Source organism: Dasypus novemcinctus, chromosome 13 (genome assembly GCF_030445035.2).
Source record: "Dasypus novemcinctus isolate mDasNov1 chromosome 13, mDasNov1.1.hap2, whole genome shotgun sequence".
In the NCBI taxonomy this organism is placed as follows: Eukaryota; Metazoa; Chordata; class Mammalia; order Cingulata; family Dasypodidae; genus Dasypus; species Dasypus novemcinctus.
The window spans coordinates 51,370,570-51,442,658 of NC_080685.1; the positions used below are offsets into that span (position 1 = coordinate 51,370,570).

General features: G+C 39.4%; 1 long non-coding RNA gene across 1 annotated transcript; it reads right to left on the reverse strand.

Moving 5' to 3' along the window:
- Positions 1 to 15,757: 15,757 nt before the first annotated feature.
- Positions 15,758 to 51,555, reverse strand: LOC131273146 (uncharacterized). The gene is made up of 3 exons (XR_009180308.1): positions 51,476 to 51,555; positions 16,583 to 16,644; positions 15,758 to 15,980 (listed from the first exon to the last, which is right to left on the reverse strand). It is a non-coding gene; the product is annotated as an uncharacterized lncRNA (long non-coding RNA).
- Positions 51,556 to 72,089: the final 20,534 nt, after the last annotated feature.

Sequence of the window (72,089 nt, forward strand, 5' to 3'; positions counted from 1 at the left end):
AGAGACTCGTAGCCATATAAACTCATTTCTCCTTTCCATTTCCCCCTTACATTAGGTCAAACAGCATTTTAAAGTCATGTTATTATATGTAGATAGGGATATTCTGCTAGATCCTCATTGAACCTTCAATTCAAGGTCATTTTCCAGTTGCATCATCAGTTGGTACTTGATAGTGATCCCTCGGTGCCAGGGAGGCTCATCTCCGGGTGTCATGTCCCACGCTGGGGGGAAGGCATTGCATTTAGATGCTGAGTTAGGCTTCGAGACTGGCCACATTTGAGTAACATAAAGGCTGTCAGGAGGAAATTCCCAGGCACAGTGCTGCTCTAGGTCTTGTTCTTATTTCAGGCATATAGGCTCACAAGCATAGTCGTTAGTATCAGGGGCTCACTGTTGGACCCTCATTCCTTCTCGGTCCTTGCCGCTGCACTTAGGGGAACTGCCGCTGCTCCCCTAGGGACCACGGCACAGCACCCCCAGCCAGGGACCCAGTACCCCCCCAGCTTTAGTTTAATTGTTGCCACTATGAGTATATCCAAACATTACCATGCACCCTGGACATATGCCCTGTATAGCTCCCTGTCAGCCATATATCCCCTGTCAATAGTATCCTATACCAGTATTCCTCTGCTGCCATTGTTGGACCACTCTGGGATCCAGAACTTCCTGAATATTGAAGCCCCAATATCATGTCAGGATCTCTTACTAGCAAAATGGGATATAGCGATGGGTTTAAAGGTTAGATATAGAATACGTGTGACTTGGAAAAATTCTACATCCTATCTTTTTCTTTTCCTATTTTTTTTCCCCCTACTTATTGATCTTCTCTTCACAAGAGCCCTAGACCACAGCAATTCATGTATGCAATATACAGCACTCCCACACATCCACCCCAAAACCTTTTCCCTTCCACAGCGATACTCTAACAGGCTATTCACAACATATTTACTTAAAGTGATGTACAGAGTCTGAGACAATAGCTTTCAAACCAGGTGACATCTGTGCTTACATTGTGGTGCATACTTTAGGACACGCAGTTTTCTAACATTTTTAGTTATCCTATGTTTTACATTATGGTTTACATTATCATTCTGTCGTCCCCTATATGTTTATGATGTAATATTACATATTTTATATCCATCCTTGTGTACTCTCACGAAACTCCTCTCTTACCCCACCTTTATCTTGGTTACACACATTTAACATCCGTTTTCCCATCCCCTTTGTGCCCACAGTGACAGCCAACCTCCGTTTCCTGAGGAGCCACATCCAGAGATACTTGCAACAGTGTTCAGGTCCTAAATTGCTCAGCTGCCCCAATGCCCTGGGAGCCACCCTTTCTCTCGAGAGATACAGTTCCCTCTATTTGATGGCATTAGTCCTCCCCAGGATGTGGGTCCACCCCCACTCTCACTACTTGGGTCTCTACCCAATGGTATCACCCACTCTGGCAAAATGAGCATTCAGACATTCCCCAGGAGCCCGTCCCGCATCGGACCCTCCCTTCCGAGCATCCTAAACAGGTAACCCTCTTAATTATATTTTGATACGATTTTCTCAGCATTTTACTCTCAACCAACACCTAACACTCTCCTGTGTTCGTATGCTACCCCTCCCTCCCCCCACTTTTTGGGCAATATTACCCATCCGCCCATCCCCAGCCCCCCTCAAACCCGCAAAGCCCCACCCAAAGGCAACCCCTTGCCCCCATTTTATCTCTTCTTTGTGTTCATACTTACCGCCAGCTCATCATAAATTCCACCCCGAGCAGAGGGATTTAGATAGAACTGTATCTGCTGTATCTGAGTTAGGGATTATGGGAATTGTAGAGATGAATAAAATACCTTATTCTCAAGGAAATTACAGTTTATTAATAATGTCATGACTACAATTATCCATGATAACCAGTGCATTGCCCTGTTAGTGTCATAAAAGCTATGGGTTTAAAATAAAATGAGACATTAGTCAAATTCATTGACTCTCATACAAAGTCATCTCATCCCTTCATTCTGACCAAGAAGTTCTGTTTAGTCAGTACTGTTAATCTAATCCATGAAATTGGTTAAAAATAAGGTAAATTTGAAAAGTATCTCTTGAAGAGGGGAAAGTATCACCAATACCTAGAAAAGCTATGTTTATCTTATCTGAAAGGGAAAATAATTCATGTTATTTGAAACATCATCAACTGATATTCTAGGCTGTTTTGAAGGCTCACTCAAGACTACATAGTAGCTCAGACCTTCCTAATTTCTACCCACGGAGGAATGTGCTCTATCAGGACATTTGAAAGTTTTACAGACTTTACAGAAAAGAGTAGTGTGGATTTAGTTGTTTTAAATGAACACCTAAGGAAATATGTTCTTTACTAGAGTTAAGGTTATACAGTGGGTTTAATTTTAAGATATCAGATTTGGTAGTGGGAGGAAGGAGAAGATAGGTCCCAATATCTATATTTTTATATCATATATTGTCCATATTTCCTGTGAATATACATTAAAATGCCTACCTCAGGATCTAATATATGTTTATGTTTGGGAAGGAAATGAACCCCAAGAAGGTAAAACTCTTCAAGAACCTTAATAGAAATAAATCATTATAATACAAAAAAGCAAGTGATAAAACAGTTCCTGCGAAGAACTTCTGTGAAAGGAAACAATGTGGCTGCCACAAGGAAAGATAAGAAAGCTAAAAGCAGAAAAAGGTTACAAAGCATACATTTAGACACATTTTTATCAAATATTTATTGAATCCTTACTACAAAGGAGACCCTGTGCTAAAAAGATATAAAGAGGATGTGACCATCACCCAGTGTTCTTGAGGGTGAGGCCTAGAGCTCAGCCACCACCAGATGCTTGATGAGTGTGGAGCTGAGAAGATGGGTGAGCTCTTGAAAGGTGTGGGGCTCCTGTTCCAAGCTCTAAGAAGAAACCATCATTCTACAGATGATGCTCAAACTTTGAAATCTAATGGATTATGCCCTGTAGTTTTTCAAATCTGTTTAGGACACATGACTTTTGTTTGCCTTCCAATTTCTCTCTATAGAAATGGAAATGTTTATTCTATGACTGTCCCTTCTTTGTATATTGGAAGCAGATAACTTGCTTTCTAAAGTTTACAGGTCTTCAGCTGGAGGGGAATTTGCCCCAAGACAGACTGCATGTCTATAACTGATTTTTATGGTATTTTTTCCTATCATTGCTTTTGAAATGTTTTAAGGCTTTTGAAATAATATGATGGAATGAATGTATTTCCATATGGAAAAAACATGTATTTTTGGAGTCCACAAGGTGAAATGTCCTCGTTTGAGCCTTTTATGGCTCAAATCCAAAAAATTATGTTCTTAAGTTAATCTATTTCTGTGCACGGAAACCCATTGTATGTGGCATTCTTTTAGTTAGATTCAATTAAAGAGCTTTTTGATTAGCTCACTTTGGATTAGATTGCAGGACCCAGGGTGGGTCTTAATAGCTAACAAGAAAACAACACATATATACATAGTGGTTATTATGTGTCAGGAACTGCTCTAAGCAGGTTACATATATTAACTCATTTAACTTTTACAAAAATCCATTAAGGTAAGTAATATTATTATCCCCATATCACAGAGCAGGAAACTGAGACACAGGAATTACTAGCCCAAGTTTGCATAGCTAGAAAGTGATGGAGCAGAGAGTCCTACCTGGGCAATCTAGCTTCAGACTCTATGCTCTACATTGCACTGTGTACTTAATGTGTATGGTAACTTGGCAGGCTTTATAAAGATATAATATTTGATATTACAATGAAGATGTAAAGAAAATATTATGAGACCTTAGAGAAATGAGATTTTTTAGCTGAGGGATGAAATGCAATTTATTTGGAAGAGAGCGTTTGGAGGATATGTAGGATTTAGGCATGAAAGACTTCCACGGGGACAACCTTTGGGGAAGTAAGAGAATGGAAAGAAGGTTTTTGCAGTTGAGGTGCAGTTATGTGCAAGAGATTAAATGAAGGTAAAACTGGAAAATAGAATCCTTAACTATTATAACCTACTCCTTAACTATCATTTAATGTAGTTCCTCATTTTACTGACAAAGAAATTGAAGCCCAGACAGGTGCGATGGTTGAATCATGATTCCATTGGGGCCATTGGGTGGCAGATCAGAACTGGAACTCTAGTTTCCTGACTTCCAGACCAGAGGTTTTCATATTCTATCGAATTGTATGATTATATCATGGAGATCATTTATATGTAAACTACTAAAGGATTTTAAATGGGTATGGAAGACCTGGATTTGAATCCCAACTCCTTAACCTGACAGTTGCAAGATTTGAGAGGATTTTACTTAACCTGTGCCTTCATCTGCAAAATAAAATAATGACTATAATAAAGTGCCTATCTCAAAGGGTTGCTGTAAGAAGTTGAAGAGGTGCCCTGCTCATAGTAGATCCTAAGCAGTGAAATAATTTTTCTCTTCCCCTTTCCTTTATTTATTTTTGTAAAGTTTTTTCCTTCCCCTTCTTCCTCTTGTTTTTTCTTCCTCTAGGTGAACATTGTCCCACCCTGCCAGAATTTGCATCTCTTGGCCTGAGGGTTTCCTCTGAAGCCCTGAAAGGCTGCTCTGCCAAAATTCAAGAGATGCCAGAAGTACCAGAATATCCAAGCCCCCTCTCCTTGCTCTTCCTCCCTTCTCCAGCAGCCCTCACCAGGGGCTGGAGGAATTTGGCTTGTGAATCCCTCAGATATTTCCTTAACACGCTGGGAGGATTTCTCTGAGGTGTGTGTTCCACACTGTTTCCTAGGGGTTTTCCACAAGATTAATCTCCAATCTTCTGTGTTCACATACCCTTTATTGGCTGCCTTTCCTTCCCTGCCTCACTTCTCCACTCCCCCTAGTGACCGTCCTTCCGAAAAAACTACTGCAGCAAGAAGCTTCACCTCAGGGTGTGCTTTTGAGGAAACCCACACTAAGGTGGGGTGGGATCCTAAATGACAGAACCCAATCCTAGAAAAGCAGAGAGGAATGAGAATATAAGCATAGATTGAAAAACTTATCCAGGGGAAGGAGAAGGACACTCTAAAGTTCAGAACTGGCAGGTTACTGCCTGCTTAAGCTAGCTTTCTCACCGATGTCTTCCTGCCCTCTTGTTTCTGAACATTCTAGGTCCGAACTAAGCAACGTAATCTCAAAAACCTCGATATCAGGTGTACTTGGAAAAATCCTGTCTGACCTGGCTCCTTGGGCTTCCCAAGATTTAAAACCTCTTTGGTTTCTTAATAGTAGAATAAGGAGGGGGGCAACACCAGCACTAAAATGCACTGTGATTCTGGGAACAAGGGTATTCCCAAAGCACAGAGACACCCATAACTGTCATTTTCAGTATTACTGTAGGGTCACAGGTGATTAAAGCAACCCAGAGTCATTGTCTCTTTATCTAGGGGCTTTGCAGTTTCTGGAATCATGGATGGAGAGGGGCCTAGGTCAGGAAGATGCTTTATGCTTTATTTTCTCTGAGATTGCATGAACTTTGCCAACAAAAGCAGAAAACTCTTACATCTTAGCCTTAACTTTGCACCTTGAACTTGGCAAGGCTGTCTGACTCCTTGCCCATTGTCTCTTGTTTCACTCACCCATCTCCTAAATCAGCTTTCTTGGTGTGACAATGCAGAATCCCACAGTGGTGCAAAAGGCTAATGAGAAGAGAGATCTTTAGTAGACTCCCAAGACAATATCTTTTAAAGTGTACAGAACTAGGAGAATGAAACAGACTGGTGTTCAAAGGGTAGCATTCTAGGGAAACAGAGACACCCACATTTCACTGATGTTTAAAACTAGATTTTCTGAGATTATCACTAAAATTGCCTCATGACTGCATGACTATGACAGCCTTTTCATGTAGTAGCACATAGACTACAGCAATAATGTGAGAAATAGTTTTGAAACATTTTGGGGCTTGGGGTATGCTTTGTGTGTTTGAAATTTAAAATAAATATGGGCAGGTTGGAGGCAGAGGATTTTCTAAAATTAATTAGTTGAAAACAGTTATTGGAATCAGGATAGTGGTCAAAAGTGGTTATTTGCAGCCCCTGCAGTTTTTCATGGAATGATGCTTACCACTTGTTTATAAAAATCACTTGTTCACAAAAAAAAGAATAGCACTAATCATGTGTTAAGTATTTAGGGTGAGTATACAATAATGTCTATTGTTATTAGAAAGCTAACTTAATAAGAAAAGATCTAGAAAGTATTTCCAATCTATTTTCCATTCATGTGCTAAACAATGTTCTAATTCATTATATTCTGTTCAGAAATATCTGACAAAAAGGAAGGAAAGAAAATAAAATGAGACATGCATTTGTTTGTTTCGGAGTTATATTTTTTGTTTATAAAGAATGGCTTGCCAGCTAGACTAGGTGCTGGGAACATTAGGGTGAAATACCATGGTCTGTGTCAAGTGACCACTGCTCTCCTCTGGCTCTAAGGTAGGAGGGACTAGAAGTGACACAGTAGGTCAGGATAAAAAGAGGACAGAAAAGAAGAGTAATGAGTCAATCAAGGGTTTAGGAATGTATAAGCATTGGCAGAAAGTGCAGGTCCACTTTAAAAGCATGAAATCTTGGACTATGAAAAAACCAAAGACAGCTTTTTTCAGTCTGGGCATTGTACAGTTACCTGACTGAGCAGCCAGGGGGACTGAAATTAAAACCAACTTTCACTCATCCAATTGGTGCCCTGGTAGGAGCTTTATCTACTCCTTCAAACAGGAATATTTTTTAATTTGCAGTAAGGCACTGCATAGGCTATCTGTAGTCCTGGATCCAAGGAAGGTATGCCTTTAAAACTAAAAAAAAAATTAAGGAGAATGAAAGTTGATGGTACCAGTACTTTGCACTCAAGCAAGTGTCTTTTAACAATTTTCTCCAGTGTACAGAGCTCAAGGGTATATTTTCAAGATTCTCTGGTATACATCTTATGGCTGATAATAAAGCTATAGTAATAGGCTTTATTTTTTTATTTTTTAAAGATTTTATTTTTTTATTTATTTCTCTTCCCTTCCCCCCTTCCCAGTTGTCTGTTCTCTGTGTCTATTCGCTGTGTGTTCTTCTGTGTCCGCTTCTATTCTTGTCAGCGGTCTGGGAATCTGTGTCTCGTTTTTGTTGCGTCATCTTGTTGCGTCAGCTCTCCGTGTGTGTGATGCCACTCCTGGGCAGGCTGGACTTTCTTTCATGCTGGACGGCTCTCCTTACAGGGCGCACTCCTTGCACGTGGAGCTCCCCTACGTGGGGGACACCCCTGTGTGGCATGGCACTTGTTGCGTGCATCAGCACTACGTGTGGGCTATCTCCACATGGGTCAAGGAGGTCCTGGGTTTGAATCATGGACCTCCCATATGGTAGGCGGACACTATCTGTTGAGCCAAGTCTGCTTCCCAAGTAATAGGCTTTAAACATGTCACTTAAGTTCTTTAGCTACTTTAACAGCTCAATATTTGTTATGTAATATGTTAAATAAAACAACAAAAAAAACCTTTAGAAAGAAGAGAGTGGCTTGTTACAATTCCTTATGATACAAAAAGTCATAAAAATGTTATTAAATATCAAATAAAGTGGACAAAATGGCTTTTAAATTGTGTTTTTAAAAGTTCTAAATTACTTTAGCATGCTTAAAAATTAATAATATGTGAACAATTGGTTGGGCACTTTAAATTTTTAACAGTCTGTTTAGTGTGATTTATTTAGAGAGAAACAATAATTTTATAATTTCTGAAAATATCACCAAACAACCAGAGCAGGCATAATTAGTTTAAATGATTTTAAAACAATTTTCTTAGATTTAAAATCAAGTAAAAATACTAAAATATAAACTAATATTTGTAGAAAAGATGTAACAAAAATTACCCAAACCAAATACTTTCTGAAGAAAAAATTTAAAATTAATCATAGGATTAAAAGTTGTAAACTGACCTCATGGTACACACAAATTGCAAATATATTTAAAAACAAAAGGCAGTGAGAAGAAATATTTTCATTTTCAACCATTTGGTGATTTTACTCACTTTAATTTTGAGCAATTCACTTGGATGGAGAAACTTTAGTCATAAAATCTAGGCAGGGCTCATTTTATCCAATGTTGCAACAAGATCAAGTGACTTTCATATACATGAGTTCCAAATTGACTTAATGAAACTAGAATAAACACTCTTGGGGTGTTGATTGACTAGTAGATGCAAGTCTTCACTGTCTCATCAAGTGTTCTGTGCCTTTGGATGTCCCTGTTTATTAGGGCAGTATATGCAGTATCTGTATGTGTGGCATATTGAATTATGTACCCAAATTTAAACATGCTCTTGGTCTTGATCTGCATTCCTGTAGGAGTGAGCCCATTGTGAAAAGGATCTATTGAAGATGCTATTTTAGTTAAGGTGTGGCCCAACTGAATGAGAGTGGACCTTAATCCAGGTTCCTGGAGTTCTTTAAAAATTCAGACACAGAGAGTGAAAGTCACAGGGAATTGCCAGAAGCTGGAAGTCAATGGGAACCTAGAAGAGCAAAGAGAGGACTTGCCCTGTAAAGGGAAGCAAAGATGCAAGATAAACAACTCCAAAGATTGTGGCATCCTAACGACTTTGGGAGGAAGAAAGCTCCCAGCCTCCAAAGCCGTGAGCCAATAAATTCCTATTGTTAAGCCAACACATTGTGTGGTATTTATCTTAGCAGGCTGGCAAACCTAGACTGCATTTGATTACTCTGATGTTGAGTACAGTGTGCTTGGAATATGGGAAACTACATAGTGGAGAGACATTCCTCAAAGGATGCTCTTAGAGATGATTTCCTGCTTTGGGTTGTACCAGGCCAGGTATGGACAATGTAAGGGTGACTCTCTTATATACTTCACTATTAAATATTTTGATACAGTGGGATTGTTGGCTGAAGGATAGTTGTAATGTAAGCCATAATAAAGTACTGTAATGAACAAAATAGTGCCCACAAAAGCAGCATAACTGAATAGCATTTGTCATAAACACTATCCTATAATTTGTTTTTCCTTGGTGGAGACAAAGGTGCAAATATACCAACCTTAAAAAATGAGACCAAAAAACAATACTAATGAGACATGTATACTTTATGAAAATGTTAAGGACACGTTTATTTAAAAAGATCATTGTGATATTAGTCACCCCAAGTTTGGTAACAGCAAAGCTTGGAAAGGACCCCTGATCAAATTCTTTGCAAATTCTGAGTTGCAAGAAAATTTTCAAATGTAACATTGCATATATAACATTTCATATTACTAAATTAGAGCCTAGTGGAGATTTTATATTATTGGTTCTTAGTGAAAAGAGAGACTGTCTTTTAATCTGCCAGTGCTCCCTGAAAAGGCAGTAGATTTTTATGCGCAAAGGCAACTGGCTGAGCCATATATATTTTCTGAAGCGTGGCTTTGACAGTTGAAAGTGAAACTGGGCTTCAGAAGCCTAGAGGCATCCGGTGAAAAACAATCTGTAAACTGTGAAACTGTAAAACAATTTTGTGGATTATTCAATGAAGTCATTTCTTGATCTGATCTCCTTCTTCAATAGCGTTATGATATTGACCAAACTGCTTTATTGGGGAGTGTTTAATCTGCTAGGCTGCTGAAAGCTCTATACCAGAAATGCCTTGGCTTTTACTATGGAGATTTGTTAGCTTACAAGCTTATGGTCTAGTAGCTTTGCTCTGTTGATTTTTCAGAACTTCCCATATATCTAATCATGTCATCTGCAAATAGTGAAAGTTTCATTTCTTCTAGTCAAATTTGGCTGCCTTTTATTTCTTTTTCTCGGTGAACTGCTCTAGCTAGAATCTAGCACAATGCTGAATACGAGGGGTGACAGTGGACATCCTTGTCTTGTTCTAGATCTTAGAGGCAAAGTTTTCAGTCTTTCAATATTAAGTATGCTGTCGGCTGTGGATTTTAATATATGCTTTTTGTCATGTTAAGGAAATTTCCTTCTAATCCTATTTTCCTAAGTGGTTTTCTTAAGGAAGGATGCTAGATTTTGTCAAGTGCTGTTTCTGCATCAATGGCAATGACCATGGGTTTTTTTTTTTATCCATCATTTTGTTACTGTGATGTAGTGCATTAATTGATTTCCTTATGTTGAACCACTTGCCTAATGGATAAAAACCCATTTGATCATGATGTATACTTTTTAAATGTTCTGGTGGATTCTATTTGTAAGTATTTTTAGAGGAGTTTTGCATCTATATCCATAAGAGAAATTGGTATGTAGTTTTCTTTTCTGTGGTGTCTTTATCTGGCTTTGGTATGAGGGTGATGTTGGTCTCTTAGAATGATGACATTTTTTTTGCAAGAGTTTGAGGATGATTAGTATTAATTATTCCTGGAATGATTGGTAGAATTCCCCTCTGATGCCATCTGGTCCTGTGTTTTTAATTGTTGAGATTTTTGATGACTGATTCAATCTCTTTGCCTGTAATTCATCTGTTGAGGTCTTCTGTTTCTTCTAGAGTCAGTGTAGGTTGTTTGTGTGACCAGATCATTTAAGTTTTTGAATTTTGTTGACATACAGTATTTCCTAGTATTTTCTTATGATGCTTTTTACTGCTTGGGGTCAGTAGTGTTCTCCCTCTCATTTCTGATTTTATTTATTTGTGTCTTCTTTTTAACTGTTCTTTATCAGTTTAGATAAAAGTTTGCCAATTTTACTGATCTTTTCAAATAACCAAATTTTGACTTGGTTAATGCTTGCTATTGTCTTTTTATTATCAATTTCATTTAGATCCTTTCTAATCTTTATTAATTCTTTCCTTCTCCTTGCTTTGGAGTTAGTTTGCTGTTATTTTTCTATTTCCTTCAGGTGTACAGTTAGGTCATTGGCTTGAGCTCTTCCTTCTTTTTTTAATGTCAGAATTTAGAGCTAAAATTCCACTCTCAGTACTGCCTTCATTGCATGCCATGAATTTTGATATGTTGTATTCTTGTTTTCATTCATCTCAAGATATTTACTCATTTCCCTTGCAATTTTTTCTTTGACCCACTGATTGTTTAAGAGTATGTTATTTAACTTACATATATTTGTGGATTTTCTCATCCCCTGCCTGTTATTGATTTTCAGATTTATTCCATTGTGGTCAGAGAAGATGCTTTGTATAATTTCATTTTTTAAAAATTTATTGAGACTTGTTTTGTAATGACCTAACATGTGCTCTATCCTGGAAAGTGATCTCTATGCACTTGAGAAGAATGTATATCCTGCTGTTTTGGGGTGCAAGGTTCTGTATATGTTTGTTAAGTCTGGTTCATTGATCATATTATTCAAGTTATCTGTTCCTTATTGATTTTCTGTCTAGATGTTCTATCTTTTGATGAGAGTGGTATATTGAAGTCTCCAGATATTACTGTAGAAGTGTCTATTTCTCTCTTCAGTTTTGCCAGTGTTTGCTTCATGTATTTTGGCCACTGTGCTTAGATGCATAAATATTTATGATTGTTATTTCTTCTTGGTGTCCTTCTTTGTCTCTTAAAAGAGCTTTTGACCTAAAGTCTATTTTGTCTGTTATAGCTACACCAGCTCTTTTTCCTTTACTATTTGTGTGTAATATCTTTTTCCAATCCTTGAATTTCAATCTATTTGTATCTTTGTGTCTAAGCTGAGTCTCTTATAAACCAATATAAATTCAGTCATGCTTTTTGTTAATCCATTTTGCCACTGTGTGTCTTTTGATTGGGGAGTTCAATTCATTAACATTTGGTATTATTACTGTAAAGGTAGTTCTTACTTTAACCACTTTGATCTTTGGTTTTCTATGTCCTATCTGTTTTTTAAATTTTTTTTTAATCTCTTTTCCTTTATTTGACCTCCTTTTCTGTGTCAGTGATCTTTTGTGACGTATCTAACTGATTCTTTCCTCATTTGTTAATATATATTTTTAACATACTTTCTTTACAATTACCCTGAGGTCTATATTACACAATCTACAATTGTAATCTATTAATTTGAAAACGGTAACAAGGTAGCTTCAATAGCACGTACAATCTCTGCTGCCAGATCCCTCTGTTTCCCCTCTTTATATGTGTATTTTTTCCCCTCACTTTACCATTTCATATTTTGCATGTCCATTGTCAGGAAATATGCCTTTGTCTTGTTCAATTGTATTCTCACTCATATAGGAATTAAGGAGTTGTATACGGAGAATACAGCACTATTGGGTTTTACATTTACCCTTTTAGTTATCCTTAATGATGAGCGTCATTTCTTCACACAACTCCAAGATGCTCTCTACTGTTTTTTCCTTTCAACCTGCAGAAACTCCCTTTAGTAACTCTTGTATGTCAGGTCTCTTGATGAATTCTCTTAGATTCTATTTTAAATTCTCTCTCATTTTTGAAGGACAGTTTTGCTGGAGAAAGAATTTTTGTCTGGAAGTTTTTGTCTTTCAGTACCTTAAATATATCATACCACTGCCTTCTTGCCTTCTTGGATTCTGATGAGAAATCCGCACTTAGTTTTATTGAGGATCACTTGTATGTGATGAATGACTTTTATCTTGCTGTTTTTAGAATTCACTCTTTACCTCTGACATTTGACATTCTGATGAGTATGTCTCTTGAATAGGTCTACTACTTTATGATTTCAATTGTCCTGTCTTCTAGTTCACTGTTTATTTCTTATGCCTGTTCAGATTTGCTATTGTATACCTCTTGTGTATTTTTAATCTCTATTATTGTGCCTTTCAATCCCATAATTTCTATTGCTTCTTTTTATACTTTCAAATTCTTTCAATGCTCACATGTTGTCTTGCTCTTTGTGCATATTTTCCTTCATTTTCTTGAGCTGATTTGGAGATTTGTTTGAACTTCTTTGATTATTTGTTCCAAATTCTGTGTTTCCTCTGAGGTTTTAATTTGATCCCTTGACTGAGCCATATCTTCCCGTTTCATAGTATGGTTTGTAATTTTTTACTGATGATTAGGCATCTGATTATCTTGGTGAGTTATCTCTGAATGTCAGTTTCCCCCTCTTGTCTAGGGTTATATTTTTGTTTAGTTTTCCTTAAGGCTCTTCTTTGATGATTTGTCCAACTTAGTTTAGATCTTTAGATTAGCCCATGTTTAACTGATCAGATTTTATCAGTTCTTCTTCATCTGATTATTTCCCTGGATATTTGTTACAGTTTTTAAGAGTGTGCTTTTTGTGTAGTTGTTTCATGATTGTTTCAATTCAATTTATTGAAAAGAATATGATTTTCCACACTTGGTGGAAATCAGGTTATCATATAAGTATCTACTAGCCCCATAATTCTTAACTGCCTGGTGAGTTCTCTAAGACCATCACGTAGATTCACATTTTTTTCTTCTTTACGGTTTGTTCTCAATGGAAAGGTTGGTACAAATTTCCTAGTCTGCCAATATGACAAAGCTTATTCTTAATTATTTTGGTTCTTTGCTCTAGGATTTATATTATTCTTTTTCAAATTTGCTGATTAAAAAATAAATCCAAGTCTTTGCTAAAATTCTCTAAAGACAAAACTCCTTGTCTTTTACCTCCTTAAAAATAACAAGTGGATTATTTTAAAGTTGCATCTGATAATCTTAGTATCTGGAGCCCTTGTGGGTCTATTTCTATATCTGTTATTTCTACTGGTTCCCACTTTTATTACCTTGTCTCTCAATGTGTATGATTAATTTTTATTGTCTATGAGGTGTTGTATTTGAAAAACTGCTTGTAAAAATATTTGTAGCCTAGGTTAATATCATCTTTCTCCAGGGAGATTTAAAATTTTCTCCTGCTAAGCCCATGAGGAATTTGCAACCTGGGACCATTGAAATATAATATCAGACACTAATCTGATTTTAATCTTAAATGTATGCTTGTAAGTACAGGTCTATTTCTACTTCATTCTCACTTCTAAAGTGTGCTTTGGAGGTCTCTTCCCTAGCAGGGAGTTCACAGATACTATTCCCTGGTGAGCCCGGGAATGCTAGTGAGACTCCAAAGAAATAAAATTACTCTACACCATGACTTTCAAAACAAAAACAAGAAAAGGTAAATCATGTGGAAACCCCAAACATAAGATAGATAAAAGCAACACACTTTTGGTTGAAACCTGATGGTAGGGCCTGGAGCATGGAATTATACCTCCTTAACCATACCAGGTCTTCTATGATAGTTCCCTAAGTAACTCCAAGAAAATCAACTCTTCTACTTCTTTTTAAAAACGTTAACTTTGACCATAGTTCTTAGAAGTGAACACTTGGATCTGTTTTTATAAAGCTAGGTTGGCTATCAAAAAGGCTCAAACCATACATATAAGCCCCTTATGTACAATTAGCTTTTTTTTTTTTTGCATCTATATTAATTGGCTGCATTCTTAAGTTTAGGTTTTAATGAATAAAATTTGAACCAAGGGTGATGGAGCCAGTGGGTGCATCAGTTCAACGAAAATCAACAGTAGTCAAATGGCCCCAAAATTCATGCCCTTTGTAGATGGAGAGATTTTTAAATTATTCATTTATTCATTAATTCACAAAATATTTTTAGGGTACTTAAAATGCTCTAGACTTGGAAGATATCATGATAAGAATGCAGGCAATGCATTTTTAATCTTACAGTTCTCTTAAATTATGTGGGGATGCTACTTCCGTAATATGTTTTAAGATTATGTTCAAGCATTGTGCTTTCCGTAAGTCTGTATTTTCATCTCTTCAATAACGCCTACGCTTAAGTGGTATCTACATTTTTCACCTTTTATCTGGAATCTCTATTCATCTCTTTTATCAGTGACACCACTTCTTTTGAAATACCCTCAAATAGAAACATACGTTTTGCCATAGCCCCTTCCCTTGAGCTGGGAGACTGGGCCTGCTTTATTTGCCTGCCCACATATTTTTTTCTGATAAAATCCTTAGCTCACAGCTTTCATCCCATTTAACTGTACTATTTTTTTCTCATAAGCTTCAAGTAGTACCAATTTCATACCCTCTGACATTTAAGTAATATGTGATTTTTGGCAATTTGATGCTGCCCCTTTCTAATCTCTTTGTTGTCATTTGCCTAACCAAGGCTAATTCCCCAGAACTGATTCAGAATCTAATAACTGGTCCATAACTGATCCTCAAACCCCCATTCTATGCTTTACTGTGATGGTTTATATAACACCCTCACATTTACTTTATTTTTCTTCTCCAATTATCCCTTCCTCTCCACTTCACCAACATACTTATTTATATGGCCATGACCTAGACTAGGTCAACACCTAGAAGAGCAAGACCTTTAAAGTCTTGAACTCTGAAATTTCCCTTCTGACCACAACCTCTTATCCTTCTATATTTTTCTCCCCCTCAATCCCACTAGATTTTATCAAAGAAATAATTTTGAATGCTAAATAGTTTATTAGGCTAATTTTCCAAGTTTATTTGCCCTTTCTTTGTGTTACTTCCCTTCGCTTCCAAACACACCATCTCTATATCCCACAATTTTTCTCATCTTCTCATTATTCTGACAAAAGAAAACATCCAAATTTTGACTTAATGCTCTGATTCTTCTTCTTCAGGACTCCTGTAATCTCCTAGAGAAAAATTGCATAATGCCATTTAACGATTTAGTTACAAATGTATTATCTCAAATCTCAGTCAACTTTGCTCAACAATTTCTTTATTCTTTCCTGGAAGTCCCTCTTCCAATTCCACCCAGGAAATACACCAGAGTTTTCTACTTTGCTCAAACTCTCAGACCTCTTACACAACAGATGATCCAGGTATCTATGGCATGGAGAAAAACAACAACAACTAAAAACACAACACTGTCAAGTAAAATTCTTGCAGGTTATACCTATACTTTTTCCTTCTACAGAACTGGAAGAAACATTTCTTCTGAATTGTTCTTGGTTCCTTTTCCTCCTGAATTCTCAGGAATTTTGCCCCATCAGTTAGTTTCATTCTTTGCTTCTCCATTTTTTTCTCTCTCAGCATGGGTTCTTCACACACAACCCCTTTCTGAAAAAAACCATACACCACTCAACTTTCTCCTTCCCTTTACTTGGGAAGGAGAAAGCTGAGTGCTGCAAACCCACCAATAAATGGGGTGGAGAAGAATTTATTGAAATAATAAATCTTTCTTTCCAACTCTACTTCTTTGTCATTCAAATGTCATTGCCCACTAAAAGCTGACCTCTGTCCCTTCAGTTCAGAGCTTCTCGAAGGTCACCAGTGAAAAATCCTATTTTGCAAAAGCATGCTGTCCTCTTAATATGCCCCCCCACCTCAAAAAGGCCTATTTTTCTTCTTGCAGTCTTTTCCTCTACTTTCTCTATGTCTGCTGCCTCATTTCTTCCATCATTCAAGCTGGAAACTCCAGAATCACCCTGACTCCTCCTCCTCCTTTACCTTATAGGTGCCCTCTGTGAGCTCTGCCTCTCTTCACTCTAGAGTTTCTTCACTCTTACCTCCAAGTTATACTTTTCCACAACCTGACCCGTGTGATGCTCAGTTACTCTGTACTGGAAAGAATGCTTACCTAAATAGGAAGTGTTGTTTTCTTCCATTAATAAATGAGTTTCTAATGTGCAGATGTCACTTGATTTAAATGGTATAATTACCTTTCAGAACTCCTTTTAGACCTCTGAAATTAGTGGTGGGTTCATTAAGGGCACTTTGATGTCTGCAAGGCATAAAATAAGGATGGGTTAGTGTGATAAGTAAAACTCCAAAATCAACTGCGATTCTGATTATAATCATTTTTCAGTCCTCTTTTTCATCAAAATTTCTTCAGTCACTTATAAAGGGAAGGGAAAGCAAAAGAACTATGTGCAAAACAAACTAGATGCTCAAGAGCTAACTGTCTTCTTGGAAAGCTTCTAGATATCCCAGCCTTCTGCTTTGTTCTTGTTTTTGTCTAGAGACTTCTGCAACTATGTCCCTGATCATGAAAAAATTTAATTAAAAATGTAAAATAAATTAAAAAATGAAATAGTCAATTTTGCTACTTACTAGCAGTACCAACTGATATAAAATTTAGGAGAAGGGTAAAATAAATATATAACAGGACTTGAGATTTTAAGTATATGCTAATTATAAAGAGTCATTCACTATTAGTATCAATGATTAATAGTCAACAGTTGTACTGATAAATTTTTGACTTTGATACATAATCTGCATAGACAAAGTAGAGCAGTAGAATTGCTGTTGGTTGCTACTAAATATTTCTAAAAGCATGTTTCAGGTGAAAAAACCTGAGAATGTTTAACAATGAGTGAATTATAGAATCAGCTTCAAATTCAGTATTCCTAATTTTGAATTCTCTATTGAATAAAAAAGTAGTCAGCATTCTACATTGTTGCCTCACCTTGGATCACAATAAAATCAGGGCAAAGAATATAGTGAAAAAGGAATTTAATTTATTATGAGGAGATTTAAGATCAAGGCTGGAACTGACTGTGTCAGTTTGGCTATGTTCCTTAATCTGTGTACATGTGTATTTCTGTGCTTGTATATATTATGAGGTATGTATATCTCAAATTAGTGAATGTAAAAATTATTTTAAATGCCTTTTAAAATACATATCAGGATTTACACAATGCTTTGACATTTAGAACTGGTTCTATAGGATTTTAATATAGATAGCTAATGTCTTCTCTAAAAAATGTCTGACATGCTTCAGCTTAGAAAGAAAGTAATTTTGGATGTTCCACAAACTACTAGCAGAATATCGACATCAAAATTAGGTCATTTAGTTTCTCTTCTGTTATAATTAAATGTCATGATGAAAACTTGGTGCATCACCGACCTTACAGAGACTTGAGAATACTGTGCCTGTGGTAAAATTAAACAAACCTCTATTGTTTCAGACTGGGTTTCAGGATGCACATTAGCTAATTTTAAGATTCAATGACTAATGCTGTTATTAATGCACTAATGTATTAATGCATGCCTACTAGTGACATTGTTAGTCATTAATTATTGGACGTGTTAGTGAAAAGAGACATATAGAAGCTGTAGAATTTTTGTGAAACCAAATGTGGCAATACCAACTCATAACACAGTTGGCATTTTCAGTTTGGCATTTTATTTGATTCTCCTAATTATTCATCAGACTCAACCTGTGCAAATGCCACATCATTTTCTGACTCTGTGATCGTGACTTTCCTGAGTTAATGGAGCAAAACGAGTTGCTTTTCATAAACTGTATTTCATTACATTGAGATGGTGGTCACCTTTGAAAATGAGTACATTATATAAGAAAATGTCACGATTCACTCAATACAAAAATGTCTAAAGATACTTCCTACTCCTGTCTTCTGCAGGTCATATAACATCTGAGATTTGAAAGCTAACTCAAGTTCACTGGCTCAGAACCTAAATGAAGTCAACCCAGACTCAAAGATGTTGATTGGCCTCATAATTTCTGGAACAGAATTGAAAACTAGACCTATAGTTTTGTCATAGTTCCCCTGGGAACAACTGCCTTCCTGCCCAACTATGGCAGTATGCTGATAGAGTAAGCTAGTTAAGCTAGAGAATAGATAATGATGTAATACTTTTATGGACTGATGTGGATAAATTTAATGAGTCTAAGAATTGCAGTTCTGAAGATCTCTTTGCACATTCCTAAGAATGGGGGGGTTAAGGAAAGGTCAAAGTATATAGCCCTTTTATTAAAGAGTGAATCCTCTCAGGGCCACTTGTTAAATGAACACATTGCTTTCCTACATGAAGCTCTTTAAGTTGACTTTTGTGGTTTTCATAAGAACCCTTGGGGATCCTTTCTTTCCTTCCCCCAATCTTTTAAATTTGAATACTTTAATCTCCAGTAGGGAAAATTTATTTATTAAAACTGAAATGGGGAGTAAGAAATTTAGTCACACCAAATGAGACTTTTGGTGGACTAAAATCTGGAGGGAAACTCGCCATTAATTTTTTAGGCTCATCATGTCATAACTGTTTTTACCAATGGGAATTCCATTATTGTTCTTTAGAAATGTTTACCCAGGCCACTAAGATACATTCATTCAGAATTGATAGTTTGTGTTTTCTTCTTCTTAAATGCCACCCAACTTTATTTTTTTGAAATTTACTACAGTTTTACATCTTTTGTATTACCTTAAATAATATTCTTTTCTTTCTGAAACGTTGAACAAAGCGTCATTCAAACCTCCTGTACTGGAGTTGGCATCACCTCCACCCTTTTTTTTTTCACTTTCTCATGAAAAGTTGTGTTTCTTCCTACCCTTACAGATTCAGAGCTCAAAGGCCAATTTAGGATTTCAGGGCAGTCCTGAGACCAATTTTTTCAGGAAAGCTGGTTGGATTGGGGTGGATTTCTGCTTTTATGAATGCAATACCTAATACCATGTTTCTAAATAATGCAAAAACAGTTTGAGCTGAAATTAAATGGTATGTGCTTGTGGTTATGCCTCTAAATGGCTGAAATGCATGTCTAATGTCTGAATTTTCCAAACAATAAAACCAATGGTTTATTTTATATTTGGAGGAAGTTTTGAACTAAAGGATTTGGAATTCTTAAAGAGCACCAAAAGTTGAATCCTTCTGGTAGACATATCTGATGATTAAGTACTAGTCACCTTCCTTAAATTAGAGGATATTTTTCTCCTGACTTGAATACAAAGCATCTGTTGTTGCCTCCTTGTAGAATGCTATCTTCACCTCCTTTTCCTGATAAAGTATTCTGAGGTTTTAGATTCAGTTTAGACACTGCTTTCCTCAGCAATGCTGGCCCATGACCAGGGTCTCATCCTGGGTCTGGCTTCCTGTTATATGCTCTCATAGATCTTTGCCAATATTATTCAAAGCACTTACCACAAATAGAATTAGTCCTTTTTTGTATATGTGCTTAGATTTTAATGTGTCTCCCCCACTGAACTGTGTATCGTCTCTTTTGCTAACAGTAAACAGTTCCACATGCCTAGCAGAGTACTTTGTGCACAGCAGACTAAAATAAATTTTGTAATGCTTTACCTAAGAAAACAATCTATGCTTTCCGAACAGAAAACTATTAATTTCTAATAAAAAATTTTCTCCACACTTCCATATATTCCAGTTTGCATTTATTCTACTCAATGTAAACCACACTTCAAGTGTTTCTGGTGATCTACTCACTGCCAAATTCAGGAAAGCTGAGGTACCACTCTATACTTTTTAACCCCGGTATAGCTTTGCTTATATATTACCACCTTTGTAATTCTGGCTCTGATTACCTACCTCTGCCCCTGACTCCTCCATTGCTGGTTGTTCTTAAATCTATGCATGTTAGAGACTACCTTAGGTTAGGTTTCTCAGAAGTCAGTAGGGGTTTGGGGAAAGCCAGACAGAAAAGGGAAGGAGTCAAGCAAGGGTATAATTTTAAGCAAAGTTCCCTAAAGAGTAGCTTCAGTCAAATGCCAAGGAGAACTCTAAAGTGTAAATTACATAAGAGAGCTTGGATTTTATACTCCTATACTGCTCAGTCATTGGCTAATGTTAGAGGTGGAGTAAACATCCAAGTCCTCCTTTGGCTTTCTGCCCTTGTAGGCAAAATGGCTTCAGTAGCCAGAGTGATCTGAGGGGAATCCCTACTGTGGATATTAGAAGCCAAATCACACATTAACTGGAGAAGCGCTTAAAGTAACAATAGAAAAGATTTGAGGGAATCTGGGAAGAGTGCCAACAGTGTCTGCTGTAGAGGCGCAACCTGAAACTGCAGCTCTATCAAGGTAGAAAACCATTTCTGTGCTGAACTGTATAATCTGTAACCTTTGGATCCAGCCTCCATCTTTTCACAAAGGACACATGAATCTCTTTGTCCATGTCTGAATGTTACCAATTCCAACACAGCTCTTCAAATACAAGCTGTAGGTGCTCAGTAGGTGATCACCGATAATGAGAAATTTGGAATAAAAAAAGAATAATCAGAAAAGTATCAAATTTTGAAAAATGAACTAAAATGGCCTGATCAGCAGCTCTTGTCTCTCCCCTTTGGCCTCATAAAACACCTATGGAGCTACCAAGAAATTGACTGGCTTTGGAGGAAAGCCTGCTTTGAGTAAGATTGTGTCTTTAGAAAGAGAGAGGGACAGAAACATTTAGGAGTAATTAGTGGTCATGTACTTTAATATTAACATTAACCCAGTAAGGTTTTATATTTAGAGCAAGGAGAAAAGTACACCAATATGGCATTTGGCCAGCAATGAAAAGCAACCCTAAAGTTCAGGAAATAGAGATCTTAGGTGAATCTTGCAGGAAAGTCTCAATTGTGGGGTGAAGTATGCTGGAGCTTTCTAGGATGGTAACTAACTAGAAAAAGAGTTGGGAGTGGATGAGACAGATGCAAACAAAGAAATCTAAAATTTGGATAAGGATCTTAAGTATCTTTGAATAAAATTGTATTTTATTAACATATCAATTAAGCCAGACATAAATTAGAAATGAAGGCAATTCTAAAACTATGTAGAGGGATCTCTGTGTTTCTTGACATTTTTATAAGCGGTTGTTTTTGATCATTGCCACAATAGATTTGGGCATACAGATAGACAGATAGTGATGGTGAGTAGTAAATTCAGCAGATTCTAACATCAGGACATCTGTGGAATGGCATCTCGGTGTGATGAACTAGAAAGAAACCACGGCAATGGAAAAATCAGTTTTACATAGTTGCACACTCTTGGATTCTCAAGGTACTGGTGAGAAAGCTAGCTTCTCCCCATTAGCTATAAGATTTGAATGAGATAAATGAATGCTATGCCTACTAAATGTGCTGATTTCCCTTTGCCTTAGCTCTTGAGTCATTGCTGATCTTTCCACATCCCTACCACATTGGCACTTACCCATGGGAAGACTAAATATTGAATCTCTCTTCTGCTTTTGGATAGCTTAGTGCCTACAAGGGCCAAGGTTCATTTATTTCTTATCGGTTTTCAGAAACTGCCATTTCCTTTTCTACCAGTAAGGCCTAATAATCACTCTTAAAATCATTGCTTCCTTTGTGAATTCACCACACATCCTGCCCTCAGATGTGGGACCTGAAAGCTTGCTGAGAACCTGCCTCCAATTTTGGTCCCTTGACTTTCACTGTGGAAAGAATCTGAAAGAAGTTGGGCAACACCCTTTGATGAAAAGACAAGTAACTAGATAAAGTGCTGGCTCTGAATAAGCTTTCAGATGTTTAAAATGTACAGTCAACCTAGAGAGATAAAAATGAGAGATAGGCTTTAGCAAAGCTTCTTATGTCATTGAAGTTTTTTGTTTTGTTTAGCTTTTTGTTTGTGTGTGTATGTGCTTTTTTTTTTTGTTTGCTTGGTTTTTTGTTTTGTTTTTTGCATTTGAATTTGCATGTGCTATAATCATTTTCATTTAGATACTTAATCAAACAGTCTCTGTGGTGGTGAGGCAGATCCCCAGGATTTTCCTATATAATTTCTGTAGTGGCTTTCACCTGGTAGGAATCAATTGCTATAGGAATGGGGATTTTTAATTCAAATCCAGGCTGCAAAATAGTTATAGAGCTGGAAAATATTGGGGGTGCCAGGCCAGGGGTGGGAAATAGAAAAGGAGTCTACTACTTTTGGTTCATCACCTCAATAGGAATGTGAATTCAGTGTATTTAGTTAATAGTGGTGCCAAAAAGGAGGGTTTTCACTGACAGCAAAAATCTTAAATTATAATTCAGTGAGGATTAGTAAAACAGTTAATTCAAGCCAGGAGTGACTGGTGATAAAATGTGATTGTGTTAACTTTATCTAGTGGTGTTGAAGAGCTAAGCCTCAGAAGTCCAACTTAGTAATATTTGGACAAAAGAGGTCCAACCCCACATCTTCCAAGAAAAGAGCAAGAAAAGAGAGATCTCTGTGGTGAAGGAAAATAGGTAACCATGGTGCCCTGTCCCAGGAGTCTAGAGGGACATTCCAAATCCACAATTGACTGCACTTGCCAAAGCTAGGAACCAGGTTGTCAAAGCTTATGCCAGAAACTCAGAAAGAGCAGCTCCCTTCTTGAACTCCCACGGAAACCCCCACTCAAAAATCTTGATCTTTGCATTTTCATGTTGAGAAATACTTCACTAAGTGCAGAGGACAGTACCTTTCCTTACTCTTTCCTCATTCTCCTCCTCGTACACCAAGGCCCTGCTCAGCACTAGAGAGAATGTTTGTTCCAAAGCTGCCCATGGTGTGAGCTCACTGGTACCAGGACTATTTCATTTACGTCTCTGCAAAGGGTAGTGCAGCTGACCAGCTGGCCTGGGCACGGCTATAGCTTTCATTGGAAAGTACTGAGAAGCGTGCTAATTCTGCCCTGCTCAGGCTAAGGCTGCAGGCTTCCTAGCCCAGGTTTATCGTCAACCTCACCTCTGAGCTATGTTTAGAGAAGCCTGTTGCCATTAAGAATGCTCACAAGGTACCTGTTGCTGTTTTTATTGCTTTAGAATGAAAACTCTCAGCAGAGTGTCCACATAACAGAAGGAACATGTTGTCAAGATAGGTCTAGGCATATATGTCTTCAGTTGAATCATAATTAACTTCATCCACGGAATGGAAAAGTCATATTGTTATGCCATGGAGAAGTAGATGTGGTTCTGGACCTTTTGGCTAAAACAAAAGTGAACCAACTAACAACTAGTGGTTTCCACTTGTTCCCTAATACACACCAATATTTCTCCTTACTCTTGCCCTCATACCTTAGACTCAATCATTTTATTCATCTTCTTTTTTTTTCCAAAGATTTTTAAAAAATTTATTTCTCTCCCCTTCCCCACCCCCTGCCGGTTGTCTGCTCTCTGCTCTCTGTGTCCATTCCCTGTGTGTTCTTCTGTGACCGCTTCTATCCTTATCAGTGGCACCGGGAATCTGTATTTCTTTTTGTTGCGTCATCTTGTTGTGTCAGCTCTCCATGTGTGCGGCACCATTCTTGGGCAGGCTACACTTTCTTTCCCACTGGGCGGCTCTCCTTACAGGGCACACTCCTTGTGTGTGTGGCTCCCCTATGCGGGGGACACCCCTGCATGGCACAGCACTCCTTGCGCGCATCAGCAGTGCACATGGGCCAGCTCCACACGGGTCAAGGAGGCCCGGGGTTTGAACCGCAGACCTCCCATGTGGTAGGCGGATGCCCTATCCATTGGGCCAAGTCTGCTTCCCTTATTCATCTTCTCAATATTGTTTATACAGATTCTTCTTGGGTTCCCCATTACATGCCAACTCCTATAGTTTCTGCTGTAAATGAATCCAAATCCTACTTATCTTCCAAGCTGTCTCATGTTTCTTTAGTTTTGTTTTGTTTTTTTCTGAATAAAGAAATCTTAGTTTTTTGTATTATCAAACTTAGTCTTTTCCTTTAGGTTTCTGGGTTTTGAGTTTTATTTGGCAGGGCCTACACTTATGAGAAAGTTTACTTTTTTTTCTTTTCTCTGGTAGTACTATATATATGTGTGTGTGCTATATGTGTGTGTGTATTCCAAATCTTTGTCACATCTGGGCTTACTTTGGATTTATTTTGATATCAGGAATGAAATAGTAATCTAGCTTTATTTACTTTTTATTTCTCCAAATGGCTAGTTAATTGTCCCATCATCATTTATCATATAATTCATCTTCCTTCTACTAATTCAAATACCATCTTTATCTAAAACTGATTTCCCATGTGTATTTAGGTTATGTCTCTAAATTCTTTATGCTATTACATAGACCTTTCTATTGCCACCATTACTGCACAGTTTTCATTATTCTGGGTTAAATTTATTTTTTTATGCCTTCATCCAACATGTCTACTGAGTGTCTACTGTGTAATTGGCATTATTGTTTGTATTGGGAATACAGAATTTATCATCACACATTTTAGTATCTAGTTATACTAATTATCTCTCATTACTTTTGTGATCAGAAATTTTCCTATTGTTCACTTTTTGTTGTTTTCATATAAATTTTAGAATTGATTTGTCGTGTTAAAGAAAATCCTCCTGATATGTTATTGGGATTGCTTCAACTTTATAACTTAATTTAGGGGAGAACTGGTATCACTTAAATATTGCATATTCCTATCCAAATAAGAATTATCTTCCATTGATTCACGTTCTTTTATATGTCCCTCCGTAGTGTTTTAAGCTTTCTTTAGATAAATCCTGCATATTTCTTAAGTGTGTTTCTAAATATTTCTTGCTTTGGTTTTTGTCATGACATTTCCTTGTCTCATTGATTTTTAAATTGAAATGCTACTTATTGTTTGAATTAATTATTTAACCAATCACTCTGCTGATTTCCGTTGGTGTTGGCAATAGTTTCTTAATTAATCCTAAGGTTTTCCAGATATTCACATCTATCTATAATCTGCAAGTAATTATAAATTTACTTCTTCCTTTATGATTTTTATATGTTTTATTTATTGTACTTGCCTAATCAAATGAGCTGGTAATTCCAGAATAATCTTTAGTGATAATGGTGATCATGATTAGCTTTGTCTGGTTTCTGATTATAATAGGACTACTTCTAGTTTGCTGTGATGGTAGTTCTAGATTTCAACTGTAAAACTTTTTCTCACATAGGAACATTAGTTTGTATTTTGAATTTTGTCAGCATGAAGATTATTCAATTATTTTTCTCTTATGAAGTTATTAATATAGTCACATTTTTAGACTACTTATATAAACTAACTTACATTTTAGAAAACTGTCCACTTTGCCTGTTACATTATTTTCTAATATACTGGTAAATTTTATTTGCAAACATGTCAATTTTTATTTTGCATAATAGTCATTCATGTATCATTGCATCAATATTAATCAGAATGGTTTTCCTTTTCTTTGTAAGCTTTGGTATTAATGTTACTATGGTTTTCCAAAAAGAAATTGGAAGTTTTCCTTCTAATTTAAAGTTCTTGAACAGCATTAAAATCACTCTTCCTCTTATTGTGATTTGAAGTTATCACACTTAGTCTTATATTTCTCACAAAAAAAATAAAAATTTTAGTCATCACATTTTGAGATGTATTTTTAAATAAGAATTAATATTAATCTGTTGTCTTTGTTATACATTATTACATTCAAATGTGATTTATAATATTTATTATAATATTTATAATATTGAATATTAAATAATAATAAGTGTAAGGAATTTAAGAATTATCTGCTGTGATATAGTGAGAGAGAAACAGAAATAGGAGTCTTGTATTCTAATTAGACTTCCCAATTATGTGACCTTGGGCATGTCATCTAATTTCTCTGAGCCTTGATATTTTCATGTGCAGCATAAGTGAAGATTATCTTTAAATCCTTTCTCAGCTACAATATGTCTAGTTTATTTTAAAAATCCTATTTTATCCTTTCAATTATAATGATATTTTAGGTAAAATCAGGGAGTGATTTAGCTAGGTGGCTGCTACTAATCTTATTTTGAGTTTGTCAAAGCTGAGTCTGGAATGTTGGCCAGGGAGTCTAATATCACTACTCACCTCATTTGACTTTCTCACATTCCAAGGTAGGAAAAAGGAATGTGGTGGAAAAATAAGAGAATAGTTCATGTGTGTGTGTGTGTGTGTGTGTGTGTGTGTGTGTGTGTATCATTAAAGTTTATATTTGTATGCATATATATATATATCCTTAAATTAGTAATAAAATTAAAATAAAAAATTCACAGTAAAACATATGTCATCTCATAAGTTTGGTATTTCTAAAACATCCCATTGGAAAGAATTCCTCAGGACATCTGATTCAAAGTTGACTCCCCTACACTAAAAATCAACAGTTGAGCACAGGCATTTCAAACGGTTTCTATGAATATTTAATCAGTGTAAAAATAGACCAGCTTGGGAATAGAAAATAGTACAGTCATTTTGGAATATAGTCTAGCTGTTTCTCACAAAGGTAAAACATAGCCTTACCATACTAACTTGCAATGGCACTCTAAGGTATTTATCCAAATGAGTTGAAAACTCAGATCCACACAAAAATCTACACATCAATGTTTATAGCAGCTTTCCTCATAAGTACCAAAAATTGGAAACAACTAAGATGTCCTTCAATAGGTGAATGGATCAACAAACTGTGTTACATCTATACAATGTACCACATTCAGCATAAAAAGAAATGAGCTATCAAGCTACAAAAAGACATAGAGGAAACTTAAATAGTTACTGCTAAGAAGCCAGTCTGTTAAAGCTACATACTGTATGATTCCAATTAAAAGACATTCTGAAAAAATCAAAACTATAGAGACAGTAAAAAGGTCTGGCTGTCAGGGGGAAAGGGAGAGAGATGAATAGGTGGATGAATATGTGGGTCTTTTTAGGGAACTGAAATTATTGTGTATGATACCATAATGGCATTTATCAAAACCCATAGAAATGTACAACACAAACAGTGAACTCTAATGTCAACTAGCTTCTAACAAGGTAACAATATTGGTTTATTAGCTGTAACAAATGTACCATGACTAATGCAAGATAGTGATAATAGGGAAACTGTGTACAAGGTGGGGTGGGGTGGTAGGGGAAGGTGAGGACTGGTAGGTGCAGCAGAGGGTATATGGGAACGCTTTGTATTTTCTGTGCAATTTTTCTGTAAACCTAAAACCGCTGTATACAATAAAGTCTATTTAAAAAAACAAACAAACACAATAAATAGACCAGCTGGTTCAGGTCTTAAGCCAAGTCATTACAGTTGACACTTCCAAAGAATCATCTAATTCCTAAAACCTTGATAATCTTGTAAAACTACTGAGGTCTAGAGTGGAGTAAGAGATTCTTTGCAGGGCATCATACAATAAACTCCCTAAATTCTTCCTTGGTCATGTCTTTCTAGTCCCCAGAGTTCACCTATGGGATTATTAAAAATCAGTCCTTTACTCCAATTTCCCTTCTTTTGCACAAGATCTATATAGGGTGTGCTCTCCACTTGGCTTCTCCTTGCCAGTCTGACTCAGCAGCCCTTTCATTGTTCTTTCTAAAAGCCTACACTAGGAGAGGTGAAAATTCCCACTGATCTTTGAAAAGACAGGGTTTCTCAAGAGGGATTAACTGCCTCCATAGTTCGCGTGAATAAAATCTTTATCTTTGATCACTTTAGAATTATACTGCTATTATTGCATCCATATTCCTCAGAACTTAATGATGAAACATTCCACCCCATAGGAATGAGTTATCAAAGGGAAAGAAATTCTTTGAATCATTAAGGAGGAATTTCATACAAACACCTACTCATGCTCCTACCTTCCTTGGAGTAACAAAAAGTTTTCAGAAGCAATGTTTCCATGTTTATCTGTAAGGAAATTATTCTAAACACATAAAAGCATTGTTTCTATATGCTACTCACTGAGACAAGGACATAGCTTTATAATGCAACATTCTACTTATTGAGTTTTTCAACTCACTGATGAATCCCTTGCATATTAATGCTACTTGTACGCAAATGAACATACGATTTTTCCAAGATTTATGAACAATCTATTTGGAAATTCCTAGTGGAGGTCTCTGAATTCTAAATGAAACGTGTAGTTTCTGAGACTATATGAACACTTGGACATTTAATTAACCTACTTTCCTATCAGGAATGTATAATAAAGGATAAAAGAAATTACAGAAGGGAGCCAACTTGGGGTTTCTGCAGAGTATGAAGAATGCTGAGGTAGGGAAAAAAAAAATAGGATGAGGAGTTGGACTGGGAGGGACAGGGGGAGAGTAATAACTTCCTTGGTGGTTGAGCTCAGCAATTAGCTGCCCGTGAGCAATTTCTAAACTCAGCAGCCTCCTTTGCCTTCTCACTGGAATTTGGTTTCTAAGGAAAGAGACTTCCTAAGCAAGTAGCTCACCTCCCCTTTCCCGTGAGTGATCTCTTTTAAGGAAAGACCTTCCATTACTGTCACAACAGGCTTACTAAAACAATGACAAGAAACGGTTTATTATTGCAAAATGAAACTGAGGTATTCAGAGGGAGACCTCAAAGTACAAACTTGGCTTTTTGTCCAGCTATTTTGTTTATCCCCCAATGGGAGGCATCTATTTCTATAGCTCCATCAAGGAAGTGAGAATCAGGTATTACCCTAAATAGGGCTGTTCTCACACTTGACTGATTTAAAAATAGAATCATAAAAATTGAAAGGACTTCTAGGGTTAGGGAATTTTTTTTTAAATTCTGATATTCCCCTATTTGATGGGTAGCCCTTCCTTAATCCTTCCTCCAGTATATCCTGTCTGCCAAGACACTAAGGAAAAAATATCCCACAGACTGTTTTAGAATTTGACCTTATTTGGGTCATTAACTCAGATTTCCAGTCAACCTGGGTGCACTCAGTTCAAGTTCTTAAATTTTCAGTGTCTGTGGCATAATGTGAAATTTGAGAAATTAATCGTAAATCATAAAATCTTAGAGTAAGGTGCAGCCTTAAATGTCCTTCAGGGCAGTTATTCCCAACCAGAATTGTACTTCAGACTGGTAAAAGAATGGGGGAAAAAGTGTTCCCATCCTACGCTTACTGTGTAATAAAATCTGCTGGGAAGTTACAAAGGGCGTGTCCCATCCTCTTCAATGATTGTAAAAGCTCTTGTGTAAAATCAAGAAGGAAACTCCCCTGAGAGGTTCTGTGACTGCCAGATGCAAAATTGACGCTGTTCCTCCTCAGCCAGCGTAAGAATCTAAGAAAGAAAGGACCTTGCTTAAGATAAAGTGAGTGGTGAGGAGCCCATCACACCTTTTACAACGACTTAATCATTTTATAGCAAATATCTACTCTACTGCCAGGGATGCTCTCACTGATAAGACATCAGTGACTCAGAATTTAGCACAAAAGAAAGTGACTAACATAACATGCATCTAATTGTCTGTTACCTTCAGGAGATGTGAACTTATTTTAAGAAGATACCACATCTGAGAGCCTGCTAGGAGCCTTTCTTTTGGATTGCCTTCAGAGCCAGATTATGATAAAGGGATGTTTATTTTATTATTTCATAACTTAAACCTTGTTTTGGACTAAAAGAGACTCTCCCAGACTCTGAACTTGCCTTATTCATCAGTTGCGGCTACATAAACTTTTTAACAATATCCTTTATAGACCAAGATTTGCCACCGTTGGGGATGTTCAAAACAGTATTTCACAAATTTGGACCAGCTTAGTAGGCCTTACTTAGTCTCCCCCCACCTACCCTCTGCCGCCTCTTGCCCAGTTCTTCCTTGGTGCCCTGCACTGCAAGTAACCCTCTGCTTTTGCATATAGTGTTTGCTCAACTTGGGATGCTCATCTCTATTCTCTTCACCCACCTGTCTTTTCTAACTTTTAAAACCTAACCTGAACACCACTTTTCAAGGGACGAGTTTTACCACAGGGCTCCAGCTCTTGTTGTTAAACATATAGTTTCAGACTATCTTCTGAAACTTATGCCACCGTATGGTCCCTTAGATTAGTTTCTTGGCTTTGTGCCTGAGTGGACTTTAGATCCCATGACGTTCTTCACTCCTGCCCATTGGGACCTGAACTGCATTACAACTCCCGAAGTGGTAGTTTTTACCCAGGAATGAACAGCACAACCCTTATTTTTTATCAGTATTGTTCCATCTCCTCTCTTCTTTGCCTAACTTTTATCCCTTTCATATCTGATCATAGATAACACCTTCTTTAAGAATCTTCCTTTGCCCTCAATGCTGATGAGGTTCCCCTCCCCATGCACCTGTTAACTCTGTCGTAAGAGCCACCACATAGCATGGAAAATCTCCTGTGTCGTTGTCTGGTGGGTTGTCATTATATTATAAATCAACTCCTTGAGGACAGGAAAAGTGTCTTGTTCACTTCTGCACCACACCCAGGCACCTGGCAACTGCTCAGTAAATAAGTAATTAAATGGATGGATGGATGCGTGGGAACTTTACAACAAAACAAATTGTTGACTTTAAGCCCTGACTGATAGAACAGTTCCTAAAGAAATATTTAATGGAATGTGGATTTTACCTTGCCCCTTCACATTTTGGGTCATTTCTTAGTTTTTTCTCAAAAGTGGTTACATTATAGGTCTCCAGCTTTGCTGTGAGGGGGTGCTATTTTCTTTTATTTCTTCATTTCCTCCAAGCCTGGAGACTCTCAGGGAATACTGACAGTAAATTCCCTAAGCTGAAGGGAAAGGGTCCCCACTTACCCTAGAGACTGAAAGTTGTCCTAATTTTTAGTTGGTAGATAGGTTGGGAAATTTTAAAAGCTTATTCAAACCTTGCTCTTGTCATGCCTTGCCTTAAGGAAATATTGCAAAGGCTCCTATCTCCTGGGAAAGTGTGTTCACTGGAAGCAGCCTCAAATTTCTATGATCGAGAGATATGCAGCCTTCCTTCCAATCATGCATTGCCTTCTTCTGCTGCATAAAGGAACCTGGTATATTCTCATTGGCAAGTATTCTCCCTTCAGCCATGTGCTTTCCAGAGAATTGCATTCTTCTTTTATGAATCCAGCATTCTTTTGATCATGTTCTTTCTGTGAGTCATATGGACCCAACACAGTGTAGGCGAAAGGTCCAAAATGAAATTATGTGGTTCTAAATACATGGACTCACATTTATTTTGTGACTAAACGGACTCAGGGCACATTCCAGCAGAAGACACATCCGCATTCTATTAAGGACAAGTTTCTATCAATAGAACCCTGAAGAAAGAAAAGGGGCATGCGCCTTTTCAATTTATTCATACCTGTTATTTCTCTTTAAAAGTGACTTTCATGCAGGCTAATACTCAAATGACTGCGTAAATTACAGTTTAAGGGTAATTTAAGAGAAGGAATATTTATAAGCAGGAAAATGACACATACAGGGAGATTACGATTATGAGGTAATGAGTAATTCCTTGGGTGGTTTTTGGGACAGGTCTTATTACTTTGCAGTCTTACCTCAGTCATTCTCATTCGTTAACTCAGAAAATAATCAAATCTTTACAAACATCTCTGATTTTACTTCCTGGCTGTTTTTTGGGGGGGCTAGGCAACACCAAATCCTTGAAAGAATCCCTATTTTTTCATCACACTAACTGGGTCGACATTATTACAAATCCTGATTTTACCACACTAACTGGGTAAATTTAGGGAACTATTCAACTTTATCAAGCCTACTCTTTCTCAGGTATCAAACAGACCTAATACCTATCTGAAGAACTATTGTGAGGATTAAATGCTATAAAATGTCCTGATACATGATCTCATAGCACATTGTTCTTTGTCTTTACAGATATTGTCACTATTGGCCATAATGTGTTTTTTTGATTTACTTACATTATAAATGCTGGTCTCCACATGAAACTCTAATACTCATGAGGACAGGGGCTATTTCTGTTTACCCAGAGCCTAGTACAGTGATCTGTACATTGTAGGCTCTCCATTAAATAAGCGATAAATGAATAAAATCAATTATTAACACCTCCTTCATTGAAAGGGAACCCAAAGCTTCTCATGAAATGAAGTATTGAAATGAAGCCCACAGAACTCTATATGTTTCTACAGAGACCCTCCCTTCCTCAGCTCCCCAATAATAGACCTCACCACTACAAACAAAGGACTAAACACACGAAGGAACTGTGGTTAGAAATTAGTCATCTGCCTCTACCTAAAAACACCAAGGACTACCCTCGTGTTATCCCACCCCTTTTGTCCTCACATTTCTCCATATGTTTCCTACTTTGATCCCGCATCTTTCCAATAAGATCCACTGAGCCCTTCCCCCAACCCTCCAGTTATCAGTCAGGTTTCAGCAAAATCTCCTGTATATGAACCTCTATTCTCATTGCTCTTTTCATTAGATTGTCTTAATTGAAACAGGGAGTTCCTTTAAAAATGCTTCTCCCACAGCCCTTTCAAGTGAAGGCAAATGTTTTCTCTCATAACCCTTAAACCACAGGCCTGGAGATGAGGTCCTTGATTCTCATTGCATCTTCTAAACATTGTCATCTTTTTAAAAATCTCTGAAACACATACCATTAGATGCTACTGTTCATCATCCACCCATCTCCTAACCTCTGTGTCTCTCCCTCTATTTTCAATAAAAATTTTAACCTCCAGCTCATACTCTTTTCTCACCACTCACTATTCTTGTCACAATTTTTGATGATCTCAGTATCCACAGAGAGAATCCATCCTGTACTCAATCTCTCAGTTCCTTGATCTCAATTCCAATCCTCTTGTCCTCTACCCTGCCTCACCTCAGTTACCTACGACTGTGATTATATCCGTAGGCAATATCATTTGCAATAACTGAATCTTCCTCAAAACTCTCTAATGAGCACTCCTGTTTCCAATTCAGTTTCCCTAGCAACGTGCCCCACCCCCATGGAGCCTCCACCTATTTTCCCTCTTTCCTTTTACTACCCTTTATGAATCCCATGGCTTTCCTTCCCTCCTGACCCAGCTTAGCTCATTGGTCCATCCCATAACTATTCCCTTGCATACTCTCAAATCCTGTTCACTATCTTAGCTTGTTTAAATTTAATATTCACCCATTTTTTTTCACACCTGAGAAGTTGAATGGGGCTAGGGGAGGAGGGGGATATAAAACTAGAGAGAGACTAGTACATTTGAAATTCATGAGAACAAACTTCAAGTGATAGCAATCACAGTGCTCATCAGCTAGCCGCTCTCTCACTTCTTAAGAACTCCAGTTCACACCTTCTTCTCTCTCTTCAAATCTCCATCAGCCCCCCACTTTCTCCCTCTCCTCTGCTAACTTCTTTTCTTCGTATTTCACTGAGGAAATATGAACAATTAGAAAAGTACCTCCTCATTTTTCCACCACAAAACTTTCAACCTCCTGCACCAGTACCCACAGGGTCTACCTCTCTTCTTACTGGAATGGCTGAATTTTCTTTGCCCCCTAGGTGAGATCAGTCCCTTCACTTGTGCTGTGGGCTCTGCCCCAAATTCCTTCCTCAAGGAGAGTGAGCAAGGAGAACACCTAGGGAGACCACATAGCAGCTATAGTGGTCGTTTTAAAAGTACATTTGATCATAGAACACACTTTTTCAAAATCATCCACTGATTCTTCTTACTCTTAGAATAGAAATAAACATTTTTATGGTTGGTTAGAGAGAGATATGGTTCTAATTAGAAAAGGGAAGAGTAAAATATTTTCTGGTCATCCAGACATTTGAAACATCAGAAAAAAAGGAAAACCTAAAACAGCACATTTTTCTCATATTTGCAAGTCTGACTGTCTGATCGATACTTTGTTATCTTTGGAGGGGTTAGCCTTCATTTGAAACTTACAGGTTTCAGCAAAGAAGAGTTTTAGAAGGAAAACCCCCATGTGGCATGGGGGAGAAGCTATTTAAGCAGTGCTCACTCTGACAATCTGAGTTTTATCTCCTCCTTGAGAACGTTTTTCATGCTTGTTCTTTTCAACTACGACTTTGCGGCAGCTTGCTCGGTCGGTAGAGGTGGGGTCTGGCTGCGGACGAGGGGTCAGTCCAGCTCTGGACGAGGGGTCGGTCCCGCTTGGGACGAGGGGTCGGTCCGGCAGCAGACGAGGGATCGGTCTCACAAGGGGTTGCGCGGTTCGGCTAACGGGGTCGTCCGGCGAAGCCGGCGACGAAGGGGTCGCCCGGCGAAGCAGGCGACGAACTGGGGACAAGGGAGGCCAGGCCCTTGTCGGGGGCTCTCAGGACTGGAGGGCGCACCGCAGAAGAACTACCGCAGAGACAAGGTAGTTCTCTCACGCAAGTCCACTTTATTGAGGGAGAGGCAACAGTTTTATAGGGGCTGGGGAAGGCTGATTGGTTGAAGCCACGCCCTGTTCTGATTGGTTGCCGGCAAAAGGTCAGTGGGCGGTGCTGGGCGGGGGAGGGGTGGTGGTTAGGGATTGGCTGTCGCTGTTGCTGGGGGAAGGGGCAGGGTTTAGGGATTGGTGGCTGCTGTTGCTGGGGTAGAGGGCAGACTTGAGTTTCCCGCCCACGCCTGGCTGTTGCTGCTGTCGGGGGAGGGGAAAAGGGCAGACTGGAATTTTCCGCCCTGCGCCTGCGCAGGGAGAAAGAAGAAGAAGGGTGCCGCCCCACAGGCATCGGGTGGCGCCATCCGGGAGGAGGGGCGGCCGCGGAAGCATGGCTGCCGAGAAGGGGAGACCCGAGGGCACTCTGCGCCCATGCCGAGCTTCCTTCAGGGGTGGCGGTGAGTCCGACCAGCCACCCTATTATGGGGGCAGCGGCTTGGCCTGCCGCGGCTGCTCCCCCGCCAGGCCAGCAAACCACACTTCAGCCCGAGGGGTGACCGCAGACTTCATTCTGTAATTAAAGCTACACTGCTCCCCTTCTACTATACAAGTACTGCCACGACCCAAATCAATTTTGGTCTTTTCCTTGGCATTACTGAGGCAGACTAGGATTTCCCAAAGGCATTTTACTAGAATCTAAAGAACACTTTGGTGTGTTGGGGCCCAGCTTGTGTGTAGAGAAGATCCAATTTTTCATTCATTTTTTCATTAATTCCTCAAATATCTATTGAGTGTCTCCTATTTGTACTATGCTCAAAGCTGGGGGTAAAGGCAGAGGTTTTATATAGTACCTGTTCTGTGCTCTTAGGGAGCATAGTGGGGGAAATGTAAGCCATTCATTGCAATTGGAATATCGCCATGAAGTAAGGAAGAGGTAGAGGAAGAGACTAGGTACGTAGATAGTGGCTTGATATTGGATGAAGTTTAATGCTATGCTAGAATATGGACTTCATCTTGAATGCAATGAGGAGCTTTTGAAGGAGTTTAAGCATTTAGTTGTACATTTTAAATGGTTTTCCGTGGCAGGGAGGCCATATAGAAAGTCCATGAGAGAGAAGGCGAGGACCTAAACTTAAATAGAGAGTGGGGGATGGAGATGGAATCTCTTTAAGATAGGCATTAAGGAGAATGAAACATTAGGTCTTAATGATCAGATGGGTGGAGAACAGGGATGGAAACAAGGAGATGAAGTGTACTTACATGTCTCTAATTCAGTTGTTTAGAAGGATGGGAGAAGAAACAGGGTTGAAAGGAGTTTAGTTTTAGTTCTGGAATGTTCACATCTTTGGTGAGATTAGTAGTAGAAGTTAATTCTTGTCTGCAAAATAGTCCTTTTTGAACTTTTTCCTAAACTAGATTGATGATTGATATGACCTAAAATTCATTGTTTGTGTTATGGTTTTTAAATACTAAACAAAGGTATTTGCAGGTTTACAGATCTATCCTTATCTGCACCCAGCACTTAATGAAGATGTCCTGGAGAATCTTTCCAGAGCTCACACCCAATTATGTTTAGAAAAATTATATTCAAATTCATTCCTACCTATCTTAGTTTAATAATATCCACCGTTTAACTCAGTACTCCAGCAAAGTTACTGTAGCAGTTTGATATAGTTATGAATTCCAAAAATAGATGTTGGATTATGTTTGTAAACTGGTCTTTACCTAGCATGACTAAGCTTTGACTGGGCCATGTCAGCAGGGCATTGAGTCCCTGCCCTTTGGTGGGTGGAGACTCACAGATAAAAGACATGGCAAAGGACAGAGTTAGAGCTTTGATTCTGGGGTTTTGATCCTGGCACCCAAGAAGTAAACACAGGAGAAGAACAAGAGGAATAGAGATGGCTCCTTAAACAGGGCAGAAACCCCAGGGAGAGAGACAGAGCTGTACACTTGATAGTCTGCCGCGGGCCTTGTGGAGAGAAGCAAAGCCTAGAGAGCCTCATAGTCTACAGCTGACCTTGTGGAGAGACTAGAGGAACTGAGCCAAGAAAGAAATGAACTCGAGAATAGAGGAACCCAGGAAGCCTGAACCCTGGCAGATGTCGACAGCCATCTTGCTCCAACACGTGGCAAAAGACTTTGGTGAGGGAAGTAACATACACTTTATGGCCTGATATCTGTAAGCTCCTAATATAGTCATCATAGCCAGGTTTGTGTGAACGTGGTGAAACACAAAATGCTAAGAGTGTCAGTCTTTCTGAATTACCAGTTGGATGGTTCTATGATCTCAGGACTATTATTTCCAACAGGGAAAATCAGACCATCCCAAAGATTTTAGTGTGTCTACCATGATTATATACATTGAGCCCATGTACTTAGTCATATGACTACTGACCTTGATTCACCTAACTTAAATCTGATAAACAAGCATATGCTATATTTCTATCAGTTTTTTTAAAAGAACTTCATATACTAGTATATATCCAAGCATTTGTATGACATATGCATTCATTCATTTATTCATTTATATTTATTATCCTCACTATATTTGGGAACACAGGAGTCAACAAGATAGAAAGATCCCTTTTTTCCATGGGACCTAGATTCTAAGGGACAGAAGACAGACAAAAATAAGCAAAACAATGAGTAAATAAATAAATACATTTACTTATCTAGTTATAAGTGCTATGAAAAAGGTAATGATAGTGACTGCGCGGGGATTGCAAATGTAGACTAGGTGCTCATGTTTCTTAGAGAAGGTAGTATTTGACCTAAGACCAAAATGATCAAAAGGGGCCATCCAAAATAGGATGATGATCCTTCTAGGAAATGGGAATGGCAAGTGCAACGATCCTACAGTGAGAAGACTGACTTTTTGAGGAGCAACAAGACCTCTGAGACCAGAGCCTTGGGAGTATGGAAGAAGAAAGTAGTGGTAGAGGAGGCAAATAAGGACATAGGGACCAGATCATGGAGATTTTTGTATTTAAAAATTGAATTTTATTTCAAATGCAATTTGAAACCACTGGAGACTTTTAAAGAAGGAGATGATGGAATAAGATTTCCTCTTTTGAGAGAATTTTTTTGGGGGGTGGGGTTTGTGTAGCAAGTAGATTTGAAGGAGGCAAGTAAAAGCCAGGAGATGGGTTAGTAGGCCATTCTGGACACAGACATTTAAAAATAAAAATAAATCAAAATGCCCTAATGAAAATGCTAAGCCAGTTGTTAACGTCTACCATAATAAAATATAAATAAGTATTTGTTGATGAATTAAAAGCACTTGAGACTAAAGCCCAGTCCCTTGTTCTTTCCATGAACTGTGACATTTTGTTTTGTTTTGTTTTTCATTTGGATCCCAGATAACGAACTTAAAAGCACTGTGTATACATTCATAGTTTGGAAGACTTGAGAGTTGCTACCTTGTAGGAAGAAAAATGTTCTAAATGTCTTTAGGATATGTGTATCCTTAACAATTACCACTGAACTGAAAGAGAATGATTAACACAGAAGAGATTAGTGGGAAACACAGCAGGGAGAGACTCAAGGGTTAGGGTCCCTTAAGACCCCTGCTGCAAATACTGTCTATGTCACTGGAGTTATTTAACCTAAAGGTGGCTCTGTCCCAGCGTCAGCTCTAAAGCCTCTGCCCTCCTCCTGTCCTCTCTGGTTGGCCTTGAGCATCTCAGCAGAAGGCAACTGTTGTCTCACAGATGCCCAGAGCTGTAGTTCCCAAGCATTAGCCTGCATCACAATTCTTGACACAGCATCACAACATTAGCAGCATCACAACTCTGGACCCAATTCCCAGAGTTTCTTATTCAGTGCTCTGAGGTGGGGCCTAGTAATCTGGATTTCTACATACTTCCAGGTGATGCTGATGCCACAGTTCTGGCACCCATGCTTTGAGAATCACAGCCCATAGTGTTAGGATGAGAGGTGAGGAGCGGCAGAAGATATGGTGATTAACTGAAACCCCTGCTTGCTACACATGTACAATAGTTTTATAAAGATAAAACCAAGGTAACTTGAACTTCAAAGGCATCTTAAAAGGGAAAAATATCAAAATGAGAAATTACAACTGAAACAATTCCACTCTTTGCTTGGGGATGCTGCTTGGGGATTCTGAGATAGTTGTATTGTAGTCAGATTTTACCTAGGTCCTTGGCTAAACTACAGGAAACGAATTTCGAGAGCCTGCCGTATTAGACCAGTTATTTATTATGGTAGGGAGGGAAGAGAATTGGGAGAAAAGAACAGATCCTAGGTCCCAGGTAGAGAGGAAGGGGCTGAAAAGTCATAAAGAGGACCAATTTACAGACTACAATTGCCCATTATAGATTGTAAATGCCCAGGTTTTAATTGTGTGTTGATTCATGTTGGGGAGGAGGGGGCACCACAGTGAAAGCAGGGTGCAAAAGGCAAGAACAGGCAAGAGAGCAAAAGGCCTTTGTGCTTGTTTTTTATTTATTTAGTTTTTGCACTTGCTTTTTAAGCCATTAATTATTCTACCCCTTTGCTAATGGCATGGGAGGAGTTCCAGCTGTTTGCTGTTTTAATTGATTACCCCACCCATCCACCCCCTGGGAAGGTTCAACGATAAGGCCCCTGGAGAATATGCAGGGCTTCTCCTGGCTTCCAGAGGAAATCTCGTTCTGAATGAGATTTCTCACTAGGGCCCCCAGCAGCCATCTTGGGGGTATTGATGTCCACGTGAACTTCTTGCCAGGTTCCAGATTCGTCTGTTGATTCCACATCTAGTCTCTTCTTTACGGAACACAATTTCATGTGTCTTTGTCTAGATGTTAAGAGCAACTTTCTCTTTCCTCTAGTCAAGTGGTTCTCAAGCAAAACAGTTCACTGGAACCACTTGAGTTTTAAACAATAATGATTCTTAGGTCCATACCCTGGGATTCTGATTTAATTGGTTAAGGATATGGCCTTGGTATCAGGATGTTTACATGTTTCCTAGATCATCCTGTTGTGCAGCTATTGCTCTAGCCCCTGCTTCATTTTGTTAAAATCACTAGCTTTCTCTAAAGTCAGTTCTTTAGTTCCTAATGTTGGTCACAGTGGGCTGAACAGAAGTGACAATTGTGAACTTCTCAGGGCTCCTGCTAGAATTCACTGTCAGTCTAAGAACTTAAGAAAAAAGCCAAGGAGAGAAAATCAGGTGCAATCAGATAGTTGGACCAGAAATGGTTCCTAGCTGGTGGCTTCAGGAAGAAAGATACTTTTAGATATTGGGCAAGGGAGGGATGTCACCACATCTTTTTACTTTAAACAATTTAACATTTTAAGAAATCATTATTATTTTGTAAAAACTAAAGTAGCATAGAATTTTTAAAAAGTAATTAATTAGGTTTTGATGCTCATGAAGCTCATTTTTTAAAAAAATCATGAAATCCATAGAACTGTTTATATGAAGATTGAAACCTAAAGTAAATTATGAACTGTAATTACCAATAATATAGTAATATTGGTTCATCACTTGTAACAAATATACCACCTTAATGCAAAATAATAATAATAGGGCAGCCTGTGGGTGGCAGCGGGGTGGAGGGGAATGGTGTATGAGAACTCCATATTTTCTGTACACTTTTTCCATCAACCTAAAACTACTCTAAAAATAAAGTTAATTATTTTAAAAAAACAAAACTAAAAACAGATAAGCCTGTGGCAAAAAAATAAAAAACAAAACTTTCAGTTGCCTTCATAAACCTTGTTTTCAGATTGCTTCTCACTCCATTGGAATAGAAAGAGGAGGCTTGGCTCATGCACTTGTTTTTGTTTTTCCTGTGACATCACTTTTTCCAGCTACCCATTTAGAACATTTAAATATTGTTAGCCTGCCGTTATCAGAACTCGGGCTGCTTGAGGGATGGAGGTAGGTGAGAGAGAGACTTTAAAGACCAGGTACTCTCATAGGTGTAGACTATAGTGAGGGCACTTGCTACAAACACGCCATGGGTTGGAGGTGAGTCATAGCCAGCCTAAGACATGTTCGCCAGATAGCTATCAAAAGGATGTCCTGATTGCCATTGAGAGACACAGAAGAAAACCTTTTTCCCCTCAAATTTGGCCTTTGTGTTGCAAATGACTCCAGAGATGGTGTATTCTTTGCCCCCGGTCAAAACTATCTTGCTGTTCTCCCAAATACAGAAGGATGGGTCTCAGAATCCTGAAATAAATCCACCTCTTAACGGGTGAGTTTGGCAAAGATGTTTAGCCCCCAAGTGGACAGGATTGCTAGGCTTCCCGTGTGCAGTACCTGGAATGTACCTGGAAGAGTGCATTGTGCACTTGCTCTGGAACCAGAGAATCCAGATGACGGTGTCTTAGTGTGCCAGAGCTGCTATCACAAATACCATACAATGGGTTGACTCAAGCATCTGTTTATAAATGTTGTTTATAAATATAAATATTTAATATAAATATTTACAAAATATTTTTCTTTATTTCTAGTCATAATTTTTTTCTAAAAGTCTATTTTGTGTACTATTTGTATAGCCACTCCAGTTCTCTTTTGGTTACTGTTGACATGACATGTACTTTTCTATCCTTTTACTTTTGACCTATTTATCTTTGAATTTAAAGTTGTAAACAGCATAGATTTGGATGGTATATTTTAAATCTATTCTGCCAATCTCTGCCTTTCTGTTGGAATGTTTGATCTATTTGCATTTACCTTTAATAGAACTACTGATAAAGTAGAATTTACAGGTCGTTATATTTGTTTCCTATATGTCTTTATTGTTCTACTATTCTTCCATAACTCTCTTCTTTTATTTTAAAGTATTTTCCTTGTCTTTTTTTTTACTATATATTTTTAAATTATTTCTTAATATTTGCCCTGGGAATAACAGTTAAAATAATTTATAACAATCTGATTTATATTAATATCAATTTATTTTCAATAATATACAAAAAACTTTGCTCCTCTATAGTTCTGTTCCCTCTCCCTTCCCTTGTGCTCTTATTGCCATACAAATTACATCTTTATACATTGTATGCTCATCAATATGGATTTATGATTATTGCTTTAGAAAGTTGTCTTTTAAATCATATTTTAGTAAACAAAGAGTTACAAACAAAAATACAATTGTACTGTCATTTATATTTATCTATGTAGTTTATTTTACCAGTATTCTTTATTTCTTTATATGGATTTTATTTATTGTCTCATGCCCTTTATTTCTTTATATGGATTTTATTTATTGTCTCATGCCCTTTTAATTCAGCATAAAAGGTCCCCCTTGGTATTTTTTATACACCAGCTCTGCTAATAATAAATTCCCTCTATTTTATTTATCTGAGAGTGTCTTAATTTCTCTCACTTTTGAAAGATAGTTTGCAGTGTTATAGGTCAGCACATCTTTTTTATTTTTAAAGATTTATTTATCTATTTCTCCCCTTTTTTTGGTGCTTGTTGTTTGCTCTCTGTGTCTTCTTTTGTGTGTTCCCTGTGTCTGCTCATCTTATTTTTAGGAAGCACTGGGAACCAAAACTAGGACCCCCCATGCTTTAGGGACTTGTCCAATCACTTGAGCCACCTCTGCTCCCCGCTTGTTGTGTCTCTAATTGTTTCCTCATTGTGTCTTCTCATTGCATCATTGCATGGTGTCATCTTGTTGCATCATTTCATTGTGTCATCTTGTTGCATCATCTCATTTCCTCACCTTGTTGCCTCATCTCACTGTGTCATCTTGTTGAGTCATCTCATTGCATCATCTTGTTGAGTCAGCTTGTTGTGACAGCCTGTTGCATCAGCTAACTGTCTTGCTTGTCTTCTTTAGGAGGAACTGGGAACCGAACCCAGGACCTCCCATGTGGTAGGCAGATGCCCAACTGCTTGAGCCACATCTGCTTTTCAGCATATCTTTCTTTAGATTTATTTCTATAGAACAAATCTATATATAGAAATATATATATATATATTAGATTCCTATAGAATACATCTATATATAGAAATATAGAATGTTTTGGCTTTGTTGTAAATATTATCAGTTTTATTTTGTTGTTTCCTATTTGCTTTTGTTGATGGTATATAAAGATACAGGTGATTTTTGTTTATTTATCCTTTTAGAACCTGCATTTTTTGTTTTGCACATTTTGATGCTTACCTATTAGGTGCACACATATTTAGGAATATTATGTCTTCCTGGTTAATTTCTTCTTTTATCATTCTGAAATGTCCTTTGCCTTTTGTAATATTCTATCCTGAAATCTGCTTTGCCTGAGTGTAGTCACACCAGCTTCCACATGCTTGCTGTCTTCAGAATACATATTCTTTCATCCTTCAACTTTCTCTCTGTGTATTTATCTTTAGCAATCCATCTCCTGTCAATAGCATATAATTTAGTCTTCCTTTTTAATCTTGTCAAATAATATCTACCTTTAATTAGAGTATCTGGTCTATTTGTAATTTAAGGTAATTATTTATATAGTTGTATTTACATACCATCACATTTTTGTGATCTATTTGCTACTTTTCTCTTTTGCTTCTCTGTTATGTCATTTTTACCTTTTTGAGCTAATAGAGGGTGATTTTTTGTCTTCCATTTTATCTCATTTATTATATTCTTAGCTCTATCCCTTTATTATGTTACAGTGGTTTTTATGGGGCTACTAATATGCATCTGTAATTTAACATATATTTTCATAAGATACATAATTCTTGGTTGATAGTTTCTTCCCCCATCTTCGGTGCTTTTAATATGTTAGTCAATTTTTCTGCTGTCTTTCTTTGTTTTTGATAAGGAGTAAGCAATCATTATTGAACCATTGTTCTGCAATATTCAATCTGCTATTTCACTCATCCATTGACCATTTATTTTAAACATTATATATTTCAGTTCTAGGATGTTCTTTTCATTTTTTAAAATAATCTTTCTCCATTCTTGTATCTATTTTGTTACATATATATTTAATTCTGTTGAAGTATATCATTTATACATGAGCATACATAAACAATAAGTGTGTAGTAAAAGTTGTGAACTTTAAAAACAAACTGCATAACATCATATAGGAGTCGCATACATTAACCTACCACCAACATCTTGCATTGTTGTGAGACACATCACAAATTATGAAAAAATATCATCAAAATCTTACTACTAGCTGTAGTCCATATCTTACATTTGGTGTATTCTCTCCCCCAAACCCGCTATTATTATTTTTAAATGTATTTTTATTACAGAAGTTGTGAACTTACAAAACAATCATGCAGATGTGTAGACTCCCCATACAACACCCCTTCATCAACACACCAAATATAGTGGAACATATTTTCAGATTATGAGATAATATCATCAGACAATTACCACCAACCATGGTCCATAGCATACATTTGGCATACTTTTTCTGTACTCCCCCATTATCAACACAATACTTCTTTGGCATAGATTCATGAATATTATAGGATTGCTATTAATCACAGTCCATAGGTCACACTGGTTGTATTTTTCCCATGTTTCTCCACATTCCCACCACCCTGCAATAGTGAGGCATATCTGCTCTAGCTCGCAGAAGGACACTCTTGCATCTGTACCATCAACCACAATTTTCATCCACCTCTGGGTTCACTGTGTTATTTGGTCCCTTGATTATTCTCTAGCTTTCTTTCAATTCACATTTACATTCCTAGACTACTCTTTCCAGCCACATTCTTATTTATAAACCAGCTGCTTCTCATTATAATGTGTTACCATCAACTCTATACATCTCCACACTTTTACAGTAAAGTTAATTAACACTTCTACATACATTAAACATCAGTAGTCCTTCTCAGCCCTCCTATTATCTCCTTTAAGAATCCACCACCTACCACCAGGTCTTGGTGATGTTTTCCTATATCTTCCTCTAGGAGCTTTATGGTTCTTGCTTCTATATTTAGGTCTTTGATCCATTTTGAGTTAATTTTTGTATAAGGTATGAGTAGGGGTCCTCTTCTTTCTTTTGGTATGGCTATCCAGTTCTCCCAGGACAATTTGCTGAATAGACTGTTCTGCCTGAGCTGGGGGGTTTGACAGGCTTGTCAAAAATCACTTGACCATAGATGTAAGGGTCTGTTTCTGAACCATCATTTCGGTTCCATTGGTCTATGTATCTGTCTTTATGACAGTACCAAGCTGTTTTTACCAATGTAGCTAGGTAATATGATTTAAAGTTCAGAAGTGAGAGTCCTCCAACCTCACTTTTCCTTTTTAAGATGTTTCTGGCTATGCAGGACCCCTTACCCTTCCAAATAAATTTGATAATTGTGTTTTTCATTTGTTTAAAAATGCTGGTGGGTGGGAGTGGATATGGCTTAAGCGGTCAAGCACCTGCCTCCTACATGGGAGGTCCCAGTTTTGGTTCTCAGTGCCTCCCAAAATACAAAAACCAATAACAAGCAAAACAAATGAAAAAAATAAACCCAGGGAGTTGATGTGGCTCAGTGGTTGAGCACCAGCCTCCCACATGCAAGCTCCTGGTTTCAATCCCAGCCCCCACTATCTTGAAAAAAGTTGGTGGAATATTTATTGACATTGCATTGAATCTGCATATCATTTTGGATAGAATTGACATCTTAATGATATTTAGTCTTCCAATCCATGAACATGGAATGTTCTTCCATTTATTTAGGCCTTTAGGCCTTTTAAAATTTCTTTTAACAATGCATTATAGTTTTCTGAATACAAGTGCTTTACATCCCTGGTTAAGTTTATTCCTAAATATTTGATTTTTTTAGTGACTATTGTAAATGGATTTTTTTTCCTGACTGCCTCTTCAGCTTGTGCATTACTAATGTCTTTTAAAGTCTATTTCATCTGCTATAGGTACAGCTACTCTGACATTTTTTTTTTGTTACTGCATGCATGGAATATCTTTTTCCACCTTTCATTTTCAATCTATTGGCATCCTTGGGCCTAAGGTGAATCTCTTCCAGACAGCATATAGGTAGCTCATATTTTATCCATTCTGCCAGTCTGTCTTTTGATTGGGAAGTTTAATCCATTAATATTCAATGTTATTATTGTAAAGCCAGTCTTATTTCACTCATTTTGACCTTTGAGTTTTATCTGTCATTTTATTTTCACTACTCTTTTGAGAATTTTAGTTAATTTTACTTGATATAATCTTTTTCCAGACTCTATTCCCAGCCTCTCTCTCCTGTTTTTTTTTCTTTTCAGACTATAGCACACCCTTTAATATTTCCTGTAAAACTGGTCACTTTGTTATAAATACTCTCAGTTTCTGTTTATCTGTGAATAGTCTAAACTCACCCTCATTTTTGAGAGACAGTCTTGCTGGATATAAGATTCTTGGCAGGAAGTTTTTCTCTTGCAATATCTTAACTACATCATACCACTGTCTTCTTGCCTCCATGATTCTGATGAGAAATTGACACTTAATCTTATTGGATATCCCTTATATATTATGCATTGCTTTTCTCTTGCTGCTCTCAGAATTCTCTTTGTCTTTGGCATTTGACATTCTGATTAGTATGTCTCAGAGTTGGTCTCTTCAGATTTACTTGGATGGGGGTACATTGTGTATCTTGGACATGGATATCTATGCTCTTCAGTAGGGCTAGGAATTTTCCATGATTATTTCTTCAAATATTCCTTCTGCCCCTTTTCCTTTCTTTTCTCCTTCTGGGACACCATGAACATATGTTTGCATGTCTCTTGATGTCATTTAGTTCCCTGAAAACCTGTTCATATTTTTCAATTTTTTCTTCATTTGTTCTTTTATATATTTGCTTTCAGAGACCTTGTCTTCAAGCTCACCAATTTTATTCTGCTTTCTCAAATCTGTTGTTACATGTCTCCAGTGTATTTTGAAATTCATTTATTGCACCTTTCATTCCCATTGGATCTGCTATTTTTCTATGTATGCTTTCAAATTCTTCTTTGTGCTCATCCAATGTCTTCTTAATATCCTTAATCTCTTTAGACATCTCATTGGATTTATTAAAGAGATTTGTTTTAACACCTGTAATTAGTTGTCTCAATTCCTTTATGTCATCTGGAGGATAATCTTGTTCTTTTAACTGGGCAATATCTTCCTGTTTCTTGGTATGGATAGTAATTTTTTGTTAGTGTCTTGGCATCTGGCTTACTAGATGTATTTATTCTGGGTGCAGTTTCTCTCTTTAGTTTAGGAGTGTCTTGCTCTTTCTCCCTTACTGGTTGTGTAGTAGGGACCAAGGATGTACTTGGTGCTGTAGAGGCTGAAGCTGCCCTCACTGCCCCAGAGACCAATGAAGCTTCTCCCAATCTTCTCCTTTTCCAGGGGTAGGGGCAGAGCTGCAGCTGTGTGTAATAATCCAAGTCATGCAAGCCAAGACATTCTGTAGGTACCCAGAAAGACTGATGAAGCTTCAAGCCCCTTCCTCCCCTGCCTGGGGTAGGGATGGACCTTCAGGTGTAGGCAGCAATCAATGCTGTGTGGGTCCAAAATGACTGCAGTTGCACAGGTAAACTGCTGTAGTACTGGCCCCTAGCTCCCTACTAGGTGTGGGGATGAACCCTCTGAACTGCCCAACAATCTAATTCATGTGGGATGAATAAGCCTGCAGTTGCCCTGAGAGGTTGAGGAAGTACTGTCCTTTCTCCTCTTTAGGGGGTGGAAATGGAACCACTGATGCCCAACAGTTCAGTCTGTGTAGGCTGAGAGTGCCTCTGTTGCCCAGAGAGGCTGAGGAAATACCAGCCGCTTCCTATCCTATTGGATGTTGGGGGTGGATCCATAGGCATGCAGGCAGAGAGGCTGTAGGCAGAGAGGCTAAGGCTATACTGGCACACTCCTATCCTATTGGGAGGTGGGGGTGGATCCACAGGTACCCACCAGTCCAGGCCTTGCAGGCCAAAAGTGCCTGCCATAGCCCAGAAAAGCTGAGGAAACACAACTCCCCTTCCACCTTATTTGGGGACAGGGATGGAGCTATAGGTATCTGACTATTCAGTCCGGGTGGGCTGAAACCACCTGCAGTTTCCCAGAAAGGCTGAAGAAACTCCAGCCCTCTCCTATCTGTGGGGTTGGAGGGGTGAAGATAGAATCGAAAGCACTCAGCAAATCAGTTTGCATGGGCTGAAAGTGCCAGTGGTTGCCTGGAGAGGCTGAGAAAACACAGCTCCTCTTCTATCTTATTGGGGTGCAGGGATGGAGCCTCCAGTGTCTGACTATTCAGACTGAGCTTACTGACTGTACCGACAGTTACCTGGAGAGGGTGGTCCAAGTCCTATCCTCTTCCTCCCTGCCAGAGGTGGGGCTGGAGCTTATGCTAGGGCTGCAGTCTGATCTGGGTGGAAAGAAGCTGGTCCCTACCTTCACTGTGATTTTCAATCAGCTCCACTTCCCCTCCAGCCAGAGTCAGAGTCAAAATGGCAGCTACCAGACTCTTTCCGGACTGGACAGTTTCAAACTTTAGCTTTTCTTAGGATTATACTTTAGTCAGCCAAATTTACTAATCAGTAGCTGAAGTTGGTGGCCAACCATTTCTTCCTCCTCTGTTTTTGGGAAATGAAGCTTCCAACTTCAACAAGAGAATAGCTCCTTTACAGTGTAGCCTCAGTTTCCTGGAGAGACTGGTGCAGGTCCCTCCAGCTTCCTCCCTACTGGAGGTGGGGCTGGGGCTTAGACTACAGCTGCAATGTGATCTAGGTGGAAAGAAGCTGCCCTACCAGCACTATGATTTCCTGTTACCTATATATATTTCATTGCATTAATCACTTATTTTAAAGACTGTATCTGCGAACTCCAGTATCTGGATCATATAGAGATCTATTCCTATTCTTTTGATTTTCAACAATATTTTCTTACTTTGTCATCGGTTCAGTAATTTGTACTTTATGCTATATGTTATATATAAAAGAATCATAGATAATTAGACAGTGTATTTCACCAGAACGACTTGCTTTTTTCTCTGTTGAGCGGTGACTTTAATCACTAAATGCAGTCATGGGTTGGACTTCAGTTTTATCAAATCTCCATATATCTCTGGTTCCCCCTGTTTCTAAGGGATGACCCTCCAAGGTTCTGACTGAGAGTCAGGTGTGCCTATATCTCCACAAACCTGAAAGACTTCAAGATCACAGAGTCTCCCATCCCAACTTCCCAGACTCCCATTCCTTGGCAGATTTAATCTCCAGCAAATGTTTTCAGGGGGAAATCCTCCATGTGTATGTGTATGAGTCAGGCCTCCCTTCTCTTGTTCTTTTTAAGTTCCATGAGATGGTAGGAGATTTAACTCTGCTTTCAGAGGCTTTAGGTCCAACTCTGCCTACTCTTTGTCAGTTCTACAATTCAGTAAATGTTCTGTAGGGAAATTAAATGTCCTCTTTACTTCTACATATATCTGATAATTTAAAATGATTTATTGTACTGTCCAGCTTTTCCTCTTACAGTGGAGGTTTTATCCTGCCTTCATTTACTACCTGGGTCTCAGAAGCAGAAGTTCTCAGTTCACTTCCCCACCCGCCCCAAATCTTCCTCATCTGTTTGCTCATTGTTTGTGCTTGTTTTTTGTGCTCATTGTCTGCTTGTTGGTTTGTTGGTTTGTTTTTATTGCTTGTTGTCTGCTTGTTGTTTTTTGCTCATTGTCTGCCCATTGTTTTTGTTTTTTCTTTAGGAAGCACTGGAGACCAAACCTGGGACCTCCCATCTGGGAGGCAGGTACTCAACTGCTTGAGCCACATTTGTTCCTGCTCATTTTTGTTTTTCCTCATTGTCTGTCCATTGTTTTGCTCATGGTTTTTGCTTGTTGTTTGCTCATTCTTTGTCTTCTTTAGGAGGCACTGGGGACCAAACTCAGAAACTCCCTAGTAAGAGGCAGGCACTCAACTACTTGGCCACATCCCCTCCGCCTCAATTCACTTTTGAGGCTGTATTGGTATCCCTCATGTGGAATGATCTATGATCCAGGGGAGTTTCCACTTCAAATATAAATGTCATGTCCTACTTTTATGTGATGTGTCTTCATCTAGGTGTGAAAAATGTGGTTCTTCTACTTTTACTTTTTGTAGGCAAGACTTTCCTCTTACTGCTTTTTCCTGAAAGCTACAGAAGATAAAAGACACCTCCTTTCCTGATTCAAAAATACATGATTTAAGGGGAGCTCTAACACATTCCCCAATGGAAAGCAACAATCCCCCAAGTGCAACAGTAAAGACCAACAAAGAAGGATTGTCCAACAATGAGCCCTTGATACTGATGACTATGCTTATGAGTCTGTGTGCTTGAAATATGAGCTAGGTCTAGAGCTGCAGAGTGCCTAAGAGTTACCTCCTGAGAACCTCCAAGTTGCTCAAATGTGGACACTCTCTAAGCCAACTCACCAGGTAAGGGTATCACCTTCCCCCCCACCATGGGACATGACTCCTGGGGTTGAGCCTTCCTGGCATTGAGGGATTACTACCAAGCACCAGCTGGTGATGTAACTAGAAAAAGACCTTGAATAAGAGGGTCAACTCAGACCAGCAGACTATCTCAACCTACATGTAGGATCATGTGTTAAAAACTGCTTTTTGACCTTGAATAAAAGGGGAAATGGCAAAGACAAATGAGTTTATATGGCTAAGAATCTTCAAAAAAGAGTCAGGAGGTCATCAGAGAAGTCGTGCTTACACACACCTCAGCAGGACCCCAGAGACAGTCAAAGTAGATACAATCCCAGGTACTGGTTCTCCTGAGGGCTACAGAGACCCACAGGTTCTATGGTCATGGCAGATGGCTCTAGAATTCAGTGCCATGTCAGTTGGCCCTACTTTGGAATTTGTGTTCCTAAGTGTGATGAAGTTGGACTCAGATACGACCTTTCTACACATGCCTCTTCTGTCACTTTTACTGAACCTGTGGTTGGTGCTAGGGTTGGTGTATACTCAGGAGACTTGAATCTCTGGACTGTCCATGTGCCAGCTGGGCCCTGAGCCTCAGCAGAATTGCAGCTCTTACCCTCTGGTTTTTTGGAATTACCCAGGTCAGCTAACAGGAAGTGAAGATGGTTATCCACCACACCAGGGAACCGAGACTGCCTACAACTGCAAGCAGGAGAATTATATCCATCATCAATGTGGAATCTAAGCCCCCTCTCAATATAGAGGTGGAGTGGATGTCACCATCCCAGGGCCCACAGGAGGAGGAATAAAATATGGACTAGAGTGGACTTACTGATATTCTACTATGGAACTATTGTGACTAGTAATGGAAGAAATTGTAATGTTGATGTGGAGTAGTTGCTGAGGGCAGGGAGAAGGAAGAAGAGATGTAATGTGGGGTCATTTTTGGGACTTCAAGTTGTCCTAAATGATATTGCAGGGACAGATGCTGGACATTATATATCTGGTCATAACCCACTCAATGTACTAGGGAGAGTGTAAACTACAATGTAAACTATTATCCACATGGTACAGCAGTGCTCCAAAATGTATTCACCAAATGCAATGAATGCACCACATGATGAAAGAGGTTATTGATGTGGGAGGAGTGGGGTGAGGAGGGGTGGGGGGTGTATGGGAACCTCTTATATTTTTTGAATGAAACATTAAAAAAAAAAAAGAACTACATTAATTTTTAAAAAGAAAAAGCAAGCTATTGGGAAGCAGATGTGGCTCAAGCAATTGGCCTCCCATTTACCATATAGAAGATCAAGGGTTCAATTCTTGGGGCTTCCTGGTGAAGAAAACCTGGCCTGTGTGACAAACTGACCCAAGAGTAGAGCTGCACCGTGTGGTGTGCTGGCCCACAAAGGAATGGTGGCCTGTGCAGGAGAGGTGGCCTGCACAGAGTTCTGGCCCACTTGGAGAGCAGGTGCAGCAGGATGATGCAACCAAAAGAGACACAGAGGAGAAACAATAAGAGATCCAACAAACCAGGGAGCTGAGGTGGTGTAAGAGATCGAGCACCTCTCTCCCACTATGGAAGGTCCCAGGATCAGCTCGCAGTGCTGCCTAAAGAGAAGACAAACAGACATAGAAGAGCACACGGTCAATGAACATAGAAAGCAGACATCGAGTGCAAAAACAATGGAGCAGGGTGGGAGGGAGATAAATAAATCTTTTTTTAAAAAATACACTATTATCATGTCTAAAAGAAACTTCAATGTATTGCAATTATTTTGCTTTAAGCATGTAATGTCATTAATACAAAAGTGAAATTAGTTTCTGACCACAGAAATCTTCAGAATGCTTTAAAGTATTGCCTTCCAACATCCACAATTATTATAATTAAATATGACTATATTAATTATTCCTGAAATGTGTTAACATAGTCAAAGTATTGCACCTTTTCATAAAGGTGACATTTTATATATGTGATAAATTCACAGGAAAGTGACCATGGATTAAGTATTTTATCAATAATGTCATAGCCTCCCATTGTTAGACAGTAAAGTGTGACAGCACAAAAAAGATATTATTAGAACTATGTTGAATTTAGGGACATGATATAAACATAGTCATAAACCTGGGTTAAGACTAATACTGAAATTAGGCAGAATTAGTAACAATTCACTTGCTCTGTATGTAAGCCAATAGTTAGTCGTAACACATCAGAGCTCCCTTGGAATTGAAACTATACTATTCCAGCTTGATAGACACCTTACAGATAAGCCCAGTACTCTAAAACTTTCACTATGAAATATTTTAGATTCCAGACATTTTCATTTAATATGGCAATCCTTGAATCTTTGCTAATTTCAACTTCTAAGTGGTCAACAGTTTTAAGTAGACATTGTTTTCCATTCCAAGTTATAAACTGGTGCCTTTTCAAATGCACATCTTGGTCAGTTGATTAGAAATATTTACCATGTAAAATGTGTCAACACTTTCTTATCAAACATGTGTTTTTTTCCTAATCTGTATTAATAAAACAACATGAAAAATATATATGATTTAATCATTCTTAATTTTTGTGCTTTTTAGGTTATAAAATCCACAAGTCCTAGACTATTCAAAACATAATTTTTCTTCTCAGTAAATAAAGAAAGCTACAGGAGATGCCTTTTTTTTTAATTTTTAAAGAGGTTTTAGATTACAGAGTAGTTATATAAAAAAACTAGGGGATTCCCATAACCTACCCCCTCCCCCTGTCACATTTTCCCCTATTAATAGCATCTTACATGAATGTGGTTCATTTGTTCCAACTGATGAATAAATATTGAAACATTATTATTAACCATGGTCTATAGTTTACATTATGGTTTATGATTTGCACTGTAAAATTTTATAGATTTTTGACAAAATGTATAATGGCCTATCATTGCAAAATCATGAGAACAATTCTAGTGCCCTACAAAAACTGTATTTTCCACCTATTCTTCCCTTCCTCTCCCCTCAGAGGCCCTGGTAACCACCATATTTATATCAATGCTGCAAGTTCTTCTGTGATTACAACAACAATTCTACTTTGGTCCATGCTTGCATTTCCTCTGTATATTTGTTCAGGCCTCAATCTTGAGGATTTTGGAATGGTGATGCCCACCCTGCTTCAGGCTGAGAGGGCTTTTAGACTTCATGGAGCAGATGGAAGAAACTGTTTTGCTTGCAGTTGTAGATATTCTTTGCTTTTTGGGATGGGGTTGTCCATTATCATCATTTAGTTGTTGTCCTCAGTGAGTCTGATGAAATGGAGAGTATGTGTTGGCCACTACTTTGCTGAGACTCAGGGCTCAACTGCCATATGAACAGACTGAAGATTTAAGTCTTGGGGACATATATTTAACAGGTATAGTTCTAATTGTAGGTTCAAATAAAAGGGGTAGAAGAATCATGTGTGGGGAAGTTATAAATGAGTCTAATTCTGTTACAGTAGGGAATAGGTTATCATACATTCCAAGGTAAGGTCCACAGATAGGGTGCTGATTTTATAAGGTTGTATGCCTTGCCCATAGTGTCCAGATGTCTCTAGAAGCCTTGGGAGCAACTCTGTTCGAGACTTTGTTTACTGTGGCAGTTAGTGAGATCCACCTGAGATGTGCACAAGTGTAACCTCTGGAATAACCTCCCAAACTCACTTTGAAATCTCTTAGCTGTAAAAACACTATTGTATTTAATTACCCCCTTTTGGTCAAGGTCCTTTTCCAAATGCATTGCTGGTCGGCACTTGGCAATATTACCTCAGAGCCGGTAAGGCTCTGTCCCATGCCAGAGGGAAGGTACTGAGTTTATTAGCTACATTTGACTTAAAGAGAAGTCACATTTGAGTAACAAGAACATTTTCAGGAGGTAACTCTGAGGCTATAGATATTATTCAAAGTTTTGATTTTATAAGAATATGGCTCATAAGTACAAGCATTAATATTGAGGTCTTGGTGTATTGGTCTGTTTTCTTTTATTGGGCTCTGCCTCTGTACTCTAGAGATCCTTTCCACTCTATTAGAGAATGTAGCAGACTCCCCAGGATGGGAAAATCATGACCCCATTTACATTGCTTCGCTGCAATTACCCTCATTCAGTGTCAAACCTCCACCATCCACCTTATTATAGAGAGTACCCAGATTGAACATCAGTTTACTACTTTCTGCTAGCTTTCTAAGGAGATGCCATTTTCATTCTGAGATTAATTTTCCTATGCCCTATGTTTTCTTCTATTCTTTTCCCCATGAAGGAATCATAATTCAACAGCAAGATTTGAAGATGCTATTTAATGTGTGGAGAGTTTGCAATGTGCTGGATATAAGTAAGTCTTTCCATTCTTCTGATCACCCGAAAATACATTTTTAAACAGGCTAAATTCTGGAAATCTCCATAGGAGGAACAAAACCCCATTATTTCTTATTATTTGAGTTTCATTTTTGAATTCAAGTATTTTCCCTTCAATTCCTCTAATGACATTCAAATAACATGACAAAGATAGATAATATACTTAATTAATAGAGTTGTTAATTTATTGGATTATTCCAATTCATTCATTCATTCATTTATGGATGCATGCATGCATTTACTCAATAAATATTTATTGAGTGCCAGCCACTGAGCTAGATAGTTGTGCCTACAAAGAGTTCAAAATTCAGTGAGGCAAACAGACACAAAATAAACATATTATATGTTAAAATAATATAGCAAAGTCAACGATAGTGTTGTCGAGAAGTGGGGTGTGCACAGTATTGAAGGCCAGGACACGAGAACTCTGAGAAGGAAGTTCGTTTATTTCAACCAGCCGGACTCGGCAGACTCTTGTCCTAATAATAACCGAGCACCGAATAGCATTTTTGGGGTCCTTTTATACAGAGGTTTAAGATTAGGGAGACAAAGGGTGATGGTATGCAAACAGACCTTTGGTTAGTTTCTTCAGTGTTTGATCTGAGTATCAATAGGTTATTTCCTCCAGGTGAGTTGCATATTCCCCACATTCCAAGCCAGCTTGGATTTAGCATATCTTCCACTTTCCATTTGGATGCAACCTTGAATATACCTTCAGTCTTACCTCCTTTCTGAACATTCAAAGACTGTAGGGCCTATATTACTTATTTGGACTTTTAGGGACTAGGAATACTTGGAAACAATTTTGAATTTATGCACAGGCTATATCATATTCCCCCCTTTGAGGCCAAGCTTAAGTTATTAAGCTTCGGCATCACTATTGTCTGAGTCCCTCTGGACTGACTGGTATGTATATAGAGCCATGAGATGGGCAGCTGTTTGCCTTCTTACTATACATTTTATTAGGGTGTGCATTCTGTTTAAGATGAAAGGGAGGAGGCATGGAAGGATGGTGCATGCTCCTTGAAGAAGGTAATTATTCCTAGTAGAAGCTTGAAATTGTTTACTATTGACTACCAGCTTCCAAAGGGATTATTTAAATTCCAACCATTCCAGGTTTGCACTGGGACATGAGCAGTTTTCACTATCTTGCTTGTAATTTCATCAATAACCTTTCCAGTGTTATCTAATTCAAGGTACCAGTTAGAGAGATTGAACTTTCCACAAACTCCCCCTTCAGCTGCCAAGAGATAGTCTAGGGCAAGACGGTTTTGATAGATAGCATTTCTGAATTTAGTTTGCTGTTGGGCTAGTAAGTTTAGTGCATGGGCAGTTTTATTAGTTATTATCTCTACCACAGCTTGTAAGTGGATGATTCAGTTTAGCATATAGATAGGGGTTCGATAACCCCACATGCCATCCTCTGCCCAAGTTGCTGGCCCATAGTATTGGATTATATGCTCAGGGGGCCATTCTTCACCTCCCCAGGTAGTGACAGCACTTTTTTCTCTTATGTTTTGATATACTGGCTGGCTTAGCTCTTTCCCTTCTGTTAAGGGAATGAGGAAGGAGGGTTTTATTGTACCAAGCATACAAGTTCCACACTGGTTTCGCGGAAGTTCTCGGAATGCAACCTTTCCACAAATCCAGTATAAACCATTTGGGGCAGTAAAGGGGCCCTTTGCGGTGGAGTTCCACACTGTGATTAATTGGGGGAAAGTACGATTTATGAGAACGAGGTCAGATTCGTTCCATGTTCCCCAAGGCTCTGTTGTATTTGTGGTATAATTTTGGAACTTTCCCCCTGTACATGTTAGGTTTCAGACAGCATAGAGGAGCTTAGGCAGGCCCTTGAAGCACAATATTTTCCTATGGCAGAAGTTTGCAAGGGCCACATACTATCTCAGGGGACAGCCAGGAGGTAAGTTGCATTATATGGTTGGCTGTAATTGTATTCCCTGGTTTCCCATGGCCACTGGTCTCCCATATTAGTACCTTCACATACATAGCATGAGGAGACATTTAAGGCTGCCCCTACCACTTCAGCCAGGCTTATAAAGAGGTTTCTTGTTGCTTGTGGAATGGAAAAGGGCTTTTCCATTTCTTCATAGAAGGAGTGGAACACAGAATGGGCTTTATTTGTGAGTGGGTATTCCTGATACCCAACCCAGATGTAGGCTCCTGGGTCTATTCATTTATCATCAATGCAGAGGCCCATTTGGACTCCCTGAGTCTGCCAGGACTCAGGTTTAAGGACGGTGATGTTTAAGGGGTTACATTGACCACGTGGACAGTTAGCCAGAGCCATACCCTTGGTGAGGATAGCCGTTTGTTTAGCTATGTCTGTGCTCCAGGTGGCCCAGGTGACACAAGCCCAGTAGGGGCAGTAGTATGCACCTATGTATTTGCACCAAAAGCCCCTCCTCCCCCACCTTGGGCTGCACTTTTTATTTCTGGAGCGCACAAATACTTATTGTTATGAGTATACGTCTGCTCCCAGCTGAGCCCTCCACAATCTGTGTTCCATGGTATCCCAGAGTCTATAACTTGACATGCGTCAAATAGGAGGGACACTCGTTGGTTCTGGCTAGTGACTGGGGTGGAGGAAAGTAGCTCTCCATTTTGATCAAGCACTCTTATTTCCCATTTATGGGAGACTGTTGGGGGTCTAGGGTCATAGCAGGTTATTTAGCCAGATGCATTACAGACACTATAGGAGATTCCCTGAAACTGACACGTGGTTATCTGGCCCTTGCAGGTGTAATGACTATATATTAATGTGGTGTTGACATGGGCCCCTGTATGCACCTTTTGAATACATGGCTCACACTCTGTGGTGTCAGCATAGACAAAGGGACATTGTAACAGATTAAACTGGATTCCTAATTTTTGGCTGTGTGTAGACCAATCAGCTTCCAGGGTGTGATTAGAGCAGAGCTCAGTGTTCCGTCCTCAGTCTTCAGCCGTGCATGGACCAGTCAGCTTCTGGGGTGTGACTGGAGCAGGGCTTGGTGTTCCCCTTTTTTGCAAGATGAGTTTGGTTGAGCTGTGGGTATCTGGAATACAGGTCCAGGACTCTGGGGCAGCCTCGCTTGACTCGGCTATGGTGTATCCACAGGGTGATTTCAGCTACTTTAACTGCAGTGGGGGTGGATAAAATGACAAGATAGGGTCCTCACCATTGAGGGGTTAGTGGAGCTGACTTCCAGTCCTTGACCCAAACTGCATCTCCTGGCTTGTACTGGTGTACAGAGCTGCTTAAGCTAATGGGGGCCCTTTCTTGGACCCAGTGATGCAGGTTATGTAGGGTTTTTCCTAAGCTGATCATCTGCTGAGCTATTGATAACTTTCCTCTTTCTCTGAGATCCCCTTCTATATTTCTGATTAAGGGGGGGGGGCCTCCCAAAGAGGATTTCATAAGGGGTTAGGCTTAGTTTTTGGCTCAGGCTGGCTCTAACTTGTAGGAGAGCACTTGGAAGTACTGGCACCCATGTTAGCCCAGTTTCTTGGCAAATCTTGGCAATATAAGTCTTTATTTTACGGTTCATTCGCTCTACCTTTTCTGAGCTCTGAGGATGGTATGTGGTGTGCAGTTTCCATTGGATGTGCAGTGCTTTTGCAATCTTTTGAGTGATTTCAGAGACGAAGGCAGGTCCATTGTCAGAGCCAATTGAGATGGGTAGCCCATAGCGAGGAATGATTTCCCTGAGGAGAACCTTAGCAGCTACTTCAACCTTTTCTGTTCAAGTGGGAAAGGCTTCCACCCAGTCAGAAAATGTGCAAACAAGGACTAGGAGATATTTATAGCCTTCAGATCATGGCATTTCAGTGAAATCAACTACTAGATCTTCAAGAGGCATACTGTCAATTCTCTGGACCCCTGGGGCTCCTGTGGGCCCCTGGCAAGGGTTATTCTTTGCACATGTGACACACCGCTGGCATACGGCATGGGTGATAGCGACTAGCCTTGGGATGTAGAAGAATCTTTCTAACACTTCCTTAAGATGGGTTTTTCCCAAGTGTGTGTTCTCAAGGTAATCTTGAACTACAGTTGCTGCTAATATTTGTGGCACAACTATTCTGTGATCAGGCAATGTCCACCATCCATTTTCTCCTTGTGTCCTGCCCTCAGAGAGTATCCATTCTCTCTTGGCTTGAGTATATTGTTGCTCTTGGTGACTCAGAGGCTGTGGGACGAGAGCAGGCATCGTATATTGGAGGTTCTGATAATTAAGAGGTTGAGGAATGAGAGCGGTGGCCAGGTTTTCAGATAGGGATCCTTCCCATGCCACTCTTTTTGCTTCAGTGTCTGCCCTCCAATTTCCCTGAGCAATGGGGCTGTGGCTTGTCTGGTGTCCCTTGCAGTGCATTACAGCCACTTTGACAGGCTCCCAAACTGCTTCTAGTAGCTCCAGAATCTGTGTGCCATATTTAATGCTCTTCCCTCCTGAGTTAATGAGTCCCTTTTGTTTGTATAAGGCTCCATGCACGTATAGGGTAAGAAAGGCGTATTTGGAGTCTGCATAGATGTTAACTTTGGCTCCAGCTGCAAGGTTGCAGGGCTCGGGTGAGGGCAATGAGTTCAGCTTTCTGTGCTGATGTGTTATCTGGGAGGCATTGCACCTCTACTGTGGTTTCAGATGTTACTACAGCATATCCTGCTCACTGATTGCTGCCCTGCATAAAGCTACTCCCATCTGTGAAGAACTCCATGTCAGGATTTGCCAGTGGCTGGTCTTGGAGGTCTGTCCGGCTGGAATACACTTCTTGCAATGTTTCCAGGCAGTTAAGGGCTAGAACCCCTGTCTCCACAGGTAGCAGGGTGGCTGGATTTAGGGTTTTTACAAGTTCCAACCCGATGGATGGATTTTCTCATAATAGGGTTTGATATTTAACCAGGTGGCTGTTAGTAAGCCAATATGTTCCTTTGGCTTCTAAGATTGTGATTACTGCATGCGGAACCTGGACAATTATATAGGCTGCCCAAGAGTTAATATTATAGCTTCTACCGTAAGCATGGCTGCAGCTGCTACAGCTTGCAAACATGAGGGCCATCCCTGGGCTACAGTGTCCAGTTGTTTGGATAGATATGCTACAGGTCTTTGCCAGGAACCGAGGTATTGAGTCAGTACTCCTACTACGATGCTTTGGCGGTTGTGTACGTACAGGTAGAATGGCTTTGTGAGGTCTGGAAGTCCAAGGCATGGTGCTTCCATTAGAGCTTGTTTGAGAGCAGTGAAAGTATTTTTCTGTGGGCTTTCCCAGAGCAGGGGATCATCCCCCCTTTGTGGCTTCATATAAAGGGTGCATGAGGACCCCAAAATTGGGGACCCAATTGCGGCAGAATCCAGCTGCCTCAAGGAATTCTCGCAGCTTCCAGCAGGTAATGGGCTCAGGGAGACTACAGATCACTTTCTTTCTTTCAAGTCCCACTTCACGGCACCACTGTGTTATTTTATAACCTAGATATTTGACCTGAGGTAGGCAGATTTGGACTTTTTTCTTAGACACCCGGTAGCCTTTTTGCTGTAGATACTTTAAAAGAACATGGGTTCCACCAGCGCAGTCTTAGTAGGTGGAACTTCCAAGAATGAGGCCATCTACGTATTGGAGAAGAAAACAGTTATGGCTTTCTGCTTTAAAGGATTTGAGATCACTGGCCAGGGCTTGTCCAAAAATAGTGGGTGCATTTTTAAATCCCTGAGGCAATCGCATCCATGTCAGCTGCTGCTTTTCACCTGAGTTTGGATTTTCCCATGTAAAAGCAAAAATCGGCTGGCTCCAGGGTGCTACCCTAATGCAGAAGAAGGTATCCTTAAGATCTAAGCATGAAAAGTAGATTGCCAATGAGGGTATTAAGCTGAGAAGAGTATATGGATTAGAAACCACAGAATGAAGGGTTATTACGGCCGAATTAACCACTTGTAAATCCTGTACTGGGCGGTAATCTCCATCAGCCTTTTTAACTGGGAGAGTGGGGTGTTCCATGGAGACTGGCACGGCCTCAATATGCCCTCATTCAGTAATCTCTGAACATGTAGTTGGACCTTTTCTTGTGCTTTGTGTGGAACTGGATATTGCCTTATGCTTACTGGACTGGCCGTAGGCTTTATTTCAATAATAATTGGAGGAATGTCATATGCCATCCCCATTGGGTTACCCTCTGCCCATACCTCAGGCACATCTTCAAAGGGGAACTGCATGGCCATGGATTGGCCAGTCTTACTGAGGCAAACAGTCTCCATTCCTCCTGCAGAGGAAGGGTTGGCGCTATTTTCGGAGGGCCCTGTGGCCCCAGTGTTAGTGTGGATTGCCCTGTGGCATCAAAGGTAATTTGAGCCTGCAATTTAGACAGCAGGTCTCGACCCAGGAGGGGAACTGGGCATTCCGGAAGATAGAGGAATTCGTGAGTGACCTCCTTTCCCCCAATGTTGCAGGTCCTGGCTTGAAGGAAGGGCCGTTGGGCACTTTTGCCAGTTGCCCCTACGATAGTGGCTTGTCTTTTTGATAGAGGCCCAACTGGCTTGGTCATTACAGAAGGTTGAGCCCCAGTGTCAACCATCATATATATGGTGTGGCCCCCAATTTGGATTCTGACCATAGGTTCCACGGGGCCGAGAGAATGGAGCCTGGTCTGTCCTAATAATCTCTATCAGAGTCCTCCATTCCTGCCAGCCCAATGATCTGATGTGCAGGTTATTTTTCTGAACCTCTTCAGACCCACTTTTGGGTTGTGATGCCCCACTGGCTTTTCTGGCTAATGTTTTGGCTGCAGAGGCCGGGTCAAGTGGCCAGCTGGGACACTCTCGCTTCCAATGCCCATCCTCTTTGCAGTATGCACACTGATTTTGCCCTAGACATGGGCCTTTCCCTCTCCTTGGGGCTGGGGCTTGCCAGGTTACTTTCCTTGACACAGGAATGGATTTTTCCATGATTGCCGCTACCAGAAGATCTGCCTTTTTTTTCATTTTTCTATTTTCTCCCCTTCTTGTTTCTACATCACGGTTGACATAGACCTTAGTAGCTACTTCCATGAACTGGGAGATATTCATTCCAGCAAATCCATCCAACTTCTGCAGCTTTCTTCGGATGTCTGTCTGTGATTGGGCAACAAATGCTGCATTGACCATTGTTTGGCTCTCTGGAGCATCTGGGTTAAAGGGCATGTATACACGAAATGCTTCGCACAATCTCTCATAGAATTGAGCAGGACTCTCATCCAGAGCCTGTAGAATTTGACTGTTCTTTGCCATATTCACTGCCTTGTGGCTCCCCACCTTGAATCCTTCAACTAAGGCCCTATGGAACGTTTCTAGTTGGTTGAGCCTGAAGGCCCTATTCGGATCCCACAGGGGGTCCTTCTCTGGGAACTGCAAGCAGACATATTGATCACTGTCCAAAGTTCCCTCAGGTGAGTGCTCTCTAAGCCAGGTTAGAGCTCCCTGTGTGACATGCATTCTCTCTTCAAAGTTCAATAAAGCCATTATAAGTTGTTTACAATCAGCCCAGGTGGGTTTGTGGGTCTGTATGATGGACTGGAAAAGTTCTGTCTTGGCCTGAGGCTTCTCCAAGAATGGTGGGGAGTGGCTTTTCCAGTTAAAGAGATCTATTGTCGTAAAGGGCTGATAGATGAATGTCCAGTTTCCCCCTGAACCTGGCCATCTGCATCGTAAAAGATTGGGGTCCGCCTTCATGGAGATATAGCTGGAAGGCAGCCCTCCTCTCTGCTCCCTCTGCCCCCGGGGCTCCCTGTGGTTTGAGTTGCCACCTTTTAGCTTCTCCTTCTTGACTGACCGGCAGCGCAGCGCTGCAGCGGCGTTGCCAGGAGCAACAGGCTGTAAAAGCAGCTGGTCTGCATTTTCCCTTGCTGAAGTTACCAAGTACTGCTGTGGAGATGGTAGAAGCTGCTGTGGGGATGGTGTAGGGCTCTCCGGTGCAGATGGTGATAAAGGCAGCGGCGTGGATAGTATAGGTGCCCTCTCTGATGGCAATAAAAGCAGTGGCGGGGATGGTGTGGGCGTAGCACTTCCCGGCATGGATGACAATGGGGCACTGCTTAGGGAGACTAGCTCATTTTCACTCCTTAGTACTGCCCAGGCGGGAGTCATCACATAAGGTGGTGGAAATTCATATTCATGTGGCCCTTGTAAAATGGGCAGATCGGCACTGGATTTGGGGCGCACTTTCTCTGGGCCCTTTGCACGGTGACTGTTTGGTCTGGTCCCTGGGACGGCACTCCTCGGTTTCTGTATTAAGCAAATTCTAGCTTCCTTAGTCACGTACTTCCCTAACCAAGGTGGTTTTGGCTCACAGCATTTTCCCAAGCATTGTTGTAGGGGAATTGGTCTGGATGCCCTGGATTTCCAGTTACTGCATTGTGGACTTTATGGATGATCTGGGGATCCAAAGTACCCTCCTGGGGCCAGCCCATGCCGAAAGTTGGCCATTCTATTCACAAAGCATCCTAAGCTTTCCTGGCTGAAACCTTATGCTGTACAGATCTTCATGGAATGCACGGGGGAAGTTTTTCAGCATACAACCTAACGGGGTTTTACTGTGTGTGTTTCCCATTTCCACCCTGTGTTGATGGTGCACAACAGTCACTCAAGCCTTACGCTTCCTCTATCCCCGGCCGCATCCCTCAGGGGAGCTTTCGGCTCCTCTTAATCTTAGCAGGTACGTATAAGCCCCTGATATGGAAGAGGGTCCCTTTGCAGGAACCCCCCAGACTGCTCTTGATGGTATGAGGTCGCCACGGAACCAAGGATCAGGACCCAGCACTCGCCCCACAGAAGTGATTTTCTGTGTCTCACTCAGTCGCCACAAGCACACGCACACAACCACCCCCCTTTCCTTTCCTTGGACCTGGAGAGGAGATGGCTTCCTCCTGTATTCTCAGGAGTACTAGGGCCTCCCCTTTGAGAGTTGATCAGGCTCCCTCCTAATTTTAGAATTAGGCTTTTCCTGCACTATGCCCCCGGGGGTCTTACCAGTTCGACATGCGGAGCTCCTTGCTTCGTTCTCAGGGTCTCGCAAACCTTTCAGTGCCTCCGGTTCATCCGGGAGGGCTCCAGCAAAGAACACAACCTCTTTCTGGACTCAAATGGGGTGTCCAGGGGCACCCAGGGCTGGGTTTCGCCTGGGCCCTTCTGGCCTCCTTGGAGACGTCCGGGAGTTGCCACCTCTGCCCTTCTCAGTGCAATCTCAGACAAGCCCCCAAAATGTTGTAGAGAAGTGGGGTGTGCACAGTATTGAAGGCCAGGACACGAGAACTCTGAGAAGGAAGTTGGTTTATTTCCACCAGCTGGACTCGGTGGACTCTTGTCCTAATAATAACCGAGCACCAAATAGCATTTTTCAGTCCCTTTTATACAGAGGTTTAAGATTAGGAGACAGAGGGTGATGGTATGCAAACAGACCTTTGGTTAGTTTCTTCAGTGTTTGATCTGAGTATCAACAGGCTATTTCCTCCAGGTGAGTTGCATATTCCCCACATTCCAAGCCAGCTTGGATTTAGCATATCTTCCACAGCTTGGATTTAACATATCTTCCACATTCCATCTGGATGCAACCTTCAATACACCTTCAGTCTTACATCCTTTCTGAACATTCAAAGACTGTAGGGCCTGTATTACTTATTTGGACTTTTAGGAAGTAGGTACACTTGGAAACAATTTTGAATTTATGCACAGGCTATATCAACAGTACAAGGTATTGTAGGATCACTGATGAGTGACAAAAGTACCAAGGAGAAGAATAGAGCCATGAGGCAATGGGACATGAAAAGGTATGGTTTAATGGGGAGGGAGGGAATGGAAGGGAAAGGTACAGAACGTTCTTGGATGTATAACTTAATGGGGAAGGAGATTATGTTATCATTGGACACCTGGTAAGTGGCAGGTAATGGAAAAATAAAGTCACCCTTTATATTTTTAATCCATTTCACAAGGTTGTCCTGGACCCATTTTATAATTGGGTTCCTCTTTCTCTTTGACCAAATATTTCCAGTGTAGATATGCAATTCTCTGACACAAGCAATCCCTATCTGTACCAATACCTTGCTTATGATTGGAAAATAATTATCATATTCAAAAAGAAAGAAAAATGAAGGAAGGAAGGGAGGGAGGATGGGAGGGAAAGGGGGAGGAAGGGAGGAAAGAAAGAAAGAAAAAAAGAAAAAAGAAGCCCTTTTCTCTTTGCTGAAGCATTCCAATCTTACGTCATTCTCCACAGATGGTAAAATTTCTTTTCTGCCACTAGAGGGAAATATCAACATTTTTCTTTCTATAACCAAAATAAATTTTCCTAAAGGAAAGGCCTGCCCCCATACTCAGCTACCGTCTGTTTCTCCTGGAGAATATTCATCATGAATCACATTTTCACACTTCCTCCAACTAGGTTCTTGCAAAAATACAGTAGCATCTTCATGATGTATGACCATAGACCCTGTGGGTCTCTGTAGCCCTCAGGAGAACTAGTACCTGGGGTTGAATCTACTTTGGCTATCTCTGGGATCTTGCTGAGGCGTGCATAGGCACGACCCCTCTAATGACCTCCCACTCTTTTTTGAAGATTCTTAGCCATATAAACTCATTTGTCTTTGCCATTTCCTTCTTATATTCAAGGTCAGAAAGCAGTTTTTGACACATGATTCTACATGTGGGCTGAGATATTCTACTGGTCTGAGTTGATTCTTTTATTCAAGGTCTTTTTCTAGTCACATCCCTCGGTGCCAGGGAGACTCATCCCTGGGTGTCAAGTCCCACACTGGGGGGAAGGTAATGCATTTACATGCTGAGTTTTGCTTAGAGAGTGGCCACATTTGAGCAACGTGGAGGCTCAGGAGGTAACTCTTAAGCACCCTGCAGCTCTAGGCCTAGTTCATATTTCAGGCACACAGGCTCATAAGAACAGTCATCATTATCAAGGGCTCATCCCTTTTCATTGGTCTTTGTCCTTGCACTTGGGGAATTGTTGCTATTCCACTGAGGAATGTGACAGAGCTCCCCTGGGTAGGAACTCAGTACTCCCTCAGTTGTCATTTATAACGGTAACTACTATGAAAATACCCAACATATAGTCAAACATTTTTATGTTCCCTATATACATGCCCTGGAGAACTCCCTCTCAACCATGTGTCCCCCATCAATAACATCCCACACTAGCGTTCCTCCCCTGCCATAGTTGAATCTCTCTGTGGTCCAAAACTTCTTAAAAAATAATGCCTAATATATTGCTAAATTCAATTAATAGGAAAATGAAATAGTAGTGATAGGTTTAAAGATTAGAAATAGAATACATACTAATTTAGAAAAACTAAAATAAAAATAAATTGGGGTATTAAAAAACTAAAAATATTATAAAACTTTGTTTTTGACATTTTGCCTTTCATCATTGTAATAGGTGTTGCCCTGTATGCACAGTGGCAAGGAAATTTCTTTAATTTTTTCCTCAGTGTTTACATCCTTTTTTTTCTAATTTTTAATTTTGTCTTCAAAAAATTTTAGATGACAGTAATTCTATGGTCATGGCAGATGACTCTGGAGTTCAGTGTCGTCTCAGTGGGCCCTACTTTGGAATTTGTGTTCCTGAATGTGATGGAGTTGGACTCATATGTAACCTTTCTACACATGCCTCTTCTGTCACTTTTACTGAACCTGTGGTTGGTGCTAGGGTTGGTACTCAGGAGACTTGAATCTCTGGACTGTCCATATGCCAGCTGGGCCCTGAGCCTCAGCAGAATTTCAACTCTTACCCTCTGGGTCGTTGGACTTACCCAGGTCAGCTAACAGGTAGGTGAAGATGGCTAACAACTACACAAGGGAACCGAGACTGCCTACAACTGTAAGCAGAACAATTGTATCCATCATTAATGTGGAATCTAAGCCCCCTCTCAATACAGAGGTGGAGTGGGCATCACTGTCTCAGGGTCCACAGGATGGAGGAATAAAATATGGAGTAGAGTGGACTTACTGATATTCTACTATGGAACTATTGTGACTAGTAATGGAAGAAATTGTAGCATTGATGCAAAGAAAATGGCCACTGTTGTTGCTGAGGACAGGGAGAGGGAAGAAGAGATGTGATGTGGGGGCATTTTTGGGACTTGGAGTTGTCCTAAACTATATTGCAGGGACAGGTGTTGGACATTATATATCCTGTCATAACCCACTGAATGTACTGGCAGAGAGTATAAACTACAGTGTAAACTATTATTCATTTGGTGCAGCAGTGCTCCAAAATGTATTCACCAAATGCAATGAATGTGCCACAATGATGAAAGAGGTTATTGATGTGGTAGGAGTGGGGTGGGGTGTGGGGTATACGGGAACCTCTTATATTTTTTAATGTAACATTTTTTGTGATCTATGTATCTTCAAAAAATACAGTTAAAAAATGATGGGGTTGGGGGGTGGGAAGTGGGGTATATGGGAACCTCTTATGGTTTTTAATGATTCTTTTTGTGTAATCTCTTAACTGTAAAAAAGATAATTAAAAAATTAAATTTAGAAAAAGAAAACAATGTGTGAAATATCTTAAAGCAATTAATATCCTTGTTCTTGATAATTTCCATATTTTCTCTTTAGTCCTTAGAAACTAAATTCTGTGATGGCTACTCATCCTGTACTCAAACACACAAACACACATACAAACACACACATGCATACACTCACATCACAGCTTGGCAAGAAGGTTCTTCTTCCCTCACTGATATTCTCTATTTTCAAATAGGCTATGAACTCTGAGAATAAGAATGGGACAAGTTCTTTCCTATATCTTCTTACTTTAAATAAATAGATTTTAAAGTAAATTAACCTAAGTTTTAAGTGTTTATTTCCTTAAGAATGGTCCTGTGTAGTAACTGGGGCAGCATTTGCAAGAAGAATAGGAGGAGAAAGGACCTTCCTCAAACAAAAAGAATCCCCACAGTTTGAAACTGAATGCTATCTTTCCCTCTTTCCCCCTCCTTGGCATGGTCAGGCCTCCCAAGGGCAACAGTAGCTATTTCAATAAAGTGGGTTTTGCCCTATGAGACACCACAGTCACAATGTTGGGTGATCAGATGTCTCTAGGCAAGGAAAACTAGGAGGACCCAACCCTGCAAAATAGTTCCATATCTATGTTTTAGAGACCATTGTCTTGGAGGGAAACTGCTGATGTGTCTCCCCACTTTGTGGAATCTGTTCTGTATTAAGAGGAACAACTAGTCATCTTATATCTAATACTGGGTTATAATAAATGAAACATAAATTAAATAATGAGAAACCATCATTTTAGTAGAAAACAGGAATCAAAACAGAAGTAAATAAATGAGATCATATTGTTAGCATTGTACAAGAAAACTGAAGGAAGAGAAGTGATGGAAAAGTCAACATGTTCACTTTTTCCTGCGGTTAATGAGCTTTTGTTCTTTGCTATATATTGGCATAAATTTATATGCATTATTTTAATCCTTACAATTATCTTATGAAGTAGTACTACTGTAATCCCTTGTGGAATGAGGCTCAGATATGTGAAAACAACTTACATAAGTTTCCACAGCTAGTAATTTGGAGAGCTGATATCTGGACTAAATTTATCTGACCCCTCTAGCTATGTTCCTATTGTTATGATATATTGCCTTCTATTTTCAAGGAAAGTTGCTGGTTCTAAATGAAGGGGCTTCTACCTGGACTGTAAAAGGGCTTCCACCTGACTCTTTGAGGCATTCTTGTTACTCCTATTGATGTGGGCTATGGGTGGAAGGCTCTTTGTCTCTTCAGAGATAACTAAGTTGTTTGACTTGTGGGTGTGAAATGGTAAGAGGCTGCAGTCCTGCTCTTAGGGACCAGCAGGCTCCAGTCCCAGGAAATGTTTAACAAAGCAAGGGCTATAAACTTTAAGTATTTAGGGGAAATGCAAAAACCAAGGCTTATCTAAAATGTCTGGAGTCCTTGCTAAAAGCTTACCTAAGATGTGGAAGAGATATATGCTAATTGAAGCCTATTGAGAACTGAAACAAAGGGACGATTTGGCCTTTCCTCTCTGTATAAAAGACGTTTGAAAATCTTGTTCCGGGCTCGGGATTCAAACAGAAAGCTCCCGAGTCCGGCCGGCCGTCAATAAACCATTTTCCTTCTCAAAATCATTCCTGAGTCCTGGCCTCTCTATACTCAAATAATTGAACTTCTCTTAAATTCCACAACATTAATGGCGACCGCGAAGGGACAATAAATGAAGGCCAGAGACGGTAGCATTTTGCTGCCCCTTCCAAATCCCCGAGGAAGCCGGGAGGACTCGGGTGAACCCCAAATCTGGGCGCCCCTGGATTAAATTTAATCCAGAAAAGATGTGGGCTCCACCAGAATCTTCCCGACAAAATCAAGGGGCAATGGAAGGTCTGAAGAGAAAGATTCTGGGAACGAAAAAGAGCTCCGAACAGGGAAGAAGGTAAGACTCCCCGGGTGAGCAGAGTCTGGAAGGCCCTAGCTTTAATTGCTAGGAAGGGGAGGCTGATCACCTCCCGAGAGAACCCTAGTAGCCCCAGAAGGCTGGGGGGAAGCCGTTCTCTCTAGGCTTGGGAAAAGGAGGAAAACCGGGGAAAAGCCCTGGTGTTTTGGGTTTGTCTAACTGCATGTTAGAATCTGGTACTGGTCTTATATCCACTAAAGGAGTGGAGTCTCGATTTTAATAGGAAGGGTATTTATAGGTTCGAGTCCTAATATCCTGGAAATTGGTCTAGATTAAGGAAAACAAAACTTGGTTACAGGAAAATGGATCGGCTTTTCTGGTGGAGCTTGGTCTGGGTGTAAAGTTTAAACAGTGGAAAAGTCTAGCTGAAATCTTTTGTTATGGTGCTAATTTGTGAATGAATTTGCTTTATACCAAATGTTAAGTGTTCTGAGGTTTGTGATGGCTGTGGGGGCAGCCGTGGTGAAAATAAATATATAAACTTGTGAGTCAGATTAGTGACCTTTGTGCTTCTGTCTGTGTCAGCTCAATGTTAGTGTTGGAGTTGTGTCCTTACATGAAGTAGAATTACAGCTGAGCTGGAGCCCTCCCTTGCCATTGGCAAGGGGGTGAAATGATTCTGGGGCAAAAGCTGAGGAGTCTAGATGTTTGTGCATGTTCTGGTGTCTTGTCTCTGGTCTGGCCCTTTGCCGGGGCTTGGAGGCCATCTGTGTCCGCGCCAAGCACCCAAGTCTGTTGGGAATGTCCCAGTCAGGGCGGCTGGGTTCCTGGGAGAGTTGCCAAATTTGAGTAGGTTCTGTCTGCCCATTTTGGCTGAAAGCTGGAAAGGGGGGAGCGGCTTGCCCCTTTCCAGTGAGTCCACCCTTCTATTCATAAGCCGCATTCCTGTTTGTTGTGCACCCGACTGCCTGGAAGGGGGGGAAGTGAAGGAGGTGAAAAGCAGAATCAGAATAAATGCGGTAAAGTTCCCTCCTTAGGGTGTCAAAGCCAAAATACGTTTGCATTCTGCTCAGGTTCTTAGAAGGTATTGTAGTAACCTTAAGTAAGAGAATGTGTTCTGTGAAGGTAAACTTTGTATTAAGGGTATAAATAATTATAAAAGTTTTACAAAGCATTGTTTAAGGTATTTAAGTGGCTAATTGCAGAAAGTCATTATTTAACAAAACTGAATTGATAATAATAATAATAAAAGGCAATTTTATAACAAACTTATTCGGCAGCCAATCTCCCCTGCCAACTTACTTCCAAAAAAACTGTTTCTGGTATTACATGCTACTAAGTATTTAAAGTGAAGAAAAGTTCATTATTTTAACAAACTTGTTTAGTATTAATGGCAATTATATGTTGTAAGAAGTTTGCCTGGTAACTTAGTATGTGGGATATATGGAGTGGGTTTTTATTGTTAAGGAAACAGAAGATGATTTTGTCCTAAGATAAAATGATTGATTATTGGAAAGAGTAGAGTGTGGGACAGAACCTGAATGAATACTGAAAGTGTAGAAGGTTTGTGGAAGGGAAATTTTTATGATTAAAATTGAATAAGATCAATATACAAAGAAAATCTTTTATCAATAGCTTCTTGTGCTTTAACCTCATCATATCCTCAATGTTTGAAGAAGAGTTCTTTTAAAAGAACATTTTATGTTCTAGAAATCAAATCCTGAAAAGTAGCCTTTTATTTCAAACTAACTGCAAGAGATTTATTCTTTTACTTTAAAGGAAAATTAAAGTAATGGTTAAGTTCATTTAATATAAGTTAAATGAAAGGTATTTAAAGGTGTTATAAAATTAATAGGTTTTAAAAAAATTAATAAAAACTGTAACTAAGAGTTAAAATCATTTATAAATGCATTTATATTATAAAACAGTGGAAAGACAATAACTGAGATTATAGCTGGGTGAATTTAGCCTGAAACTATTATTTAAGTGTAAATTCTACACTAACCTTTCCTTTGTTTATGGTTACTTCAAGCCTAACCTCACCCTTTGCCTTTGCCTATGGTTATTTCATAATTGAGAAGAGCTGGGACATCACTGTCTCCTCTCCTGGTATTAGTAACCCTTTCTCTCATGAATTCAAGTGTAAACTAAATAAATTGCTGCCTGATAGAATAAGGTTAAATGGCCACTGGAGTTTTATTATCTCCAAAATCAAAAAGGGGGGTGGAGGGGGAGAAGTCTCCTGCCTTGACGGTCAGTGTTCCTAAGAGTGGCAATTCATGAGAGAAAGCAGTCTGTCTCCCTGAGGCTTCAAATAGCCTCAGTAAATATATATAAAGTTAATCTTGTTGCTTATCCAAAATTCTGCTAATTTCAAAGTAAAATATAAAGTTCTAAAACAAAATGGTGCTAAGGCATTGAGAACATTTTGGTTATTACAATCCATTAAGTAAGAAAGAAAATTCTTGTGGTAAACTGCATGGTCATAGTGCAAATTAAGAAGAGTTTCAAAAGTCTTTGAAAAGTTTAAAGTAACTAAAGTCATGTTGTTGTGTCAAACTATTCATGTCTGCCTATTTGCTCAAATTGTTAAAAAATATGCAGTTATATTTATAAATATTCTTAAAGCCCAAATTGAACTAAGCAGGATGAAAAAGTCATAGAAATCTGATTATGGAAACAATTGGGAAAGGGCCTCCTCTTTGCAAGAGCTTTTAAGGCAAGACTAGGTGTGGCAGATTAAACCTATCTACTAGGCTAGGGAATTAAGAATCAGTTTGCCTGGTAATTTCCCAGTTTAAACCTTTGTCAGCCATAAATTGCAAAAAAAAAAACACACAAAGATTAGGTTAATTTTCACATAAGAAAAATGTTGATGTAACCTGGCGGCCTGCTGCCTCAGTCTCCCACTCCCGGGTTGGACAGCAGTGGAGGAGACCAGTTTAGGCCAGTCCTATGGGCAGTGGAAGGATGCCCAAGAAGGAGCTAACTAAGTCGGTGCCATTTCAGCACTAAATTCTATTCCTTATTTGAAAAAGGGGGGAGCAGGTAAAAACTAAAGTGGTTGGAATGTGATAGAAGAAGCAGTTAAATCAAACTTTTGCGTGGGAAAGTTAAATCTCAGATAAGCTGTAACTTCTGAAGTATCCAATCTATGGAAAAACAGGAAGAGCTTGCATGCTAGGCTTAGGGGTATAAATTGTGTCATTTTTCTTTGTTCGTGGCACCAGCCATATCTGGCTCTGCGCCCCTTCTTGCAAGATTGAGAATAAAGTATTTTCTTCTCCACAATCGGGTGAGCCTTAATTCTTCCAGAAGATTTCTTTCCAATGAAATAAAGGTAATTAGTGGCTCTATTAACAAATTTCAGTAAGTAAAGGAAAGTCCATAAAAA